Consider the following 72,089-nt stretch of genomic DNA (forward strand, 5'->3'; position numbering starts at 1 on the left):
GGAATGATTCTAAACTTTTCCATCAATTTCAGGTATAGAAAAGGAATCTTAAAAATCAATTCTTTTGTTGTCAGTTTTTGTTTAAATAATAATTTTTTAAGGCGTTACACTTTTTTTCTCCACAAAACTTTTCACCTCTACTCATATCCAGGTTTTTGTTTATTCATTTCTATCCTATCTTTATTACTAATTATTTCCAGTAATTGAAATTATTTACTATGTACCTTAAATGCAGTTGGATAAATGTGTCCTGAGCTAATACACTGATTGAGAAAATAAATCTTATTTAAAAAATATAATGTTTATTCTTGCAAATATTCTCATTATACTGTTTTTGAAATAGGCTTATTCTCAATATACTGTTTGTCTTGATATAATCATCTGTGTATACATTTAGGCTGCCAGAGACCAACCAAAGAGCTCAACTATTCCCAGTCACCATGCCCTGACTTAAGGCATTTTCTCAGAAGTATTACTGTTACAGGCATACCTCAGAGATATTACACTTTCAGTTCCAGACCACAGCAATAAAATTAATACTTCAAAAGCAAGTCACATGAATTTTTGTTTCCCAGTGCATATAAAAGTTATATTTACACTATACTGTATTCTATTAATTGTGCAATAGCGTTATGTCTATGAAAAAGAGGCACATACCTTAATTTAAAAATATTTTATTGCTAAAAATGCTAACCATCATTTTAACCTTCAGGGAGTTTAATCTTTTTCCTTGGGGAGGGTCTTGCCTCGATGTTGATGGCTGCTGACTGATCAGATGGTGTTTGCTGAAGGCTGGAGTAGCTGTGGCAACTTCTTAAAATAAGACAACAATGAAGTTTGCCACTTTGACTGACTCTTCCTTTCAGGAACTATTTCTCTGTAGCCTGCAATGCTATTTGATAGCTTTTTACCCAAAGTAGAACTTCTGTCAAAATTGAAGCCAAACCTTTCAAACCCTTAAGCTGCTTTATCAACTAAGTTTATAGAATATTCTAAATCCTTTGTTGTCATTTCAATAACCTTCACAGCACTTTCACCAGGAGTAGATTCCATCTCATGAACAACTTTCTCCATAAAATGCAACTCCTCATCCATTCAAGATTTTTCCTGAGATGACAGCAATTCAGTCACATTTTCAGGCTCCACTTCTAATTCTAGGTCTCTTGCTATTTCCACCACATCTGCAGTTACTTCCTCCACTGAAGGCCTGAACCCCTCAAAGTCATCCATGAGGGTTGAAATCAACTTTCACCAAACTCCTGTTAATGTTAATATTTTGTCCTCTTCCCATGAATCACTAATATTTTGAATGGCATCTAGAATGATGAATCCTTTTCAGAAGGTTTTCAATTTACTTTGCCCAGAACCATCAGAGGAATTACTATTCATGGTAGCTATAGCCTTATGAAATGTATTTCTTAAATAGTAAGACTTGAAAGTCGAAATTACTCCTTGATCCATGGGCTGCAGAATGGGTGCTGTGTTAGCAGGCATGACAACAACATTCATCTCACTGTACGTCTCCATCAGAGCTCTTGAGTAACTAGGTGCATTGTCACCGAGCAGTAATATTTTGAAAGGAATCTTTTCTTCTGAGCAGTAAGTATCAACAGTGGACGAAAATATTCAGTAAACCGTGTTATAAACAGATGTGCTGTCATCCAGGTTTTGTTGTTTCATTTAAAGAGCACAGGCAGAGTAGATTTAGCATAATCATTAAGGGCCCTAGGATTTTCAGAATGGCAAATAAGCACTGGCTTCAACTGAAAGTCACCAGCAACATTAGCCCCTAGCAAGAGAGTCTGCCTGTCCTTTGAAGCGTTGAAGCCAAGCACTGACGTTTCCTTTCTAGCTATTAAAGTCCTAGATGGCATTTTCTTCCAATAGAAGGCTGTTTCATCTACACTGAAAATCTGTCGTTTAATGTAGCCACCTCGTTAATTATCTTAGTGAGATCTTCTGGATGACTTGCTGCAGCTTCTTCATCAGCACTTGCCGCTGAACCTTGCACTTTGATGTTATAGAGACGGCCTCTCTCTTCCAACCTCGAGAACCAACCCCTGCTGGCTTCAGACTCTTCTTCTGCACCTCTCTAAGCCTCATGGAATTAAAGAGACTTGGGGCCTTGCTCTGGGTTAGGCTTTGGCTTAAGGGAGTTTCGTGGCTGGATTGATTTTCTATCCGGATCATCACTAAAACCTTCTCCGTATCAGCAATAAGGCTGTTTTCTGTCTTATTATTTGCGTGTTCACTGGGGGAGCACTTTTGATTTCCTCCAAGAACTTCTCCTTTGCATTTATAACTTGGCTAACTGGCACAAGAGGCCCAGCTTTCAGCCTGTCTCAGCTTTTGACATGCCTTCCTCACTAGGCTTAATCATTACTATTTTTTGATTTAAAGTGAGAGATGTGGGAGTCTTCCTTTCACTTGAACACTTAGAAGGCCACTGTATGATTATTATTTGGTATAATTTTAACATTGTTGTGTCTCAGGGAATAGGGAGGCCCAAGCAGAGGGAGAGAGGCGCAAGAAAGGCAGGTTGCTGAAGTAGTCAGAACATGCATTATGTTTATTAAGTTCTCCACCTCCTGTGGGTGTGGTTTGTGGTGCCCCAAATCAATTACAATAGTAACATCACTGATCACAGATCACCATAACAAATTCAATAATAATAAAAAGTTTCAAATATTGTGAGAATTACCAAAATGTAACAGAGATATGCAGTGAGCCACTGCTGTTGGAAAAATTTTGCCCACAGACTTGCTTGACACAGGGTTGCCACAAACCTTCAATATAAAAAACACAATTATCTGCAAAGTGCAATAAAGCAGAGCATAATAAAGCAAGGTAAGCCTAGACACCGCTGTCCTAGACTGCAGGGCTTCGTTTTCATATATTTTATCCTGTATTATTTTCTATATATTCTCACATCTTATTTCACATGGTACAGAATCAATTTATTGACAGTGGGAATGATCTGTATCTGCCATAATAATGCAGAACTGCCCGGCTCCCCGGCACACTCAGCCTGCAGCACCCACGCTGCCCCCCGTTTCACCTGTCCAGCTCTTGCTCTTCCTTCAGGCCTCAATTTACTATAATTTCTTCTACAAAACCTATTCTGACACTCTCAACGAGCTCTAGATTTTCTGGGATATGATTCAATGCAATCTCATCAACGTCCCAGCAAGTTATTCTGGGGTATCAACATATGATTCTGAAGTTTATATGTAGAGGCAAAAGACGCCGAATAGCCCACTCAATATTGAAGGAAAGAATGATTTGGAGGACTGAAAATACTTGACTTTACAACTTAACATAAAGTTACAGTAATCAAGTCAGTGTGATACTGGTAGAAGAATAGACAACTAGATCAATGGAACAGAACAGAAAGCCCAGAGATCAATCCATATGAAGTTATTTGACTGATATTTGACAAAGGAGCAAAGGTAATACAATGGAGATAAGATAGTTTTCTTCCACAAAAGATAGTTGTTTTGGGAACAACTACACATCCTCATGGAAAAAAAAAAAAAAAAGAATCTGGATCCCCTACAAAAATTAACTCCAAACAAACTGCAGATCTAAATGTGAAATGTAAAACTACAAAACTCTTAGAAGATAACACAGGAGAAAATCTAGGTGACAGTCGGTATGGCAATGACTTCAGATACACCAAAGGCAGAATCCATTAAATAAATAATTGATAAACTGGACTTCATTAAAATTAAAAACTTCTGCTCTGCAAAAGACACTGTCAAGAGAATCAGAAGGAAAGCCACAGAATAGGAGAAAATATTTTCAAAAGACGCATTTGATAAAGGACTATTATCCAAAATATACAAAGAATTCTTAAAACTCAACAGTAAGAAAAAAATGGGGCAAAATTCTAAACAGACACTTCACTAGAGAACATATATAGGTGGCAAGTAAGCGTATGAAAAGATGCTCCATGTCATATGTCATTAGGGAATTACAAATTAAAATGAGATACCACTACACACCAATCAGAATGGCTAAAAAACAAGAACACTGACACCACCAAATGCTAGCATGTCTGTGGAGTAATAGGACCCTTCATTCATTGCTGATGGGAATGCAAAATGGTAAGCCATTTTAGACGATGGTTTGGTAGTTTCTTACAAAACTAAACATACTTATATCATATGATCCAGCAATTGAGCTCTCTGGTATTTACCCAAATGAACTGAAACTTAAGTCCACACAAAACCTGCACACAGATATTTACTGCAGCTTTTTTTATTAGTGCCAAAACTTGGAGGCAACCAAGATGTCCCTCCATAGGTGAATGGATAAATAAACTGTGGCACACTCAGAATGTGAAGATTATTCAGCACTAGAAAGAAATGAGCTATCAAATCATGGAAAGACATGGAGGAAACTTAAATGCATATTATTAAGTGAAAGGAGCTAACCTGAAAAAGTTACATACTGTATGATTCCAACTATATAACATCCTGAAACAGGCAAACTATGGAGACAGTAAAATAATATTAGTGGTGGCCAGGGTTACAGGGGAAGGAGAAATAAACAGAACACAGAACTTTTAGGGCAGCGAAATTTTTCTGTATGATACGACAGTGGTAGGTACATGTCATTATATATTTGTTGAAACCAGTAGGATGCACAATACAAAGAATGAACCTTAAGGTAAACTTTGGATTTGGGCTGATAATGATGTGTCATAGAGGTTCATAGATTGTAACACATGTACCACTCTGGTGAGGGATGTTGATAGAGAGGAGGTTGTGTGTTGTGAGGGGATGGGGGTGACGGGGGCAGGGGGTTTACGAAAACTCTGCTTTCTGTTCAGTTTCGCTGTGAACCTAAAACTGCTCTAAAAATAAAGTTTATTAATTTTAAAAAATGAAGACATAAGACTTTTGCAGACAAAATTAATGATATAATTAATTACCATCAGACCCCACACTTCAAGAAATGTTAAAACTTCGCGAGCCAAAGAAATATGGCCCAAGCAGAAACACGAATCTATAAAAAGAAATAAAGAAACCCAGAAATGAAATAAATGAAGATGAAATAAAATTGATTTTTGATTTTATATATTGTCATAAAAGATAATTATCTGTCTAAAACTAATTTCCATATGTTATATTGTTTCAGTAGCATTTGTAAAACTAAAATGTATCAGAATAACATAAAAAATTACAGAGAGAATTTGGGACTATCATGCTGTAAAGTCCTTAAGCTACATGTGAAAGTCGTGTAATAGTCCTTAAAAGCAGACTCTAACTCATGGTGAATGACATAAAATCTAGGGAAACTGTTTTAAAAGGTAAGAAGTATAAATAATAAATTAATAGAGAAAATAAAATGGAATTATAAAAAATTCTCAATTAATCCAAAAGGCGGCAGACAGAAATATGGAAAAATAAAGGAAGAAGAATAGCAAAACAATTCTGGAAAGAAGAACCAAAGTCAGAGAATCCAAAGAACCTGGTTTCAATACTTATTATAAAGCTAGAGTAATCAAGTCAATAAATATTAGCAAAATATATGTATATATTAATCAATGAAACAAAATAGTCCTGAAATAAACCTGTAAAGCTATGGTCAATTGGTGTTTTGTATATTTATTTCATATTTTATTTTGAAATGATTTTATATTTACAGAAGTGTTGCAGAGATAGGACAGAGAGTTCCTGGATACCCATTTCCCAGGTTCACCTAAAATTAACATCTTATATTATGTGATACCTTAATCACAACAAAAAATTGCATTGATACAATATTATTAATTAAATTCATCAGTTTTTTCACTTTCTTTTAGTGTTCTAAGATCTAAGCCAAGACACCATGTTGCATTTAGTTATGACTCTGCTGTCTCTTCCAATCTATGACAGTTTTTCAGCCTTTCCTTATTTTTCATGAACTTAAGAGCTTTGAATAGTTCTAGTGAAGTATTTTTTTAGAATGTCCCTTATTCTGAATTATCTGATATTTTCTCATAATTGGACTAGAGTTAGAATTTGGGGGGGAAAATCACAAGATGAAGTATCCTTCTCATCGCATTGTATCAGGAGGCACGTAATACTGACGTGGTTCATTAACATCAACAAGATGTTAACCTCAGTCCTTGAGTGTCTCCCAGTTTTTGACAACGTAAAGTTCCTTTCCATATTCTATTCATTAGAAATAAGTGTTTTATAAGATTTAAAGATTCTTTTGATGACAAAACATGACACAATGACCTTCTGATAGATTAAAGGTAGAACATTTTGTTGCTTACAGCTCAAAAGGAGAGAAGACTGCCGAGGACTTCTGAAGTCCGATTTGTAGATTCATACACATTTCATATGCCTTCTTGGAGAGCTGACCTCTTTTTTATTATTTATGCTCCTTCTTATCCCTGAAAATAACCCCTGCTCTGGAATTTGTTTTGTCTAAAATCATTATGGCTATCCCAGGTTTATTTGCTTTAATGTTTCCATGGTACAAATTGCTTGATTCTTTTATTTTTAACCTAACTATATGTTACATTTGAAGTGTGTTTCTTATAGGGAATTAAGTAATTATGTTCATTCTAAAACCTGCACGTGAATATTTACAGCCTTCCTTCATAATAGACCCAAGTTGGAAACTATCAACTGTCCTTCAGCTGGTTAATAGATAAACAAGCTGTGTTATATCCATACAAGAGAATACTGCTCAGCAGTAAAAATAAAAACTATTGATGCTGTCAAATTCATTTCGCTGAGTGAGAGATGGAAAACTCAAAAGGCTATATAAGGTATGAGTCCATTTATATGACATTCTAAAAAGGACACTAATACAGGGACAAGGAAACAAAAAACAAAAACAGATCAGTGGATTCCAGATGCTGGACTAGGGCTACACAGGAGAGAATATTTTTGACTGTGGAAACCAGTCCATATCAACACTGTGACGGTGGACGAAGAACTGTATATATTTGTCACGACTCTTGAAACATATACCACACAGAATGAACCTGGCTGTAGGTAAATTTAAAAATAAATTTAAAACATTTAAAGTTAACTCAACCTTAACAACCAAAGGACGAATAGAGAACTAGATGTAAACAACAGAGAAAATTATTTGAGCCACAATATGGACTAAGTTTCCCTAGATCTTTAATGTGGACAAAATTAAAATTAACTTCAGAACTTTACTGGGAATCATTCATAGTGCTTTGCATAATAATTATGCTCAAGGTAACTCATATCACATTTTATCTAGTTCTCATTAAAGAACATGGATTTACCTTTTCTTCATTTGCTCAATTTGTTCTCTATTTTCAATGGTAGAATCTAGCACACAGCAGATTCTTATTGCATACTTACTGAAAAGTATATTTTGCTATGTTTATGTTGTCTTAAGGTTAATTATTACAGATTGATTTTTGGACTGAGTCTATACATAAAGATTAAATAATGTAAAGACACATTAATATAAAGACTGAGTCTGTTACATCGAAGATTCTCTTCCTAAAAGGATCAGAATGCCATTAACAACCTTTACAAAATGTTTCCTTTACCAAATTGGTACCTGTTTGGGTGACTGACATAGTTATACTCACCAAACAGACAAGTTTAAATATACGTTGATTAATCTTTTCAATAAAACAATCATGTTAATAGCATGAAGTCAGTATCTTTAGAAAGTGGCATATTTCTGATACACCCCTTCTTATGTTAAGTAAAAGAGAGTGGGTTCATATATCACAGACTTTGTCATTTCTCCTTTCTCTGTGTATGATGAGTGTATGTATGCTCATGTGTACAACTCTTTCTCTGTATTTATTTATACTCAATTTAATTAATGAACACACAAGTTTCTGGACAATTTAAGTGCTATGTTACACCTTCTATATTCTGATAGATTTTTGTCTGCATTTATTTTGATTAAAACATACACAAGCACACACAAATGGACAGATACATTTGTACACATAGCTTCAATTCATATCCTTGCCTATCATGTTTTCTCTATCTTGAATGAGCTTCACTAAAAGAAATAAAAGTTTTTGAAGTTTCTAAAATGTTTTTCTTTTATTTGGCGTCTTAATATGTAGGGCTCAAGGTCTTTTCACTGTCTTTTGCTTCGCCTTTCACTATGAGTTGGCGTTAGTTTTAAGACATGAACAAACCAAGTGCCTTTCCAAAAATTTTTGGTTTTATATTATAATGTCAACTGTCTTGACTAGCTTTTTCTGTTATGTATGTATATGGCATCATTCACATCTTACTTACTTCTCTTACTAGCAGACAGAAAATGACCTCAACTGTCAACCAGTAACCTGTTTTGGTCCTTCCTCCTGCCCCAACAAATTGATGTTTATGGAACTTTCTGTAGCTATCAGAACACTTTTTACTTTCACATAGGCAGTACCTCTATAAACCTAATTATATAATGAAATATCTGTTTTTTAATCTCATGTATATTAATAGTGGCTGATTTTTTCCTATAACTTTATCTGTATTTTTCATATTCATTAATCATAAAATACCATTTTTGCCTCTTACACATTTTTGTTCCCAATGTTCATCTAATTTAGTTTCATTTATATTATATTTTCTTTTCCTCCTTTCTTAATGGATTTTTTTCTTTTTCCCTTGCATAATCCTTCTCTAAGCTCCCTTGCTCTTTCAGACTTTGCTTTTCCTTTTCCTCTGGGCTTCTTTTTGAGATGCTAATCCCTCTGTGATTGTCTCTCTTCTCCTTCAGCCCTAAACCCTGACTTTACCATTTGCCAATCAGCCACAGCCAGAGTGCTTGGTCTGAGACCGGTTTAGCCTTTATTGCTTATTTCACAGATGGTAGAATGATCTCTCTGATTTTCATTAAGTTTTTTCACACGTTTCCTCCTACTCTTTAGTCTTCTCATTTCTCTTTTTTTTTGGCCAATGTGAAATATGTCTTCTTTTGTCCCACCTCCTGTTTTTGAAGTCCCTTCTTATTCACTTTAAATTGCTCTTATTTTCTGTGTCCAGATGCTTACAGTTCATCTTCCCCACTAAATGCTCAAAGTGTTTCCTTTATATTTTCCTACATATCTCCCTTCTCTTGTTTTCTCCTTGTTCTGTCATGCTCAGGCTAGGCAGTTAGCTGCAGGGAAGAAACTGGCCAGTTACCTAGATCTCCTTTGTATATTCTACAGAAAATAAACAAGCAAACAAAAAATTACAATTGGCTTTTGACTAAAGGCATGGATTCAAGCAAAGAAATGTGAAAAATACACCAAGTAAGGAAATTGTAAATTGAAGGTAGAGAAGAGACAGATATAGAATACTGCAGACAGGTTTGAACTGGAGTGAAGGTCATAGTAGAAGTGAGGAGGAAAGTTACCCAGTCTGAAATAATTACAATTCATGACATAGTGTGTTAATCTGACACAAATAGCAGTTGTGAATGACATAGTAACACATGCCTATATAAATTATGTTCTGCTTTTCTGACTTACAGTGATTGTCATGAAACCTAACCTAAAAATAGAAGAAAGAATAAGCAAAAGCACATTGAAATTTTTATCTGAAAATTATCTGAGACTCATTAATACTGCTGACTTACTTCCTTTAGCCACACCCTAATTAGTTTCTGCATACAATGTCAGCACTTATTTTCATAGTTGAATTGTCTCGTTTGAAACCAGACAAAATTTTACCACTCTTTTAAAATCAAAACTGTATAATAAAATCCCCAATACACTATTTTACCAATGCCATTCTTAACAACTTTTGGATTCCATTTATTGGGCTATTTGGGAAAGTAATTCATCTTCTTGGCTTCCATTCTGCATTTTAAAATGTTACAACCATGACAAGCTTTTATGTAAAAGGCATCATTGTCCTTCACATTTAAAGATGTTATTATAAAAGTTAATGCTATTTTCATATGTAAGACTGATAAAACTGCTTTATGTTTACAGAAAAATTTTAAGGAAAGTATAAAAATATAGTAATACATATCTAACTTTTTTCTTTCCCATGTAATATTGAGCACATTTAAATTAATGTAGCTACGATAATATCAACAACACACTTGCCTTCAACAATTATGTTTTTCTTATCAAATAGTTTGTTACAGGAATTACTTAAATTATGTGGAAATTGTTTTGATTATGGATATTATTCACACCAAATGGATTATTATATATCTAATCACAGGGTGGAAATAGTGAGAAAACTAATAAGGATGGATTTTCTTATTTAAAAAATAGGTAAGGTAGGATTTTTAACTAAAGCTCTGCCTAAAATGCCACAAATCTGTGTCACAGCTCCCATCTTTTGAAAAATATTATTCCCAAAGTCATTTTGCTTTCATCCCTGCTATCTTTTTAAGGGTCAAGGTAAGCTAACTATTTTACTTTGACAAATAATGCAACCACACCCATTAGTCATAACTTTGGGTTTCTCTTATGTAAGAGGGATGGCAGCGTAAGTAGAAGCTTAATTTTTTTTTTCTTTTGGCCAGCCACGCAGCATGCAGGATCTTAGTTCCCCAACCAGGGATCCAACCCATGCCCCCTGCAGTGGAAGCGCAGAGTCCAAACCACTGGAAGGCCAGGGAATTCCCAAGCTTGATGGTTGACTCAGCTTCTACCAAGAGAGCTTTTAAGTTTTCATACCCAGGAGTAAGAGCCATTGATATTTCAAAGTAAGAATTGAACAGGTGGGAAAGAATAGTGCATCTCGCATGAACTCTGTTTTAGGTTCCAATCCAATATGTTGAGTATTTTACCTTAGCAAACAATTTGTTTTCTTGCTAAATATTTATCTTCTGTTGCTTGAATTAACTTGCTAATCTACAACAGTAAGAGTAACGTTAAGGTTTCTTAGCCTTTATTTTATGTCTATTCCGACAAAACCAAAAACTCCCTCCTAAGTTTAATGTAATTTTATAGATTCTATAATAAATTACATAAATATATATGAAATTTTATATATACAAATTACGCAATAAGTATACTATATATAAAACAATTTATATATAGTATATACTATATACAATTATATAATAGAGTATATATGAATTTATAATTTTATATTACATACACATACATATGCACGTATATATACAGGGAGAGAGAATATGAAGAAGAGAGATTTAGCAATTATAGGCATGATAATTATTACAAATCAAATGAAGATTTACTTTCCTCCAGGATTATATGTTTCATTGAAGGATTGATGAACATGGAGAAAAATATATTGTTTTGTCTTTCACTCAAATATTATCTAGTTTTCTCAGCTCACATGCTGTTGGGCATAAGATCAAACTGTGCCATGTCTAGTTATCAACCTTTGTAAAATAAGCCTCTCTATGAAAATATTCTGAAAATGAAATTAACCTCTAATAAACATACTTTTTTCTTAAATTTACCAAGTCTTGATTTGTGACCCAAGATATGATCTATCCTGGAGAATGTTCCATGAGCACTTGAGAAAAATGTGTATTCTGTTATTTTTGGATGGAATGTCCTATAAATATCAATTAACTCCATCTCGTTTAATGTATCATTTAAAGCTTGTGTTTCCTTATTTATTTTCATTTTGGATGATCTGTCCATTGGTGAAAGTGGGGTGTTAAAGTCCCCTACTATGAATGTGTTACTGTCGATTTCCCCTTTTATGGTTGTCAGTATTTGCCTTATGTATTGAGGTGCACCTATGTTGGGTGCATAAATATTTACAATTGTTATATCTTCGTCTTGGATCGATCCCTTGATCATTATGTAGTGTCCTTCTTTGTCTCTTCTAATAGTCTTTGTTTTAAAGTCTATTTTGTCTGATATGAGAATTGCTACTCCAGCTTTCTTTTGGTTTCCATTTGCATGAAATACCTTTTTCCATCCCCTTACTTTCAGTCTGTATGTGTCTCTAGGTCTGAAGTGGGTCTCTTGTAGACAGCAAATACATGGGTCTTGTTTTTGTATCCATTCAGACAATCTGTGTCTTTTGGTGGGAGCATTTAGTCCATTTACATTTAAGGTAATTATCGATATGTGTGTTCCCATTCCCATTTTCTTAATTGTTTTGGGTTCGTTATTGTAGGTCCTTTCCTTCTTTTGTGTTTCTTGCCTAGAGAAGTTCCTTTAGCAGTTGTTGTAGAGCTGGTTTGGTGGTGCTGAACTCTCTCAGCTTTTGCTTCTCTGTAAAGGTTTTAATTTCTCCATCAAATCTGAATGAGATCCTTGCTGGGTAATCTTGGTTGCAGGTTTTTCTCCTTCAACACTTTCAATATGTCCTGCCACTCCCTTCTGGCTTGCAGAGTTTCTGCTGAAAGATCAGCTGTTAACCTTATGGGGATTCCCTTGTGTGTTATTTGTTGTTTTTCCCTTGCTGCTTTTAATATGTTTTCTTTGTATTTAATTTTTGACAGTTTGATTAATATGTGTCTTGGCGTATTTCTCCTTGGATTTATCCTGTATGGGATTCTCTGTGCTTCCTGGACTTGATTAACTATTTCCTTTCCCATATTAGGGAAGTTTTCAACTATAATCTCTTCAAATATTTTCTCAGTCCCTTTCTTTTTCTCTTCTTCTTCTGGAACCCCTATAATTCGAATGTTGGTGCGTTTAATGTTGTCCCAGAGGTCTCTGAGACTGTCCTCAGTTCTTTTCATTCTTTTTTCTTTATTCTGCTCTGCAGTAGTTATTTCCACTATTTTATCTTCCAGGTCACTTATCCGTTCTTCTGCCTCAGTTATTCTGCTATTGATCCCATCTAGAGTACTTTTAATTTCATTTATTGTGTTGTTCATCGTTGCTTGTTTCATCTTTAGTTCTTCTAGGTCCTTGTTAACTGATTCTTGCAATTTGTCCATTCTATTGTCCATTCTATCTCCAAGATTTCGGATCAACCTTACTATCATTATTCTGAATTCTTTTTCAGGTAGACTGCCTATTTCCTCTTCATTTGTTAGGTCTGGTGGGTTTTTATCTTGCTCCTTCATCTGCTGTGTGTTTTTCTGTCTTTTCATTTTGCTTATCTTACTGTTTTTGGGGTCTCCTTTTTTGCAGGCTGAAGGTTCGTAGTTCCTGTTGTTTTTTGTATCTGTCCCCAGTGGCTAAGGTTGGTTCAGTGGGTTGTGTAGGCTTCCTGGTGGAGGGTACTAGTGCCTGTGTTCTGGTGGATGAGGCTGGATCTTGTCTTTCTGGTGGGCAGGTCCACGTCTGGTGGTGTGTTTTGGGGTGTCTGTAGACTTCTTATGATTTGCGGCAGCCTCTCTGCTAATGGGTGGGGTTGTGTTCCTGTCTTGCTAGTTGTTTGGCATAGGATGTCCAGCACTGTAGCTTGCTGGTCGTTGAGTGAAGCTGGGTGCTGGCGTTGAGATGGAGATCTCTCGGAGATTTTTGCTGTTTGATATTATGTGCAGCTGGGAGGCCTCTTGTGGACCAGTGTCCTGAAGTTGGCTCTCCCACCTCAGAGGCACAGCACTGACTCCTGGCTGCAGCACCAAGAGCCTTTCATCCACAGGGCTCCTTAATTTGGGATGATTCCTTGTCTATTCAGGTATTCCACAGATGCAGGGTATATCCAGTTGATTGTGGAGCTTTAATCCGCTGCTTCTGAGGCTGCTGGGAGAGATTTCCCTTTCTCTTCTTTGTTCTCACAGTTCCCAGGGGCTCAGCTTTGGATTTGGCCCCGCTTGTGCGTTTAGGTCGCTGGAGGGCATCTGTTCTTTGCTCAGACAGGACGGGGTTAAAGGAGCCGCTGATTCGGAGGCTCTGGCTCACCCAGGCCGGGGGGTAGGGAGGGTCACGGAGTGCGGGGCGTGACGCTGCAGCCTGAGGCGCGCCGAGCGCTCTCCCGGGGGAGCCGTCCCTGGATCCCGGGACCCTGGCAGTGGCGGGCTGCACAGGCTCCCCGGAAGGGCGTGTGGCTAGTGACCTGTGTTCGCACACAGGCCTCCTGGCTGCGGCAGCAGCGGCCTTAGCGTCCCATGTCCGTCTCTGGGCTCCGCACTCTTAACCGCAGCTCGCGCCCGTCCCTGGAGCTCTCTCAAGCAGCGTTCTTAATCCCCTCTCCTCGTGCACCAGGAAACAAAGAGGGACGTAAAAGTCTCTTGCCTCTTCGGCAGGTCCAGACCCCTCCCCGGACTCTCTCCCGGCCAGCCGCAGCGCACCAACGCCCTGCAGGCTGTGTTCACGCCGCCAACCTCAGTCCTCTCCCGGCGCTCCGACAGAAGCCGGAGCCTCAGCTCCCAGTCCCGCCCGCCCCGGTGGGCGAGCAGACAAGCCTCTCGGCTGGTGAGTGCCGGTCGGCCCGATCCTCTGCGCTGGAATCTGTCCGCTTTGCCCTCCGCACCCCTGTTGCTGTGCTCTCCTCCGCGGCTCCCAAGCTCCCCCACTCTGCCTCCCGAAGTCTCCCCCCGCGAAGGGGCTTCCTAGTGTGTGGACACTTTTCCTCCTTCACAGCTCTCTCCCGCTGGTGCAGGACCCGTCCCTATCCTTTTGTCTCTGTTTAGTTTTTTCTTTTGCCCTAACCAGGTACGTGGGGGGTTCCTTGCCTTTTGGGAGGTCTGAGGTCTTCTGCCAGCGTTCAGTAGGTGCTCCGTAGGAGTTGTTCCACGCGTAGATGTATTTCTGGTGTATCTGTGGAGAGGAAGGTGATCTCCGCTTCTTACTCTTCCGCCATCTTCCTTACTCTTATACTTTTTAAAGGATGTTTAACCATTGTATAAAAAGTAACATATTTTACTTCTTTTGGTTTACATACTTTGTATTTTAGCCTGCTTTCCATTCTTCATGTTTACCCTAGACTCTCCCATCTCAGTTCCTTTATTGGAATTTGCATAACCTAGTGCATAGCCTGGTTATTTGAGTCCATGACTGAAGTTGTAACTCCTAAAACCTCCCAGAACCTTCTTAGGCTGTGGGGTCATGGATCACAATCCTCACCCTGAGGGTGTAGCCTTCGGGCAGGTGTTCTAATAGGCTTCTCACCCTGCGTGGCCTTGGCCTGGGCTTTGATTTTTGTACCCCTCAAACCAAAGACATCAATATGCATTTGTTTGTCCCAAACAGTGAATACCCTCAGGGTCTTGCTGTGTTATTTACCTTGCTCCATTGTTACTTTCCTCCCCATTCGGTTTGAATCTCAGATCTATAACTCATTAGATGTATAAACCTGTTAAAGTTACTAAAGCTCTCAATTTTGTCTTCCATAAAATGAGAAGAATGAGATAACCTATTTTATACAGTTGTGTAAGAATTAATATATAGGAAATGTTCATAGTTTTGGCCCAGAGCAAGCATTAAATAGATTATCTACTACTAATAATATTGACATTATCATTATTATTTTATCCTATCATATGCTCCAGCTGAATAAAGCATACAGTTTTTCCCAGAACATCTCCAGAAAAACCCTCTCCTTGTATATTTTACCCATGGATATTGTTACTAGATATCATCTTAATTTACTTGTCTGCTTAACCATGTTCTGACAATACTCAATGAGAACCTGTTTCCAGAACAAATTCTCAATTCCTTGAATCAGAAATAATCTCTATCTCCTATTTTCTCATTGAAAAACAAACATTTATTACAACAGTCATTTGTCTGCTTTGTTTTGCAGTGGTCACATGTGTTTGTTTCCCTCAGTAGAATGTAAATTTCTATTTTTGGAGAATATGTCAGATTAACGTTTTTAATTCCTAATGCTTACTACAGTGCTCTGAATAGAGTAGGTGCTCAAAAAATACTTGCAGATTTAAATTTCAATAATATAAATAAATAGGCTGTAGCCATTATCAACCTCAAATAAGTTTCAAACTTTCTTTATATTCTATTATGTAGTATGAAATTATGCTGTATTTGCAACCTAAAAGATATTCCAGGAAATAATGAGATCTTTTCCAATCTATAGTTATAGAATTTCAATATGCCGTACTTTCCATTTTTGCATGTCAGTTGTCATTTTCATACACCCATGAGTCTCCCTTTGTAATTTCTTTTATATCTTATAGAGAATCTTTTATAAATGTGAAAATCTGATCAATAAAATTTAGTACTAAAGTATAGTATGAGGAAGTATTTTTCAATGTTCAAACTAGTGATGAAATGATTTATTGATTTCATAACCACCATGTAACCTAATTAGATTCTTTCCCCAGTACTATTACAAAACTTATAGAAAAAAAATAGTATTTAGGCAGGAGAGTGTTAGCCTTACCAAAAATCTATATGCATTTCGCTATTCTCAATTTAGGCATGGTCATATAAGTAATGCCAATTAGCCAACATATTTGCTACTTCTGAACCAAAGTAAACATATGGTTTACTGATAGATAAATACATGCTTTTTCAAAATTCTCCTATCTGAACAGCTAAGAGATGGTGGAGTTAGAACATGCAAGAAGCCTGAATTAAGGGAGCATCCTGCCACACAGGAGAGTCACTCAACCCTCTTCTATCTACCTATATCTATATCTATCTAGCTATATTTCTCAATATCTATACATACAATTTTTTTTCAAATCATCAAACTAAGAAATACACACAATTTTTCTTGTCTTAAGCACTAAGATCTCAAGATTTATTTATAACCGCATAAGCCTAGCCTATTCTGGCTAATAATACTGACTAAATAAAGGACAAAAAGCCTTTAGCAGGCATTTATTTTCAGAAATAAGAACATTGCACATAAAACACTTCCCTTTGTTCTAGCCATTTTCACATGGTTGGTCAATACATATTTTTCTATAATTAGTTACAGATTCATTTGCATTTAAGTATTTTTCCTTATTGGTTGTTTTTCATATTTAGTAGTGAAGCCACCCTTCCCCAAAGCAGGTTCCACAAAGCACTATGTATAGCATATTAATAAAGGAATTTCTAAGTGCAGAAATAACCTATAGAGTTTGCTACTCTTATTTGTATAGCAACTCCTTAGGTTAGAATTTTTATTTTTAAAAATTAACTTAATAAAAACAAAGATGAGTAATTTCACAAACAACAGAGTCTCAGTTAAACACAATGCCAGCTCAAATATTTTTCCTCCACCTTTTCACCTGACATTGCCACACATCTACCAGGATATAGATATAAGCAACCCTTTGAGTTCAATCCATCTTAAAATTTTCCTAAAATAATGATCATTGGTAAGCAATGTGTGCTAGGGTCTCTCCTGATCCCTGTACATAGAAAAAGTAGGCCTGTGGATGCAGGTTCTTATTTCAGTTATATTGATTATTCCTTGATCTATGATGAGGATGGTAAATGGCCTAGGGGAGACAAGCATCTCCACCTAAGATGAGTGTTGACTCTTCTACTCTGTTAGGGAGGGGCTAGTTTTCTCCAAGTTCATAAGTTCCCTCTTCACCTTGGTTGATGAGATTGAGAACCTCCAGGAAATCACAATGTTATTCTGATACTGAGACATTTTTCCCCTTAATGAAGGGAAAGAAGAGAGTAAGAAAAATACTGTCTAACTCCCTTTTGTGAGTCTCTTCCTGACCCTCTTTGATGTAGGTAGACATCCTATGAATTGTGGTCTCCACCTGAGAACGGGTTTACTCTTGACTCTGGGAGAGTCGTGAACTAACTGTGAGTGTGCTATCCCTGTCTTGACTCCATGGATGGAGGGAAAAGTTAATTGGATGGTAGAAAAAATTAAATTATTGCTAGAATAACCAACTGTTTAGAATTGAAATAAACAGAAAAGAAAAAACTACTCATTTCCTATTTAATTTTCTCATTCTTAGAACAAGCATTATTTTTTTTTGTCTTAAAATCCACAGTGAGAATAAGAAAAATTTATACTCTGTACACATTTCTCAAAAACTGACATTAAAAGAAACTCTACATCAACTGTTATTCCAAAATGTATAGGGCAGAAACGAAGTATATCAGAAGTATCATTGTCAAAGATAGGCAAAAGCAAGTAAGAGTAGCAGTGATATTTGTAAGAGGTATATAGAAGCATTTTTGGTGAAGAATTTTACTGCTAGCTGACATGAGCAAAGCATGATGTATAAGGCGGTGTTAATTCACTTTACTATATTAAGAAGATGAGTGATGTGGGTTTAAGGGAGTCCATCTCAGTAATTCAATAGTTCAGAATCACTCGGCATTAAATTCAGACTCCTGTTAAGAAAGACTATATCAGGGTCTATCACTATTTTAACTTTACCTTTTCCAAAATTTTCTCTCCCTTACTTCCTTATGCTTCCCTGTGTATCTCATTCCTAACATTAATCTTCACATGTGTTATTTTATTTGTATCTTACTTTTCTATCGTATAGAAATCCTAAAATATCATTACTCTTAGCAACTAAATGTTTAACTTAAATTTTGTAAAAACATGTTAATGGTCTAAATTTAACTTATGCCAGCTCTGTTCTCATCTTCAGCTTGTCTGGGAACTATGATAAATTAATCTGTAAAAGATTATGACCTTAGATTTGTGAACTTTCATAAAATCAGAAATCAAGACAACAATCTTATCTGATGATGTGCAATTAAAGGAAAAATATCTGTGCAATAATATGAAAGTACTTCCACTTCTTTTCTCTTATTTCTCATAATTTTACTCTGGTCCTATTTTTCATATTAAAAGAAGCAGCAATAGAATGACTCTCTGGAGACATGAGACATAGGTAAAATATAATATATACAAACAAGCCTTTAAAAAGTTAAATTTGAAGTGAATTTTCATTTTAAGTTTAATATACTTAATAATAAAAAACAATAACAACAATATATGTGTATATAGATATAGAGAGACTTATAAAGCTACAGATGTACATACTAGATATTATAACATGACAAATACCTGCATGAAGTATGACCATGATAGTCAGATAATTGCAGAGATTCTCTTTTTATGAAGTCATTGAAAACAATAATTATCTGAGACATTCAAATTTTGAGGTGATTCTAATATTGATAAAACTCCAACACAGTTTTAAATAGCAGTTTTGTTAAAATAAACAAATTTTAAAGAGTTCCTAAATTAAAAACTTGCAAATAGACTCAGGTATGTACTTGACACCCAGTGATAAAATAAGAGTTAAGTGCTATACCCCATAATGTAATAAACTAGAGCAGTATGTTACATTGCTCTCCTGTGACATCCCAGGGTTTATAATTCTAATTCAGTATATTTTTTCAAAATTGTAAAGTTTATTGTATACATTGATAATGTACCCTCTTCCTAAGTCTTTAAAAACAAAGAAAGAAGGAAAGATTAACAGGAAAGCAAAATGAAAACCAAGCCAAGTGGAGAATACTGTTGCTGTAGTAAAAGAAACAGACACTGTGTTTCTTAGCATTGTGTCAGTATTATAATCCACTCCAGTGTGATGTATAAAAGAGAATCTCATGGGGGAGGAATATACAGACTATACTGCAGTATCTTAATTAAGCAGATTTTCAAAGAACAAACCCTTCATATGTATAACAATCTTTCCTTATCTACTCTCGCAGGTTTCTAGTTTTTTGCATTTATGAATATGATTTCAAAAATACATGCAAATTTGTTGTTGAAATTATAGTATTTTGTTACTCTTTCTAATACACATCACAGTAATTATTATATGTGACACCTGGAAGCAAAACAGCATTCTAGCTATTCTAACTGGTATATCATCCATAATTGATTCTGTATTGCATCCAGATATAGCAATAGCTGATTTGAAATGTAGAAAGAATTATGGAATTTATTACTATCAAGAGAGTACAATAAGTAATAGGAAACAACTTAGTCAAAATAAAAGAAATTCATTTTTGGATTTGACACCAAAAGCAAAAATAAGCAAACAACTACATCAAACTGAAAAGTTACTGCACAGCAAAATAAACCACTAACAAAATGAAAAGTCAGCTTATGGAATGGAACAAAATATTTGCTAATCATATGTCTGATAAGAGATTAGTGTCCAAAATATATAAAGAACTCATACAACTAAATAGAAGAAAAATACAAACTGCTTAAAAATGGTCAGAGGGGGCTTTCCTGGTGGCGCAGTGGTTGAGGGTCCGCCTGCCGATGCAGGGGACACGGGTTCATGCCCCGGTCCGGGAGGATCCCATATGCCAAGGAGCGGCTGGGCCCGTGAGCCATGGCCGCCGAGCCTGCGCGTCCGGAGCCTGTGCTCCGCAACGGGAGAGGCCACAGCAGTGAGAGGCCCGCGTACCGCAAAAAAAAAAATAAATGGTCAGAGGAACTGAATAGACATTTTAAAGAAGACATACAGATGACCATCAGGTACATACATGAAAGGTACTCAACTAATCAGGGAAGTACGCATCAAAACCACAATGAGATACCACCTCATACCAATGAGAATGCCTAACATTTAAAACACAAGAGGTAATAAATGTTGGTGAGGATGTGAAGAAAAGGGAACCCCTGTGCACCTTGGTGGGAATGTAAATCAATGCAGCTACTATGGAAAACAGTATGAAGGTTCTTCAAAAAATTGAAAATAGAACTACCGAATGATCCAGAAATACCACTTCCGGGTATATATTCAAAGGAAACAAAATCAGTATCTCAAAGAAATATCTATACCCTGTGTTCATTACAGCATTATTTACAGTAGCCCAGACATGGAAACAACCTAAGTTACCACTGATGAATAAATAAAGAATGTATGCTACACACACACACACACACACACACACACACACACACACACACAGGAACAGTACTAAGCCACAGACGAAAAAGAAATAGTGGCATTTGTGAAAACATGAATGGCCTTTGAGGGCATTATGCTAGGTGAAGTAAATCAGACAGAGAAAGACAAACATTGCATGATATCACTTATATGTGGAACCTAAAAATCTGAACCTACAGAACCAGAGAGTAAAATGGTGGTTTCCAAGGGCTGAAGTGTGGTGGAAATGGGAAGATGACAGTCAAAGGATACAAACTTCCATTCAGAAGATGATTAAGTTTTGGAGATCCAATGTACAGCAGAGTGACTATAGTTAATATTGCATTATATACTTGAAAGTTCCTAAGAAAGCAGACCTTAAATGTTCTCATCAAAAGAAAAAAAACTATTTTGAGGTGAGGGATGTTAACTAAACTTATTTGTGGTAAACATTTAACAATATATACGTACATCAAATCATTATGTTGCACACCTTAAACTAATACAGTGTTATATGTCAACTATATTTCAATAAAACTGAGAGAAAGAAAAGAAATGTACTCTGCTCCCTACCAAATGAAGATGTCTGTGATTGCATTACAGTATGAATTGAATCATAAGAATTAAACCATTAGACTGTTTCCTACTAACAACAAATAAAGGCTGATCTTTGTCTAACTCTCTTGTAATTTGGAAATTCAAACAATAATATATGGTAAAACACCTAAAAAATACATGAACACTGACTAGTATGCTCCTGTGTAGACAGACAGAAACAATAAAAATAATATGAGATGTGTATAAATCACATAAAATAACAATTAACAGTAAAGTTTCTAGTGATAAGGAATTCAAAGATACTTCATGTCTCAAGCGAATTGATTACACAAAGCTTAAGCTAATAAAAAAATGACAATTTGACAATTCAGTATACTGTGAAACGCCTATGTTCTTTTACTCACTTTAATTGTCATCATTAAAAAAGAAAACATTCTAAAACTTAGCCGCTTGAGGTTCTATAGCTTTTGTGGTTATTTTGACCAGCAGAGTGATTTATTCAAAAGAAAAAGAAAAACAATTATTTAAAAATTGTCTAGTGACTATTATAGCCATTGCAAAAGAAATAACATTTACACTTTCAAATGTTTAGTTTTTTATTTTTCCATATACATATAAATGTATATATAGATGTGTATATATATACACACCCACGTATATACATCTATATATACATGTAAGTTACCTTTACCAGGGATATAAATTATATGATGTTTCCATATTTTCTACAGAACTGAATCTATGTGAGGACTGTTCTACAACTGAATCTACGTGAGGACTGTTCTACAACTCCTGCCAATCCAGAGAAATCCTGTGGTCCAGCCACAGTGTGACACTTGGAGGAAAATGTGTATGTACATTTAAAAAACCCTGCAAAAATACAACAAAAATGTTCAAGAGTGGTAATACTGAGTGGTAATACTGTTATATAATTACTGTTATAGTTATATAATTATAATATAATTACTATATGGTTATATAATTATGGTTATATAATTACTGTTATGGTAATACTGTTAAGACAAACAAATGCCAGATCTTTCAGCACTTTCGAGTAGGCATAAGGCAGTCAGAATTAGTGAGAATAGCAGACAGCTGCAGAGTCAGATTCTACCACTCCCTTGCTGGCCATATTTGAGCAAATAATTTAACTCAAAGGTCAGTTTTATCTTCTTCAAAATCCATATAGAATGGTTTTAAATCAAATGATTGAAAAGATTAAAGGCAATAATATCTATCAAGTGCTTTGAACAATGCATGATACAAAGTAAATACTCAATAGCTTCCTGTATACTGTGGCTGTCACCACCTTTATTGTTATCATCATCACTGTCATCACCATCTTCATCCTCATCATTCTGAGGAAAGTCTCAAATATCTGGCTTATAACTTCTACTAGAACAATGAGGTGTTACAAAAACTATGTAACTGACACAATGAAAAGCTCTACCCACACTCTCTAAGTTACAGATTACTTCAGGGAGCTATGTATGTAGCTATAAGCAACTGATAATCCAATCATAATGCTTTAACAATTGTCAATATTAAATAATTTTAAATGATTTCTAAGAAATCCAAGGCAGTTGTCAATACTCTAGGCAGCTCTATCTTTTTTTTAATTTAATTTATTTATTTTTTATACAGCAGGTCTTATTAGTTATCTATTTTATACACAGTAGTGTATATATGCCAATCCCAATCTCCCAGTTCATCCCTCCACCCCCGACACACATTCCCCCCTTGGTGTCCATACGTTTGTTCTCTACATCTGTGTCTCTATTTCTGCCCTGCAAACCGGTTCATCTGTACCATTTTTCTAGGTTCTACATATATGCGTTAATATATGATATTTGTTTTTTTCTTTCTGACTTACTTCACTCTGTAGCTTTGTCTTCTTGTTCTACTGTTCTCAGTCTGCAGCTTTTTTCTTAAGATAGTAATACGGCTATAATTCCTCCTAGCATCAAATCTACACTACAGATAGAAAAGAACAAAGGTACAGGAATACAAAGAGCAAAATTTCATGAACCAACAAAGCCTGTACCTGTCGTCAGCTTGCCTGAGAGCTTCACAATTTCTGTCTACATCTTATTAACAAAACCTGGTCGCATGACCAATCTCAACTGGAATGGAGTCTGAGAGATGACAATAGAACTTGCAGTCTCTATTAACAGAATAAGGCAAAGGAATGACTTTTGACAGGTAATCCACAGTCTCTGCAGCCACTGGAGAACAGAGCAGGAGAGTAAGAGAAATGTCATGTAGACTAGAAATCATCAGTTCATAGGTCTATTTAATATCTGAACAAAAGTATTCCAGCTTTTAGAAGTATTTTTCTAAATTGAAAGTGAATGCCTAATTTGGATTGTCTGAATAGAAAAGAGATAGAGATTTTTGCCTTCAAAAGTTTCAAAATAGGGCTTCCCTGGTGGCGCAGGGGTTGAGAGTCCGCCTGCCGATGCAGGGGACACGGGTTCGTGCTCCGGTCTGGGAAGATCCCACATGCCGCGGAGCGGCTGGGCCCGTGAGCCGTGGCCGCTGGGCCTGCGCGTCCGGAGCCTGTGCTCCGCAACGGGAGAGGCCACAGCAGTGAGAGGTCCCCGTACCGCAAAAAAAAAAAAAAAAAGTTTCAAAATAACAAAATGTTTAATGTTACTCAGGGTCTTAAATGCTGAAACTTGAAAATGTAAGTGACCAGATAAGCAATCAAGTTACTTGGAGACAAGGCTTTGCTGTGGCCTAAATTTTGCTTAAATGGTTCATTTATATCCATGCAGTGAGGAAGCAAAGGCCTCTTTCCCACATCCCCAGTAAGAAAGAATACCTACAAAGTGTCTGGAGTCACTCAACCAAGTATACCATTCTTTAGCAAAAAAAAAAAAAAAAAAAAAAAAAGGAAAACATAACATTTGGAACTTTGATGATGGTCAAGTATTTCTACATGCATAATAAAATGGTCCAGGTAAATATTTCCACACCTGGAACTTTATGTAAAACTCTGTCTTGCCCCCGGAGAGCATGCATGTCCATTACAGTGATGACATGCTGTACTCATTAGCCTTGATGCACAGGATGCAGCCTAGAAGACTCAGGAAAGGCCATCCTACTCCTCAGGGAGTTTGACCCCAGCGCCTTCACGACATGGAGAGAGAAGAGCTTGGGATTCGTCTAAATTTATCTCAGCAATTCTGATGATGTAATTTTCATTACCAGTAATTGTTTGAGACTTGAGCAGTTAAAAATAAAGAAATGACAATGAAGAATTAAAGGAAGCCAGCTGATAATGGGGTGGGCTACAAGTAGGCATAAGTAAGTCCCTAGGAAAAATGTTCTCACTTCAAAGAAAGATCTACAAGAATACGATAATCTCTATGTCCTCTGGACATTTTTATTTTTAGGTGTAATATACTGTAATGCTGCATACCTCGTTACCATCAGGGAAATTAGGCTCACACAAAAACTTATATAACAAATTTGGTAAATGGAGAGAAAATACGGTAGATTTTTTAATGATGCCATTAAGTTCCAGATTTAGAGTTCCCTATCACTGAGTTTCATCAGTCAAGATACAGAACTGTTACATCACCACAAGGCTTCCTCATTTTGCCCTTTTATAATCACACCCAACCTTCTTAAATTCTCATCACTACCACCATGCGCTAACCCATGGTAATCACTAATCTGTTCTCCATATCCAAAATTTTGTAAGCTTTTTTCTTTGAGATTAATCTAAGTTGTTGACTCTGTCAGTAGTTTATTCCATTTTACCTGGGTAGTTATTCCACGGTATAGATGTACCAATTAAACATTTATCCATTAAAAGATACCTGGTTTGTTTCCAGTGTGGGCTATTATGATTAAAGCAGCTATAATAGGTCAAAGAATATCCTCTATATAATTTCAGTTCTTTGACATTTGTAGAAGTTTCTTTTATGGCCCAAGCTATAGTCTATATTGATGAATATTCCATAGTGCTTAAAGAAATGTTTACCTTTTGTTTGGAGGAGCACTCTATAGATAAGTCACTTAGATTCTGTTGGGTGATTGTGTTGTCCAAATCTTCTAAATATTTGCTGATTTTCTGTCTAGCAGGGTTTTTTTGTTTGTTTTTTACTTTCAACATATTATACCTATGTCAATGAATTTGAATTTGATGTAAGTTTCTTATAAACAACATATAGTTGGGTCATGTCTTTTTTTTTTTGCGGTACGCGGGTCTCTCACTGTTGTGGCCTCTCCCGCTGTGGAGCACAGGCTCCGGATGCACAGGCTCAGAGGCCATGGCTCACGGGCCCAGCCGCTCCGCGGCATGTGGGATCTTCCCGGACCGGGGCACGAACCCGTGTCCCCTGCATCGGTAGACGGGCTCTCAACCACTGCGCCACCAGGGAAGCCCTGGGTCATGTTTTCTAATCCACTCTACCCATCGTTATTTTTTGACTACTATAATTAGACCACTTACATTAATTATTGAGATGTTAGAACTCTGCCATTTTACTTTTTAACTTGTTTCCTCTGCTTGTTGTCCCTGTTTCTTTTTACTTGTCTTCATGTGGGTTACTTAAGCATTTTTCTGATTCTTTATATATTTAATTATAGTGTGCTTGAATGTATCTCTTTGTAGTTTTTAAAATAAAAATGTGAGAGTTCCAAACCACACTTCTAAATCATGTTTGCTAACATAGAAAACTATAATTCAATACCCTCAAAAATTGAGAGTCTAATTCACAAACACTAGCTCATTATTTCTTGAGCCAGTGGATTATTCTTGAACACAGCCCTTATTTTTCGAAAGTAATCTTACAGAGATGACTGTGGATACATATAGTTACATGATTCCTACAGATCCCTGACTAAATCAGCCACTAAACTAAGGACAAGACATTTTCCTTTCAGATACATAAAGATAACATTCATTTCTTCCTTATGTCAAATTCAATTTACATTTATAAAATGATATGATGCAACTATTGCTTTGCTTAGTAGAGTATAATATGTGTTGAACATCAGGAGAGCTGTGATAACAGCCTGTAAATATGTTAAGACTGCTTACTTTCCCACAGTCCATGAATCTCAGGGCTGGAAATTAGATTAATGTCAACCTCATATCCTAAGTCAAAACAGGTAGTTGACCATAATATTCATTCTTCCCTTTTTCCTCATTTATTGGGCAAAAGATAAAGTCTGTATTTATAGGCTCCCTTGAAGCTACGTGACTAAATTCCGGCCAATGAGATGCAAAAAGAAGGGGTGTGTGTACCTTTTAGGAAGGTGTTAAAGAAAATGGCATATTCTTCTACTTTCCTTCTCTCTTTCCAACTGGTTAGACTACTGGTTGGCGTTTGTGCTGGTGCAGCCATTTGGAGACTGATACAGAATGATGAAAGGTCTGGACAGTAACATAAAGGCACTTGGTCCTGAAAACTGGCATCCTGAACTTACTGTTTATATAAGAGAGAAATAACCTTCTATCATTTCAAGCTATATTTATTGTGTTCTTTATATGACCACCAGCTGAACATGCTAATAACTGATATACTTCCCAATGTTAATTCCATTGTAAATGCCTCTTCCACACTGAAACTAATATTATTCAGACAAAACTTCCAACAATAGTTACTACTGTAGTAATTATTTAATATTTTAAAACTATTGTCACATCTTTTTTTAAACATTTCAATAACTTGCATTTTCTTTTGCAATATTATGATTGATGTCCTATCTTTTATACGACTTTCATCATACTGTATGAGCAACCACTGCCTGGCTTTTCAACTCTGTAGGTTTAGTACATTCTTTCTTGCTCTCCCTTCACCTCTCTATGTTTCAAATATAACAGTATTATCTTTGTTCATGAATTATGTCATATTACAGTCTTACACATATCTTTTTTTGATGATTTTGTTTCTGCTGAGGACTCTCCTGCCAAACTCCAACTCTTGCCTTTTTAAAAATCTTTTAATTCCTCATCCTCAGTTCTCAGATCAAATATTTCTTCCTTAGAGAAATCTCCTTGACCTCCTTGATCATCTCGTATTCTTTTATTTTATACTTTTACCAAAATGTGTTTCTTTAACTCAGTACTGTATAATTTTTCAATTAATCTCTGTATCCTCTTGTTAGAATAGGAACCCCATGAGTACATATGTTTTTTTTTCTTTTTTGTTAGTGCAAGTACCGAGAACAGCACTTAGCACATAGTAGATGCTCAATAAAAGTTTTTAAATAAATGAACTTTTAAAAACTTCTGGATACTTTTCTTTAGAAATTGTGACTTTGGCTCTTGGCTTACTTACTTTCTCTATACAATATGTCGTGTAATATACTTTGATAGCTTAAAAATCACTGTAGAATACCCATCCAGCAAGTTAGTCTCTCTGCTTCTCAAACTACTATTCAGTAATTTTCTTTCCCAATCTACTTCAGTCATACAATATCATCATCATGCTATGGACACTGATACCACCAAAATGTCAGCCATTCAACACTCTGAATACAATGCCCTATTCATCTTTCTTCCTCAATTATTTCTACTGTCTCATACTTGACAGCAATGTTACTTGCAATCTGCTGACTCTCTATGTTTTGAATCTCCACTGCTCTGAAATTACACTACAAATCATTTCTAAAATACTTTACAACATATATCAGGAAAAAATATACAATCTTCGATGAAGCCAACTGTTGGTGTTCTCTGTGACTGCTGTTAAGCTGTTGACAGGCAATGAGAGTGTCACACCTCAAATGGGGCTTTAGAACTGCCCAGACATCTCATGTCCTCAAGTAATTCATTCTCTGATTGTCCATATAAAAAATGTACCCCAAACCCAGATGTATGACTTAGAATGCCTTCCACTGAAATACCAGAAGTATATGTGGGTTAAGTAATGAGCAAATAAGCAAATAGGAAGATTTCAAGGTTTCTTGATTCAGTTACTCAGCAGTGTCATAAAAGAACTGGGTTCCTTCTATTCTGGCAGTTCCAGTTACTGTTATTACCTTCTCTCATGGTCATGAGATGGCTTCAGTAATTCTAAGCATTGCATGAAGACAGGATGACACTCTGCAAAGAAAAGGGATGTTTCCCTCTAAGCAAGCAAGTATTTGTATTGGTAAGAAAAACCTTTCCCAGAAGCCAATAAGCATACCTTCTCTCAGGTTCCAGAGGGCATAACTGGCACATATGTACATCCTGTTAGCAAGGGGAATGAGATCACAGTGGTCTGTTAGATCATCCAAAATTCTTTATGTTGGCATAGGGTGGCAAATATTTTCCCTAAGTAAGTAGAATGGGAATGGTATTCATTTTCATAAATTTGAAGTTTTGTTAGCCAAAAAAAAAAAAAGATATTGCTTTTGATAGGCAACCAACAGCAGGAAAGTGGTGTCACAGAAGTTAAGGAAGCAACATTTTGAAGAGGGAGAATCCAATTAACTGAATACAATGGTTCTGAGATAAAGTGAGAAATGAAAAAATTGCATTATCAACATGAAGATCATTGACAAATTTTGCAAAAAAGATACACGTGGAGTAGTGAGGTCATACAGGCTTGGAAAGAACAGTTATAATTCTCAAATACAACACTTCTTATAAAATGATACTGTCCAAGGCTGATCCTGCTTGACCTTAACATCATCTGTTTTAAGTATTAAAAGAAGAAGAAAAAAAAAGGAAATGGAGATTGAATCACATATACCGATTAAAATGACAACATTCACATGTTGACCTTAAATAGATCAACTTAGTATGGGCTTTTCATGAGCTACTCTAGTTGGAGTTCAGGAAAATAACATAAAAATAATCCACTGAAGAGAAACCTTAGAAATAATGGTTATTTTTTGCTTTGAATGGAAGTGCAATTTATATAGCATCCTGTGGAATTTACTAATGCTTCACAGTTATCCTAAAAGATCCTTCTTCTACAAGACAACAGATGAATTCCCTTGAGGTAATTCATCACTTTCTATGTAGTAATACCCAAGAATACTTCAAGAACTGATGTGAGGGAAGGAGTTAGTTCTAGGGAAGGTCTAGCATTGAACAGTGTCTTGAAAAAAAAAATTTAAGAAATGTTGTGAATAATCATAGTATCACATACAATACTTTCAGCTCCAGTTAGCATGCTGTTATCTCTCTTTCTGGCATAGTTAGTATTTCATAAAGTGTTCTGATACACTGCAGGGTTACCAACACTGACTTTAATGTAACATTTTTCTTTGAAAGACTGAAACCAAGTGGTCTGTCCAGGGCATCATAAATCTTAGTTTTCATATAGAATATAGATACCATAAACAACATAAAACAGTATTTAAGTCTCAAAGAAGACCAATTTCCAATACAAAATGGGACAGTTATGAGAGTAAAGGAATGAGCAGATGGGAATAGGAACACTCCAATTTACATAAGACTGTCGGAAACAAAATAAAGGAGGCATAGGAGCCCCAAGGATGGTACATGATAGAACAATGACCAAGAAACTGAAATGGTCAACGTGGACAATTCAGCTTTTCAGCCATCTGTAACCAAAGAATATAGAATATCAAGATTTAAATGATATTGCTAAAGACAGATGCTCAAATAACATATACATATATGTATACATATACACACACACACATATATATATTTATAAGCTTTATATGAAGCAAGTTAAGAAGTCATTATTATAAGTAAATATACAATGAACATAATATGATTTGACAAAGCTTTAAGGTAAAATAATTGCATGGAATTAAGCCATAATACATTATAATTCCCTAATTACATACAACATCTTTAAACTTTTAAAGCCATTAAAGCATAGCAGGAATTTAATGGGATATCTAATTTTGTGTACATCTATTGTATGATTAATTTCTTAGAAGTTTTTTGTGAGTGTAGGTGTGTGCTGGGAACTTTCAGACTGTTTATATTCCAACAGTACATTATTGTTCTATTTCTATATATACCTTGGGATTTGCAAAAATAATACAGATGGATTTTCTTACAAACATCAAAGAACATCTCTGTTAAACTGTTTAAAAGGAAGGGAATTTTTCTATAAACCCTTATTGTGTTAAATAGCACAAAACATCAACATATTTCATTGCCACCTTAGTGAAAATAAAGAAAATATACTAAGTAACAACTGACTTAATCACCAAAATAACGGGTAATAAGTCATCTAATAAGCAAACATGATATACGATGCATTCTTATGAATGTTTTAGATGTTTAACCCATAGTAACTTTATGAAGCACTGACTTTTTTAAAACAATTTTATGGATTTGTTAACCAGAGCACAGATAGCTTAAGTCACTGAGTACACTGAAGAGCTAAGACTTGACCCTCGGTAGTGGCTCCAAAACCTGTGCCTATAATGATTATGTTGTTTTGCAAACTTGCTTCTGCATTGTTTTGTTTCATAGACCAGTAAACCAAGATACTATTTTTTTAACTAAATTTTTTTTCAGAGAACACTGGCATAGTATGTAGCAACAATGTAAGAGTATTAATATGATATAATTTAAGGATTTCCCAGAAAAAAAAAATCCCTTTTCTCCTCATTATTTTTATTCTCAATCCATTAATTATTTTTATTCTCAATCCATTAATAAATAATTCCCTTTACTTATAATACAGCAAAATAAAAATGCTTATGGGTGGGGAAATACTTTATGCTGTAATGAATCACCTATTCTTTTGTATAAGGTTCCTAAAATGTGGTCAAAGGATTTCTAGAATAAGAATTTCCATGTGTGCTAATTATTTAAACACTTCTAGACATATAGCTTATTTCTACTGGTAGAGACTGAAAGTGGATATTAAACAAGCTCTGAAGTGACATATATATACAGTAAAATTTCAAACCTTGGCTCTCATTAATTAATTATATGTATTTTTCTAAAAATAAGACTTGGGGTAAGCATGAAGATACTGGATCCCTCAACTTGTTAAGCTATGATGCTACTGAAGATGGAAGATAGTGTATTCAGAAGACATGGGAAAGTGGTAATAGATTCTTGCATACTTTAAAATGCCACCGAGAGATGTCACTGACTGAATGAGGATGGTTTCAAAATCATTAGCTTTTTGTCAAAATTAAATATTCATAATTGCAGAAGATCAACTGTCTAAAGTACTCTAAAATGTTGAGAATATATTTTTTAGATTTTCCTTTACCAAAAAGTACAGTGTTTAGCTTAAACTATACTTAAATAATTGAAAAATAATATTAATTTGATGAATACAAGCAAAATGCTATTCAAATACATTTTAATAAATTACTCTTTTGTTATTTTTATAAAATTGTGTCTATTGCTTTAAATATCTACATAATTTACTGGCACTTTTAAGTCTTTGACATGTACAATTCCCTATTTTAAATTATCGTTGAAAAGAGAATTGCTTGTATTTTTGAGAATTTTCAAAAGCCAAACCAAGGCCTACACATATTTGAACAGTCCAACATTAAAACTTGAAATAAAAAAATGACTATTTACTAAGGAATAAAATTGTGTGGGAAGGAGGTAAAAAGAAGCTAAAGAAAATGGCAACAGATTTTAAAGTTCCTTTCTTACTCAAATGATCCAATTTGAGCTGGAAAACAACCCATGTAATCTGCAGGGTATCAGTAAGAAACAGAGCAGCAGATGAGTAGGAACTGACATCTGTGGCTTGGGAAAATATTTGGCAAGGACAGCAAAAAACAAGAAGTTAAAGAACTCTACATGGCCATAAAAATGTAGTCTTTGAAAAAACATAGGGCAGTTTAAATCTTACTTTTATTTTCTTCCCTTATTAAGTAATATATATATTTGGCAGTATAGCAATAAGTGAGAAGTCAAAAGAGTCATTCTGAAAGCAATAAATAAATGCATCTTATGGAAGACAGAAATATATAGAAGTGCATTTTTATATGGAGTAATTTAAAATATTTAATGTAAATCCACAATACTTTGGAAAATACATTTCAGGTTCCTTCTTTGACACTCCTGCAAAACCCATAGGATTCTGCTGTTCAAGAAGAATCTTTTGAGGTTTACATAATTCTTCCCCTCAGAAAATAAAATCTGTGAGAACAATTGAACACACTGTATTTATCCTAATCTCTTCGAGTTAAAATAACAAATAAATTATCAAGATGAACTACAAAGTAGAGATATTAAATCTATACAGGGCCTATGATTACTGATATAATTTTAAATTTTCAACTAAAATTAAATAGACTACACAAATTCATTACTATAATCCAAAAGTCATCAAAGGTCAAAACCAAATGCTTGAGAAAATATGCATTTGACAGTAAAGAAATAAACAAAGAAATGTTAAAGCAAACACTTTTTTTCGGTGATATTAAATCAGACTTCCCTTTATGAGTTTTAGAAACAACTTAAAATACAGTAAACCCCATGATAGTACTATCCCGTCTCACAATAACAGACATTGGGGTATAATGTGAATTTTTAATTGGATCTTATTTCTCAAAGTAAAGTTCATATTTTCTGCTTGGATGTGGGGTGGGAGAAACGGAAGGCGGTTATTAAATGACAGGGTTGTGATCATGTGGATCTTCCTAAGTTGAGTGTATGGTCAGCTGCATGCGTACTAAATTCTTCTAGCTTTAATTTTCTGCTTTTTCTGACAGTACAGACTGCCTAAAAAGTATTGCTTTTTATTATTCTTGCTATAGTTTGACTCTACATTTTATTTGATTGATATTTTTAAGCCCAAGTATTACGTTTTAGTGGAATATGATACTACATATAAAGAACAAGCAAACTAATCAAAAACTCATTCTTAATTCTTCAGATTTCCACAATTGGAACATCCTGATAAGATGAAATGAGACCTCCGGAATACTAGAGTTCAAATAGCAACAGTACAAAAATACTGCATTCACAAAAAATTTTGCATACATAATAGATGTTAAATTTTGGAAATACACTAAAATTGAATATCAAACACATTTCAACATATTAAATATTTTTCATAATAAAATATATCCGGGCTTCCCTGGTGGCGCAGTGGTTGAGAGTCCGCCTGCCAATGCAGGGGACGCGGGTTCGTGCCCCGGTCCGGGAAGATCTCACATGCCGCGGAGTGGCTGGGCCCGTGAGCCATGGCCGCTGAGCCTGCGCGTCCGGAGCCTGTGCTCCGCAACGGGAGAGGCCACAACAGTGGGAGGCCCGCGTACAGCAAAAAAAAAAAAAAAAAAAAAAAAAAAAAATATATATATATATATATATATATCCCATGACTAAAAAAGGAAGTGAAATATTTACATATGTTCTTTACTAACCCTTAACTCAGCACCTCAGTAACAGTCTAGTAAATGGCCTCTGCTGATTTACCTGTGAGCCCATCTCCAGGAAATGCTATTAATCCAGTTAATTTATCTTAGGTCTACATTCTGCATTCTCTAAGAACTGGCTAGAAATGATCTGTGGATTCTGAGCAATCCTGACCAGTCTAATTTTGAGTTGAGTCATCTAAATGGTAATTAAAGCACTAAAATAACCTTTTTGCCATGGCCGTTGGCTACATTTGTACGATCACTTTAATTCCTCACAGTTTACCCCCCATGGCCAATATTCTTCACCTGGGATATGTCTTATTGGCATCCAAATAAAATAGCCTTGAAATAATGGATTGGTTTTATGGATTAATGCAAAGTTGTTTCAAGAAACTCGAATTGCAGAAAACCTGTTTCTTGATATATAAGGGTTTTAAATCCTGCTAAACCTCCTAGTTAAATATGTTTTTTAAAAAATAATAAAGCAGCAGGGGAAGTGCTATGTGTGGCAAGAGCAAGCTCTCAACAAATATTTGTTGACTGACTGAATGAACAAATGAATGAATACGCTGGCCTCCCTCATTTAATTGGTAATTATTACTGCAGATTCCCAAATCATTTGAATGGAATCTATTCTTTCCAATTTTAATTCATATTTTAAAAAATCAAGTATAGTTTGCATCAGAGCATGTATTTCACCTACTGGGCCTTATGGTTTCTGCTTGGTGGAGCTCTACACAGCAACAGGCATTTAACAAATATTTACTGTGGGCCTACCATGCGCCAATGTGCAAAATAGAGGGGTTTTTTTTATTGCAGTATAGCTTATTTACAATATTGTGTTAGTTTCAGGTGTATAGCATAGTGCTTCAGTATTTTTGCAGATTCTGTTCCATTGCAGGTTATTACAAGATAATGGGTATAATTCCGTGTTCTATACAGTAAATCCTTGCTGCTTATCTATTTTAAATATAATAGTCTGTATCTGTTAATCCCATCCCCCTAATCTATCCCCACACCCTTCCCTTTCCACTTTGGTAAGCACAAATTTGAAACTTGAGGGCATTACTCTAAGTGAAATAAGTGAGACAGAGAAAGACAAATATTGTACTATTCACTTATATGTGGAGTCTAAAAAACAAAAGAAAACAGAACTCAAACTCATAGAAACAGAGAATGGAAAAGTGGTGGCCTGGGATTGAAAGGTGGGAGAAATAGGAGATGTTGGTAAAAGGGTGCAAACTTTCAGCTATCAGATGAGTAAGTTTGAGGAACTAACGTAAAACCTGATGACTATAGTTGATAACACTGTATTGTGTAACTGAAATTGCTAAGACGTTAGAGAGAATCAATATTCTCACCAAAAATGAAAACATACAATGTGAGGTGATAGATATGTTAATTATATGGTGAAATCCTTTCACAATGTATACGTGTATCAAATCATCATGATGTACACTTTAAATACCTTGAAACTGTATATGTCAATTATACTTCAACAAAGCTAAAATAAAAAGTAAAAATATAAAACTAAAAAAATGAATAAAACATTTAAAAACCAGAATATAATGTACTTTTAAATGGTCTACCATAGAGTCAAAGAAAGATAAAACAACTATTATGCTACATAAGACTTGATAAAATAGGTTGGTGGTTTACACACTTTGGCTAAGAATGAAGGAGAAAGACCATTCTATGCAGATTTTGGATATGGAGCTTACAATAACCAGGCTGTCTGGTATGACAGTGAATGTCAGAGTTTAAAATCTTAGAATCAAAGCATAGCTCCGGGTGATGTGATCAAAGTCTTAATTGTTCTTGCAGATGACTGAAACCTAATAAAGATGAAATTCACTGGAGTTTGAAGATTTACAAAATATATTTAGCAAAATTTAGAAGAGAAATAAGTCATCAATAAGAAATCAGAAGTTGCTAAGATATATGACAAAACATATCTACATACAAAGAAACTGAGCAAGGTCCCAAACTGCTAAAGACTTCCTGGGCATAAATAAATAATGGCAATGAGATTACAGAGGCATGCATGAACTTCCGATTTAGCAACTTTAATGGTAGTGGTAGATCGATAATTTGCAAATAAAAGTGAGGTAGTAGTAATATGATGACCCATAAGACCATTTCTATAATTAGTTATGGGAGTGGGATGCATACTGTCCCTGACTGAAAGGGAAGTTATCACCAAGGAACAACAGGGAAACTATTAAATAACTGTAAATGTTCAAGACTGTGAAAATTTTGTCATGTGAAAATGCAGATTTCCTGGGGCTAAACAGAAGAAGTAGAAGAGATGCTACAAAAAATTTATTGATTGGCTAGGGAAACATAAATTATTTAAGTTTCAGAATATGTCAAAATATAGAAGAAAGAAAGTGTACCTTGAGATGATTTCAGACATGAGAAAATGTAGGTAAAATTAAACTGGATTTTCCAGCATCACTATAACAGGTGATTTATCTACACTTCCTGAATTGTGACACTTCCAATACCTCAAACTCTTTTGTATTTGTTATTGTTTTGCCTTTGGAGCACCCCAGTGATAAAGGCAGTTTGGTGTTTTAGTCCCATTTTCTGGGTGAAGTAGCTTATGCCTAGAGAGATAATACTTCTGTTCAAACTGAGATCTAGGACTTAGAATTGAATGTCCCAATCAGGACTACATTCCACATCAATAATACGTTCCAGGTGTTAGATATTAATCTTCGCCACAAATTGTGAAATGTATTTTCTGTCATGTTTCTTTGATTTCTTTTCTAATAATCTTCTACAAATATGCCTTACACAGGAGTTATTAGAGTTTATTTGAATAAAATTTTATTACAAAAACTTAATTGGAATTGATAGATTATACAAATTGAAAACCCTGTGGTTGGTAAAATAAACTATTCTCCTCCTGAAAAATAAAAACTTATCTATTGGATGAACCTTTAAGAAGGCAGGGGAGTAAGATGTGGAAATCACCTTCCTCCCCACAAATACATCAAAAATGCATCTACGTGTGGAACAACTCCTACACAACACCTACTGAACGCTGGCAGAAGACCTCAGACTTCCCAAAAGACACCAGAGGGCGACTTACATGCAGAGGCAGGGCCAGGTCCAAGGCAGAACCCCAGGAGCTGTGCAAACAAAGAAGAGAAAGGGAAATCTCTCCCAGCAGCCTCAGGAGCAGCTGATTAAATCTCCACCATCAACTTGATGTACCTGCATCTGTGGAATACCTGAATAGACAACGAATCATCCCAAAATTGAGGAGGTGGACTTTGGTAGCAACTGTAGGCTTGGGGTTTGCTGTATGCGACTGACTAGTTTCTGATTTATGTGGTTATCTTAGTTTAGCTTTTAGCGCTTATTATCATTGGTGGAGTTGTTCATTGGTTTTGTTGCTCTCTTCTTTTTGTTTTATAATTTTTTGATTTATTTTTTTAATTTTAATAATATTTTTAATTCTTTATTTTAATAACTTTATTTACTTATTTTTTCTTTCTTTCATTTTCTCCCTTTTCTTCTGAGCCATGGGACTGACAGGGTCTTGGTGCTCCGGCCAGGTGTCAGGCCTGAGCCTCTCAGGTGGGAGAGCTGAGTTCAGGAAACTGGACCACCAGAGCCTCTCGGCCCCACGTAATATCAGTTGAAGAGAGCTCTCCCAGAGATCTCCGTCTCAATGCTAAGACCCAGTTACACTCAATGACCAGCAAGCTGCAGTGCTGGACACCCCATGCCAAACAACTAGCAAGACAAGAACACAGCCCCACCCATTTGCAGAGAGGCTGCCTAAAATCATAATAAGTTCACAGACACCCCAAAACACACCACCAGACATGGCCCTGCCCACAAGAAAGACAAGATCCAACCCCAACCACCAGAACACAGGCACCAGTCCCCTGCACCAGGAAGCCTACACAAGCCACTGAACCCACCTTACCCACTGGGGGCAGACACCAAACCAACGGGAACTATGAACCTGCAGCCTACAGAAGGGAGACCCCAAACACAGTCAGTAAACACAGTGAGAAGACAGAGAAATATGCAGCAGACAAAGGAGCAAGGTAAAAACCCATCAGACCAAACAAATGAAGAGGAAAGAAGCAGTCTACTTGAAAAATAATTCAGAGTAATGATAGTAAAGATGATCCAAAATCTTGGAAACAGAATGAAGAAAATACAAGAAACATTTAACAAGGACCTAGAAGACCTAAAGAGTAAACAAACAATGATGAACAACATAATAAATGCAATTAAAAATTCTCTAGAAGGAATCAATAGCAGAATAACTGAGGCAGAAGAAAGGATAAGTGACATACAAGATAAAATAGTGGAAATATCTACCGCAGAGCAGATTAAACAATGAAAAGAATTGACGACAGTCTCAGAGACCTCTGGGACAACATTAAATGCACCAACATTTCAGTATATGGGTCCCAAAAGCAGAAGACAAAGGGTCTGAGAAAATATATGAAGAGACTATATTTGAAAAATTCCCTAATATGGGAAAATAATGGTCAATCAAGTCCAGGAAGTGCAGAGAGTGCCATATAGGATAAATCCAAGGAGAAACATGGCAAGACACATATTAATCAAACTATCAAAAATTAAATACGAAGAAAAAATATTAAACACTGGAAGGGTAAAGCAACCAATAACATACAAGGGAATCCCCATAAGGTTAACAGCTGATTGTTCAGCACAAACTCTGCAGGCCAGAAGGCAGTGGCAGGATATATTTAAAGTGATGAAAGGGAAAAACCTACAACCAAGATTACTCTACCCAGCAAGGATCTCATTCAGGTTCGATAGAGAAATTAAAACCTTTTCAGACAAGCAAAAGCTAAGAGAATTCAGCACCACCCAACCAGCTTTACAATAAATGAGAAAGGAACTTAACTAGGCAGGAAACACAAGACAAAGAAAAGACCTACAGTAATAAACCCAAAACAATTAAGAAACTGGTAATAGGAACATACATATTGATAATTACCTTGAATGTAATTGGATGAAATGCTCCAACCAAAAGACACAGGCTCACTGAATGGATACAAAACCAAGATCCGTATATATACGGTCTACAAGAGACCCACTTCAGACCTACGGATACATACAGGTTGAAAGTGAGAGGATGGAAAAAGGTATTCATGCAAATGGAAATCAAAAGAAAGCTGGAGTAGCAACACTCATATCAGACAAAATAGAGTTTAAAATAAAGACTATTAGAAGACACAAAGAAGGACACTACATAATGATCAAAGGATCAATCCAAGAAGAAGATATAACAATTGTAGATATTTATGCACCCAACATAGGAGCACCTCAATACCTAAGGCAAATGCTAACAGCCATATAAGGAGAAAACGACAGTAACACAATCATAGTAGGGGACTGGAACACCCCACTTTCACCAATGGACATATCAACCAAAATGAAAATAAATAAGGAAACACAAGCTTTAAATGACACATTAAACAGGATGGACTTAATTGATATTTATAGGACATTCCATCCAAAAACAACAGAATACACTTTCTTCTCAAGTGGTCATGGAACATTCTCCAGGAGAGATCACATCTTGATCACAAATCAAGCCATGGTAAATTTATGAAAATTGAAATTGTATCAAATATCTTTTCTGACCACAGCACTATGAGACTAGATATCAATGACAGGAAAAAAAAAATGTAAAAAATATAAACACATGGAGGGTAAACAACACACTACTACATAACCAAAAGATCCCTGTAGAAATCAAAGAGGAATCCAAAAAATACCTGCAAACAAATGACAATGAAAACACGATGACCCAAAACCTATGGGATGCAGCAAAAGCAGTTCTAAGAGGGAAGTTTATAGCAATACAATCCTACCTCAGGAAACAAGAAAAATCTCAAATAAACAACCTAACGTTACACCTAAAGCAATTAGAGAAAGAAGAACAAAAAACCCCAAAGTTAACAGAAGGAAAGAAATCATAAAGATCAGATCCAAAATAAATGAAACAGGAATGAAGGAAACGATAGCAAAGATCAATAAAACTAAAACTTCGGTCTTTCAGAAGATAAACTAAATTGATAAACCATTAGCCAGACTCATCAAGAAAAAAAAGGGAGAAGACTCAAATAAATAGAATTAGAAATGAAAAAGGAGAAGTAACAACTGACACTGCAGGAATACGAAGGATCATGAGAGATTACTACAAGCAACTCTATGCCAATAAAATGGACAACCTGGAAGAAATGGACAAATTCTCAGAAATGCACAACCTGCCAAGACTGAATCAGGAAGAAATAGAAAATATGAACAGAGCAATCACAAGCACTGAAATTGAAACTGTGATTAAAAATCTTCCAACAAACAAAAGCCCAGGACCAGATGGATTCACAGGTGAAATCTATCAAACATTTAGAGAAGAGCTAACACCTATCCTTCTCAAACTCTTCCAAAATATGGCAGAAGGAAGAACACACCCAAACTCATTCTACGAGGCCACCATCACCTGATACCAAAACCAGACAAAGATGTCACAAAAAAAGAAAACTACAGACCAATATCACTGATGAACATAGATGCAAAATTCCTCAACAAAATACTAGGAAACCGAATCCAACAGCACATTAAAAAGATCATACACCATGATCAAGTGGGCCTTATTCCAGGAATGCAAGGCTTCTTCACTATACGCAAATCAATCAACGTGATACACCACATTAACAAGTTGAAGGATAAAAACCATATGCTTATCTCAATAGGTGCAGAGAAAGCTTTCGACAAAATTCAACACCCATTTATGATAACAACCCTCCAGAAAGTAGGCATAGAGGGAACTTTCCTCAACATAATAAAGGCCATATATGACAAACCCACAGCCAACATCATTCTCAATGGTGAAAAATTTAAACCATTTCCACTAAGATCAGGAACAAGACAAGGTTGCCCACTCTCACCACTAATATTCAAAACAGTTTTCGAAGTTTTAGCCACAGCAATCATAGAAGAAAAAGAAATAAAGGGAATCCAAATTGGAAAAGAAGAAGTAAAACTGTCACTTTTTGCAGATGACATGATACTATACATAGAGAATCCTAAAGATGCAACCAGGAAACTACAACAGGTAGTCAATACATTTGGTAAAGCAGCAGGATACAAAAGTAATGCACAGAAATCTCTTGCAGTCCTATACGCTAATGATGAAAAATCTGAAAGTGAAATTAAGGAAACACTCCCAATTAACACTACAACAAAAAGAATAAAATACCTAGGAATAAACCTGCCTAAGGAAACAAAATTCCTGTATGCAGAATACTATAAGAAACTGATGAAAGAAATTAAATTAAAGATGATACAAACAGATGGAGAGATATACCATGTTCGTGGATTGGAAGAATCAACATTGTGAAAATGACTATACTACCCAAAGCAATCTACTGATCAATGCAATCCCTATCAAACTACCAATGGCATTTTTCACAGAACTAGAACAAAAAATTTCACAATTTGTATGGAAACACAAAAGATCCCGAATAGCCAAAGCAATCTTGAGAAAGAGAAACAGAGCTGGAGGAATCAGGCTCCCTGAGTTCAGTCTATACTAGAAAGTTACAGTAATCAAGACAGTACGGTACTGGCACAAAAACAGAAAGACAGATCAATGGAACAGGACAGAAAGCCCAGAGATAAACCCATGCACATATGGTCACCTTATTTTTGATAAAGGAGGCAAGAATATACAATGGAGAAAAGACAGCCTCTTCAATAAGTGGTGCTGGGAAAACTGGACAGCTACATGTAAAAGAATGTAATTAGAACACTCCCTAACACCATACACAAAAATAAACTCCAAATGGATTAAAGACCTAAATGTAAGGCCAGACACTCTAAAACCCTTTGAGGAAAACATAGGCACAACACTCTATGACATAAACCACAGCAAGATGCTTTTTGACCCACCTCCTAGAGAAATGGAAGTAAAAACAAAAATAAACAAATGGGACCTAATGAAACTTCAAAGCTTCTGCACAGCAAAGGAAACCATAAACAAGACCAAAAGACAACCCTCGGAATGGGAGAAAATATTTGCAAATGAAGCAACTGACAATTGGATTAATCTCCAAAATTTACAAGGAGCTCATGCAGCTCCATATCAAAAATAAAAACCAACAACCCAATCCAAAATTGGGCAGAAGACCTACATAGACATTTCTCCAAAGAAGATATACAGATTGCCAACAAACACATGAAAGGATGATCAACATCACTAATCATTAGAGAAATGCAAATCAAAACCACAATGAGGTATCACTTCACACCGGTCAGAATGGCCATCATCGAAAAATCTACAAACAATAAATGCTGGAGAGGGTGTGGAGAAAAGAGAACCCTCTTGCACTGCTGGTGGGAATGTATATTGATACAGCCACTATGGAGAACAGTATGGAGGTTCCTTAAAAAACTAAAAATAGAATTACCATACGACCCAGCAATCCCACTCCTGGGCATATACCCTGAAAGAACCATAATTCAAAAAGAGACATGTACCACAATGTTCATTCCAGCACTATTTACAATAGCCAGGATATGAAAGTAACCTAAGTGTCATCGAAGGATGAATGGATAAAGAAGATGTGGCACATATATACAATGGAATATTACTCAGCCATAAACAGAAGCGAAGTTGAGTTATTTGTAGTGAGGTGATGGACATAGAGACTATCATTCAGAGTGAAGTAAGTCACAAAGAGAAAAACAAATACCATATGCTAATACATATATATGGAATAGTTATTTCAAAAATTGGTCTGAAGAACCCAGGGGCAGGACAGGAATAAAGACACAGACACAGAGAATGGACTTGAGGACATGGGGAGGGGGAAGGGTAAGCTGGGACGAAGTGAGAGAGTGGCATGGACATATATACACTACCAAATGTAAAACAGATAGCTAGTGGGAAGCAGCCGCATAGCACAGGGAGATCAGCTCGGTGCTTTGTGACCACCTAGGGTGGTGGGATAGGGAGGGTGGGAGGGAGACGCAAGAGGGAGGAGATATGGGGATATATGTATATGTATAGCTGAATCACTTTGCTATAAAGCAGAAACTAACAATTGTAAAGCAATTATACTCCAATAAAGATGTTAAAAAAAAACAACTTATGTATTAATTCTGGAATAAAATGGAAACAAAGTCCCAGCAGAAGGGAGCAACAGATGTTTTCCTCTAGGAAAACTGCAGCTGATTTTACAATTTTCAATCCCATGCAACATACTGTGTCACTTGGTGACAGATAACAGTACAAAAACAATCCTAAATCATAGGTATTTTTTGAAATGTCAGGTATGGTGGATGTGTTAAAATGAGAAAAAACATTTTTATTCCAATGTGTTCAAAAATACTATTTTACTCTGAACACCATCTTTATCGTATAGCATCTAGAGATTTACACTTTCATAAGAGGAACAGAAACAGGGCATCACAAAGATCTGTTTGTCATTTGGTGGTTACACATAACCAGAGCTAAAGTACCACTGAATCAAAACACAGTAGATACTAAGAAAAAAAGATTTGGGGCTGATTATTGAGACGTGAATCAGAAATGCCAATAAAGCAGGGAAAAAGAGAAATCTAGATATTTGAATAAAGGTATCAAATTATTACTGCAATCTTTGAAGAGAGAGTATTGCATTTGCTTTAAACAGTGTGAAAAAAATACGGTTTTGCAAGTCATTTGGTTTGTAATATAATGAACCAAATGGCTTGCAGAAATTTTGGATGAATTCCAGTTCAACAGCCACTATTCAAATTGATAGTGACAGCTCATTCGAGAGAAAAATGTTATTTTCAAATGATTGATATGAATTCAAAGGGGTGTGAAGAACTATAGTGTACTTTGTGCACAGGAGTTGTGACAGGTTGGCACATCTTTAATTCTGATTTAAAACAAGCCAGGGCATTGCAGTTTCCAACACCATTAAGTCTATATACCAAAGAAATTATTTGACTCACCGGAATATTCCACAAAACAAAATCTGCCAAAATTTCAAAACTGTGAGTCTGATTTCTGTATTAGATTGGCACGCTATCTGCTAAAACTAATTCCAATGTTTTCTTCCATTAATAAGAGGGAAAAAATTCATATATATTAAGGAAACTTGATCATAACTTAGTAAATACTCTTCTCTAATTGTGAAACTCAGAGGTGTACCAGGTGAAAGGAAATAGAGTCCCTGCCATAAAAATACAACATTAAAACTTGACATCAAAATAACTGGGTCATAATTCTACTGAATGACAAAGAGGGCTAAATGCAGAATAATGGCAAAATCCTTCAACCCATTTAGATTGTACTGATTTGGAATATATACATTTTAATTCATTAATCGTATTCTCACAAAGGCTAATTAGTGTTTTTCCAATATAAAAGCATTGAGAGGAGACCATCTGTACACTTTTGAGGGTGGGTTTTTCCTGAAACTATTCTGCTTTTTCAAAGTTTCTGTTGTTACAAAGTGGCATCATCTTACTGAACTATATCCTAGAAATGACTATTCTAATAGCTGTGACTTACAAAAAAGTTAAGGTGGGTTGTCTATTTAGTGAGATGTTTTATATATTGTCATTTTACTCAAAAGCATTGTAGGCCCTTTTTCCTAATTTATGTATGCTAATTGTCATAAGCTGTTATTTGCGATGCTAGTCAAAAACAAAAATGGACTACAGGTCAAAGAAGTACCTGTATGCATACTACCAGGCATGAGTCAGTTATTTTTCAATGAAACTGACAGGAATCAAAATCAAAATCTAACTGCAAAGAGCAGGCTGTAAATAGCTTTAGGCAAGGTTTGATAGAGACATCCAAAATTTTCCTGAAGAAAAAAACGTTCTTCAGGAATATTTCTGTCTTTTGGCTACGTGATCATTCTCTTGGGACATCTCTACACGACGGCACAAATGAACAACAGAAGATCTAGGCTTAAAGATATCTTACTGTCAATAACCTTTAAAAGAAGATGTCGGGACTTCCCTGGCGGTCCAGTGGTTAAGATTCCATGCTCCCAGTGCAGAGGGCACAGGTTCGATCCCTGGTCGGGGAACTAAAATCCCGCATGATGCACAGCGCGGCCAATAAATCAATCGATCAATAAATGAATGAAGATGTCACCTTTTTCTGTACCCCTTTCAACTCATTAAAATAAATCTGACTGGCTCAGTTTTGGTAAAGTGTCCTTTTATCAACTAAAAATCATGCCCAAAGGAATGGTACACATTGACCTGCCTTAAAATTCTACTACTGCGTTTCTTACATTGAAGGCCTCATTTGTAGACCACATCACATAAGGGAGGAGCAATTTCCCGAAGTAACTGAAGGAATCTGTTACCTAAGGAAAGAAGAGCAACAGATGCTGAAAGAAACGATAAGATAGCCAAATTATCTCTGTGATTAGCCTCTATAACACTATTTTCTCCTTCAATCTCTTAAATTCCCATTTTTAAAATCTCACATTTATGCTACTGCAGATCATCATCTCCACAGGACCACTGTGAAATGTTTGTATTGTGCATCAAGAAAGAAAAGAAGTCTCTGTACTGAAGCAGAGGAGAATTTTAAAAATAAATGTAATATTCAAAATAAAGTAATATGTCTTTACTCATACACCAGCACAAATGGCCTCAATGTTATTTTACTCTTGAAATACACAACAGGGCTCTTACATGTTAAAATGCAGTGCTGTTTTTATTTAGCTGGGTGTATGAGAATCAGGAAATTTGGAGCAAGCAACAGCTTCAATGGAGCCCTTCATTGAGACAAATCATAAATCACTTAAAGGTATATTCAAATGGATTGAGTATGTGAAGATAAATGTCTAGTGCTTACAAATTTAGTTTGAAGCCAAATAATGTAAAATATATAAGTTCAATATTTCTATTTTTCAGCTGTGCACATTATCATATTTCATTTCTACTTTTTATGCTGCTTGAAGCTATCCATTTAAAAATACAAACAGATAAGTCACATAAATCACACATTCTACAAAGGCCACCAAACTACCCATTTTCCACACATACACACAGAAAACTATTTTCTTCATTACAGTATAACTCTAATTAAAATAAACATCAACCTGAGCTTATGCTTGGCAGCTCAGTGCACAGACATAGTTACTGCCTTAATCCAATCATCTTTGTTTCTCATTTTAATGCTTACTAAAAAAATCGTAATCGATATAATCTGAAGTTTTAGGTACATAAAAAAAAAACAAGGAATATGGCAAGGAGAAGAAAAACAGTAGAGCATGTAAAGGCTAAACAAGAAATAAAAATATTCAACTTGAACTTTAAAGAGCAAACGATAAATTGTAAATTATGTTTGCTTTAGGAAGGCTTAAGCTGTGTATCCAGTAAAATTGCACCAAACAAGTCAAAATTCCATTGACCTTGGCAATGTTTGAAGGGAAATATACTCATGGAGATCCCTGTGCTGAAATTAATCTCTTGTCTTAATAAAATAAAAGTGCTGTTTCTTTCTCAAAAGAAAAAAAAAAGACATAGCTTGGCCTGTGTTACCTGTGAATGCTTGGGGAAGAAAAACTAGTCATTGTGGCACTGTGGTCTTTTAAAAAAATCTTATCTGCTATTTGTCACAATAAGTCAATCATGGAGTATCAGTGCAGTGAGGCAGTTTACCAATCTATGTTCCTTTTCATCTCTCTCTCAGAGTCTCTAAATAGCACCTTTGAGTATTTAGTGACCTTTTACACTGCATTTTGGGAAAATTTTATTTTATTCTCTTAAGCATGGTTAGATACAAAAACTTCACTTTAGGGCTTCCCTGGTGGTGCAGTGGTTGAGAGTCCACCTGCCGATGCAGGGAGCACGGGTTCGTGCCCCGGTCTGGGAGGATCCCACATGCCGCGGAGCGGCTGGACCCGTGAGCCATGGCCGCTGAGCCTGCGCGGCCGGAGCCTGTGCTCCGCAACGGGAGAGGCCACAGCAGTGAGAGGCCCACGTACCGCAAAAAAAAAAAAAAAAAAAAAAAACTTCACTTTATACTTTACCTCAGATAGATCAATATATTTATTAGAAGAACTTCTAATGTTTTTAAAGGTTTCAGAATGGGAGACTCAGGAGAGTGGAAATGAAGTAAAAAACAAAATGCATTCTAGGACTATTTTATTGAATGAACTTTTTTGTTTTAGGACAATTGATGACAGAAAAAATTGTGAAGATACTACAGAGAATCCCATATACTGTACACAGAGATTCGTCTATTATTGGCATCTTATATTAGTGTAGTCTGTTATAATTAAGGAACCAATAACCAATTACCATGTTAACTAAAATGCATGCTTCATTCAGAATTCCTTAGTTTTCACCTAATGTACTTTTTTTGTTTTAAGATCCCATCCAGCAGAGCACGTTTCATTTAGTGGTCATGTTGCTTAAGCGCCTTTGGCTGTGACAGACTTTTCTTGCTTTTCATATACTTCACAGTTTCGAGAAGTACTGGCTCAGGTATTTGTAGAATGTTTCAATTGGGATTTTTCTGATATTTTCCTTTTGGGCATACAGAGATTATGAGTATTTGGAAGGAAGACCACATTGGTAGAGTGTCATTGTCATTATATTTGAAAAGATGCTCCCTTTCTTTAATAATAATTTTTAAAAATGGAAGTTGAACCCATAATTGCTATACTGTACACCTATCAAAATGGTAAAAAAGAGATAGACAATATCATTGATGAGATTGTGAAGTAAATGGAACATGCACAGATTGCTGATAAGAGGGTAATATGGTGCAACCAGTTGACATAATCATTTGACATCTTCTATTAAAGTTGCAAGTTATAATACAACTCCTACATAATGGGATTGTATTCAAAGGAAATGTATATGCTCTTTCCCTCAAAGACATAATAAAAGATACTGCATAAGAACATCATTCATAATAGTATGAACCTGTAACTACCCAAATGTTTTTCTACAGAAAAATGGATGATTAAATTGTAGCATAGTCACACAAATGCATGTGTTGTCCAATATGGTAACCACTAGCCACATGAAACTAGTTAAATTTTATTTAATTAAAAATATTTAATTTCTCAGTTACACTAGCCATACTCTAAGTGCTCAGTAACTATATGTGGATCATGGATGGCTACTTTACTTTGCAGCATATTATAGTGCATACATGGAGCTGTTCCCATACTACAGAAAGTTCTATTGGACAGCCCTGTGAACACTGAGAATGAAAGATTTGAAACTATATATAAAATAATTTGTATGAATCTCAAAATTACAATGTTGAATAAAAGCAGCAGAAACAAAAGAGTATACGCCATATTAATTCATTTATATAAAGTCCAATAACTGGCAAAATTTATCTCGAGTACTAGAAGTCAAAATAGTGGTTAGCCTTGGGGAGTTCAGTGGCTGAAAGGCAAAACAAGGTTTTGTGGTTCAATCTATGTTTTGTTTCTTAACCTAAGTACTAGTTACATGGATATGTTCACTTGGTGAAAATTCATTCAAAAGTACATTTATAATTTGTGTGCTTCTCTGTATGGTTTATGATACTTCAATGTAATGTTTACAAATATAAAGAAAAATGTGTCACACTATCAAGGATTATTTACCGAGCCAAAGCACTAGGAAATGAAAGTATTCCATCTTGCAAAACAAACAAATGAACAATAACAACAACAAAACCTGAGCTCTGAGTCAGCAATCCCCAATAATTGCTCAATAATCAGCAATCCACAACAGTAAAGTTCCTTTCATATCACATCACTGCTTTTATGAACAACCTTCTGCTGCAGTGTTCAAACGTAGTAGTCTGTATTTATTAGATTGTCATTCTTGTTTTCAGAGTTGATTCATAGCCTTTATTCCTGCCTCTTCATGAGAAAAGCTTTCATATCATGAAAACATCTCTTTAATAAGGTTACAAATACTGATCTAAATTCCATGTATTCCAAATACAGATGTCTCAGTCATCTTTGATTATAAGCATTCACATTGGGACTTAGAAATTCATTGGTAAATATTCCTGAATATATCACTGTTACCAGAGAGTAGGTTCTTGTCTCATGGCAGAAAGAATTCAGAGATGAGATGCAGAGGTCAAGAAAGGAAAGTCTGGATATATTAAGTGACAGTATGCTCTCAAGGGGAGAGCGGGCAGACTCAGGTGAGTAGCTGCCCTGAGTTTCTTTGGCAAGCTGGATATGTGGGGTGTAGAAATGAAGAGGTGGAATATTCATTGGGGAGGCAGAGGATTAGGGTTGTATTCCCTGATTTTCATCCCACTTCCACCTCCCCAAGGGGAGGAGGGATTTCATCCTTATTTAGTCTTGACTGGAAGTATCATGGCGTTGGTACATGATGGGAACGTCTTATCTGCGAGACTAGTTTTATTGTAATGAGAGAATAATGAGCAAAATGTTGCCTTTGAAGCAGAGATTCCCGCCTTTTTCCACCTTCTTTGTCTGCCTGCAGGACACCTGACACCCCAAAATATGTGGTTTCCTGTTAGTCTGGAGGTTCCTGCTTTTCTTTGTCTACCCAAGGACCCCCATATGGTTTACAAGATGCTTGGTTTCCTGCTATTTGGCCTGTGCCCATTTCTCTGCTCATGTATACCTATCTGCCTGTTCTAACATCACCACTGACAGTCTTACGGCATACTATTTTTATTACATCTGTTTTTGGTTAAACTTTCCTTGGCCCTGAGTCTGAAGCTTCAAGATTTTAAATATACTGAGAGGTATCCTGTGCTTTGCTTCCTTATTTTCTATATGCACATATGTAAGTATCACTTCTTTATATAAATCAAAGAATTCACTCATCACCATGACAGATAATAGATATCAAAGAACAATGAATACAGAAATGAGGTTAAGCCAGAATAAGAAAGGTTCACAAAATTAATTTCTGAAAGTCTAGAACTGCTATTATAGCAAAGTAATACATATATATATATATATATATATATATATATACCTTACTATAACATTTCTATTCCCCAATATGAGAATGAAACATAAGTACACGATTCAAAACATCTGTAGAGAATTAAAAAAAAAAAAGAATAAACAAAACCAGATGTATTAAGACTTTCTGAACAACTATCAAGAAAGTATGGGCTGGATGTATATTCCATGGGTCTGCTGGCCACTGAAATCTACATTTGCATGTGGAAATAGTAAAATATACGTAAGAGTTTTGACAAATGGTAAGGGGAAGGGACTACATAAATGCAATGAAGCTGTAACTGTGATTTGCGATTTATTAATTCCAATAAGAAAAGGTTAAAAAATGTAAAATTACCTTTTTTTTGAAACAACAGAGTTAGAAATACCCAAAGACTAATAATGACAATAGCCATCTAGGGTTATAAGATATTTTCTAGTACACAGCATCTAAAATAACTCTGCATGCAATTTATAATCAACTAAAACCCTAATTTTTATTTGGGTGGTATCTTTTGAGTAAAGCAATGATATTTCTAATTTTCAACTAGGATTATGTTACCTTAAAAGTTAGATGCTGTATACTTCTTTTAGTCAGTCCCGTGAGATCTTACCCTCTTTTCTATTCTACAGTGAGAGATTTAGAACAGCATTGATAATGGAATATAAATATCCTAGGCATCTATGATGGCTTGGCTAGTCTGCTAACATGTCTCTACACGTACTGGCTGCTAAATCTGGGCAAGTTTCTCAACTGTGGTTGTGCCGGTTTCCCCATTATCAGCTTTTTAGTAAGTTTATGTTATGGAAATGAATAAATATTTCTAACGAACTAGGCAAAAATATATACATATGCAAAGGTTCCAATTTTTTTTATACCTAGAGTAACATAACCTGCATCTGACACTACAATTATAGTGAATAAAAATGATTCAATCCAGGCAGTTAGACTCCAGAGCCTGAATTCTCAGAAAATAAGTTTTCTTCTTCTTCGGATAGTTCAATCAATAATCATCTTTAATATGCGTAGCTTTGTTCCATATACGTCCAATATCTTACTGCGAAGAGTACAATTACTAATATAGGATTTGTACTAACCAAAGTCTCTAAGCTGTTTTTATGAATATAGTCATGGTATCAGACTGTTTATTACCACTTGCTTCTCATAAAATTATAGAGCATGAAATAAATTCCAATTGTTTGGATTCCCAATAAAAGTGATTTCTCAGTAGACGTTATTAAAAAACAAAAGAATAAACACCATATCCTAAACTATATTTCAGAATAAGCACTGTAGGTAAAGTAATTTCCTGTTGTTTGCAAATGTAAATTTGCAATAATGTAGTGACTGGATGGCATTTCTAGAGCTAGTCTTGTGAATGCTGAACTGTCAGTGGGACAGTTAACAAAATTTCAGCCTATAAAAAAAAAAAGAAAAAGAAAAACTCACAGACCTATTAACAAATTGAATGCAGTTATTTCAGTCAGAAACCTAACCAATTAAATAAATCTCCTTCTAACTCAATGTAATGATGGCTTTCATTTTAGTGCTTTCGTCACCCCTGCATTAGATATTTTAGTTCATGTCAAAAAAGTGATTTTATTAGATATTATAACCTATTTATATTAAGAATTATATTGAACATTTTAGTTGAGTATAGTGATGCATTAGCCATGGCATTCCATTTCTGGTAATATTGTTGGTTAATCAAAATGAATGAAAAACGAAACTAACCTTTTCTAAAACAATGTATCCCATTCAGAAAAGATGGTTGCTACAATAATTTTAATATATTGATTTGATGTCTTCTTCCAGTTGAATTTGAATCAAAATCTTGAAAGTTTAGTTTCCATCATATCATATAAGTAGTACATTAGTTTTAATTATGAAGAAATGGGGACATTCCTCCATCCAACTGAATAGTAACATATCAATCTGCTGCCACGGACTAAAAATCAGAGCGTTTTTATTTTTTCCATTGAGTTTACTTTTATTATTATAACTGGAGAATCATGAATACTTCAGTCAAAGATATTAACATAAATGCAAATATTCTGTGCAAATTTAAAAATTTAATTTTTCCCAAACTCTGCAACATGAAAAATGTAATACTGCAAAAGTTCAGGAAATCCTGAGTTCATTGTAACTTCTTCATTTGATTAAGAAATAAATCATGAGGACCTATTTATAATGTGATATTTCAGTCACCTGGGGTTTCAAAGGTTAATAAGATATATTCATTTTCCTCAGCGAGCTTAGGAACATGTGGAGATGATAGATATGCAGCTAACCGCACAATCAGATCTTTAGTTTTGAGCTTCTGAACAAAATATTTGTGGCACATCTGTTGGATGTGCTAATAGCAAAAATTCAACATGAAGAAAGTGAGTTCATTTCCCCTTCCTTGATCCTTAACCTACTCCCTAGCTCACACCTTCACCCCTGCTTTTGCTAACTTCACCTAAGGGCACCAATTTCCACCCAACCGTGAAAACTCAAATTTAAGGGATGGTCCGGGTCTCCACTTTTGCTATCAATAAGCTTAGTCAACAGTTTAACTGAATCCTATTAAGTTAGATCTTGAATATCTCTCAAATTTCTTTTCACCTACCCATCCCTACAGTTGATTTCTTACTTTAGGCAGGTCGTTGTCCTGAATCTCGAGAGACTACTACAAATACTTTTTAAGCAATCTCTCTGGTCAACATATTTCACCTCTTTCACATGGATTACTGGGAGAGTAATCAAGCCAAATCACAATTAAACCACAGGTTTTTCCTTTTGTGAAACATTTAAAGTAGAGCACCTATGATCTACTTACTTTTATTTCTCTAGTCTAATCCGTAGTGCATGCCTCCGTTTGCACCTCAAACTTTAATGATTCTAAAACTTCTTGTTTGAAAAACAAAATAAAATAAACATTCGGGTGCATGTATCCTTTGCCTTCTTAACAATATTAAGTCTTCCAATAAATCAACATGAAATATATCTCTATTAGGTCTACTTTTTTCAACAATGGTTTGCAGTTTTCTTTTCATGTAGGTGTTGCACTTTTGTGTTTAATTTATCCCTGTTTTGTTTTTTTAGTCTATTATAAATGAAATTATTTTCTTAATTTCATTTTTCTTGGTCATTGTTAGTTATAGAAATACAACTATTTTTATATTGATCTTTACTATACACCTTGCTGAACTTAATACGTCTAAAATTCCTTTTGAGGATTATTTACGACTTCTATATAATATCATGTCATTGTTAAATAGAAAATTGTTTCACTTCTTAGTTTCCAATATGGATGATTTTAAAATTTTTCTTGCTTTCTTGCCGTGGCTAGAAGAAATTCCAGTTCAATGCTGAATAGAAGTGCCAAGAGGAGAGAGATACTTGTTTTGTTCCTGATCTTAGGAGGGAAGGTTTAGTCATTTCACCATTAAGTATGATGTTAGCTGTGTTTCTGTTTTTTGTGTTTCCCATAAATAACATTTATTAGATTAAATAACTTCTGTTCAAATTTGTTGTGTTTTGTTTTGTTTTTAAATCATGAAATCGATTTGGATTTTTGTGAAGTGCTTTCCCTATATCTACTGAGATGACCACGTGGTTTTGTTATTTATTCTATTACTCTGATGTATTACATTGATTGATATTCATATGTAGAACCACCTTCTCATTAAGGGATAATTGGTCATAGCAAATCATTATTTTTAGATGTTGCTAGATTCTGCTTGCTAGTATTTTAAAGGATTTTTGCATTCATATTCGTAAGACATATTGGTCTGTAGTTTGTGCTCTTTGTGTTGTCTTTGTTTTTGTTATCAGGATGATATTGGCCTCATATAATGAGTTGGAAAATGGTCCCTCCTCATTTTCTTTCGTAGTTTGTGAAGGATTTGTGTTAATTCTTCGTTAAATGTTTGGTGGAATTTAACAGCGAGACTGGGCTTGGCTCTGCATTACAGGAGTATGTCTGATTACTAAATCAATATCCTTCATTGTTAGAGGTCTATTCAGATTTTCTATTTCTTCTTAAGAAAGTCTGGGTTGTTTTGTCTTTCCAGGAATTTATCCATTTATTCTAGGGTATCTAATTTTTTGCCATACAACTGTTAATTTTATTCCCTTATAAATCCATTTATTTTGGTAAAGTAGGAAATAAGTTTCCCTCAATCTTTCCTTTTAATAATGTCTTCTCTTTCCTTTTTCATCAGTCTAGTGAAAGGTCTGTCAAATTGTTGTGCTTTTCAAAGAAAGAACTCTTGATTTCATTGATTTTCTCTACCATCTTTCTACTCTCCATTTCATTTTATTTCACTATAATCTTTATTATTTCCTTCCTCCTGCTTGCTTTGAGTTTAGTTTCATCTTTATACTGGTTACTTACATTGGAAAGTTAGGTTATTGATTTGTGATTTTCCTTCTTTGTAATATAGACATTTACAGCTACAAATTTCCCTCTATGTACTACACTAGCTTCCTCTCCAGCACTTTTGGTATATTCCTTTTATATTTTCACTCATCATTTTCTAATTTAAACTCTGATTTCTTCCTTGGACCACAGGTAATTTAGGACTGTTGTTTAATTCCTACATATTTATGAATACCCAAATTCCTTTCAGTTACACATTCTAGTTTCATTACATTGTGGTTGGAGAATATATATACTAAAAATACTACAGCACAATAGTTATCAGCAAAAGCTTTGGAGTCAAACTGTTAGGCTTTAAAAGCTGGCCCTGGGGCTTCACTGGTGGCGCAGTGGTTGAGAATCTGCCTGCTAATGCAGGGGACACGGGTTCGAGCCCTGGTCTGGGAAGATCCCACATGCCGCGGAGCAACTAGGCCCGTGAGCCACAACTACTGAGCCTGCGTGTCTGGAGCCTGTGCTTCGCAACAAGAGAGGCCATGATAGTGACAGGCCCGAGCACTGTGATGAAGAGTAGCCCCCACTTGCCACAACTAGGGAAAGCCCTCGCACAGAAACGAAGACCCAACAGGGCAAAACTAAATTAATTAATTAATAAACTCTTACCCCCAACATCTTCTTTAAAAAAAAAGAAAAAAAGTTGGCCCTGCTACCTGGTGTATAGGTAACTTAGGAAAATATTTAACCTTTATAAACCTCATTTGTAAAATCTGAATCACATTAGTAGTAACAACATCACACTGTTTTCAGGACTAAATGAATTATATATGTTAAGTGTTTACAATATCACCAGGCAAAAATCAATCAATAAATGTTAAATATTATAAATAACACTCCCTCATTCAAGAATGAAACATTTCCCTGAAACGTCTACCATTACTTCCAGTTCTACTCTAAGGACAAAAGAGAAGATATCTATACAGATTTGAAGATAACTGCTAACTTAGCATACCATACTGTTTCAAGTTATCCCTCACCTTAGTTTTTTATTTCTGAATAAATCCCAATTAGTCTAAAACACTCAAGGCATCTACCAAGATTTAAACCCAGTCATCCCGGCTTGATTTTTGGCAATGCATATAAATTGTTAATAGCATTTCCATTTTTCTAGATATTTAGGGTATTATGATCATACATAAATTTTGTGACAGACACATGAAGTAACACCTTTTTTTTTTCAGCTGAACTTTTTGTTTCGTGATAATTGAAGTTAACACACAGTTGCAAAAATAATACAGAGAGATCTCATAGATCCATTTTCAAGGTACCCCCAGTGGCAATGCTTTGCAAACCTATACTACAATATCACAACCAGGATACTGACATTGATACCATCCAGATACAAAACATGTCCATCACCACAAGGATCCCTCATTTTGCTGTTATATAAATACACCCACTTCCCCCGCCCCCCCAAACCCACACCCTCATTAACCTCTGGCAACCACTAATCTGTTTTCAACTTCTAATGTTTTATCCTTTCAAGAATGTTATATAAATGGAATCATACTGTATGCTAACCTTGGGGATTGGCTTTTTCTCCCTTCTCATTCTTCTTTTATTGCTGAGTTGTACTCCACGATATGGATAAACAATCATGTTTAGGTTTTTGTGTCAACGTGTAATTATTTCTCTAATATAATCAGGAGTCCAAACATTGGTTCACAGATAAGAAACTGTCAAATGTTTTATAGGATGGCTATACCATTTTACATTCCCACCACCAATATATGAGTTATACAGTTACTCCACATCTTTGATGGTGTTTCCTGGTGTCATTATTTTTTTAATTATTATTTTAGCAATTTAAAAAAACATGTAGTAATATCTCTTTATAGTTTTAATAATGAGTTCCCTAATATCTAATTACACTGAACATCTTTAACATAATTATTTGCTACCTCTATAACCTCATCAATAAAATGTTCACATCTTTTGCCTACTTTTTTTTAAACTGGACTGTTTTTCCAATGTTGAGTTTTATGAATCCTTAATATAGCCTAAATTCTAGTTTTCTGTTGTATATGTGAATTACAATTATTTTCTCCTAGCCTATATCTTGAATTTTTATCCTCTTTACATGGCCTTACACAGCAAGTTTTTAATTTTGAAGAAATCAGTTGATCAAGTTGTCTTTTTATGGGTCATGCTTTTTGTATCAAATCAAAGAATGCTTTGTCTAGGCCTAGATCTTGAAGAAATATTTTTGCTCATAAATGTCCAATTGCTCCAGCACCACTTAGTGCAAAGGCTACCTTTCTGCCACTGAATTGCATTTGTACTTTGTGCATTAAATCATAGTCTAGGCATAGTCATGTGCGTCTATTTCTGAATCCCCTATTCTATTCCACTGATCTGTGTGTCTATCTCTATGTCAGTACATAGAGTCTTGGCTACAATAAGTCCTGAAATTGGATAAAATCATCCTCCTTCCTTTCTTCCTTTCCAAAACTGTTATAATTATTCTATTTCCTTTGCCTTTCCATATACATTTTAGAATTATCTTGTCTATATTTACAAAAATGCCTTGCTGGGATTTGGATAGAGATTATGTTAAACCTCTTCAATTTGGGGAGAACTGGCAACCCTACTATGTTGAATCTTCCACACCATGAAAAAGATATGTCTCTAATTATTTAGATCTGCTTTGATTAATTTCATGATTATTTTAAAATTTTTCAGTATAAAAAAACCTACATATACTTTTTTTTTAGATTCCACGTACAAGTGAGACCATTTTTCTCTGACTCACTATTTCACTCAGCATAATACCCTCAAGTCCTATTCATACTATCACAAGTGGCAGGATTTCCTTCTTTTATTTACTTTTTTAGTGGCTGAACAGAGATGTAATAAACAACATGGTGATTGTAGTTAATAGAACTGTATTGTAGAGTTAAAAGCTGGTAAGAGAGCAGATCTTAAAAGTTGTCATCACAAGAAAAAAACTATGTAACAATGTTTGGTGACAGATGTTAACTAGACTTATTGTGGTGACCATTTTACAATATATAAATATATTGAATCATTACGTTATACAACTGAAACTAATGTTATATATCAATTATCTAAAATTTTTTAAATAAAATTAACTATTTAAAAAATTGTAGACTCTTAGGGCTTTTATACAAAGATGATCATGTTGTCTACAAAAAGAGACAGTTTAATTCTTCCCTTCTTATCTGTAGGTGATTTCCTTTCCTTGCCTTACTGTACTAACTAGAACTTTCAGTACTCTGTTACATAATAATGGTGAGAGTAGACATTGTCGTCTCATTAGGAATCTTAGAAAGTATTTAGTAGTTCAACTTTAAGTATAATGTTAGCTCAAGGCCTTTGCAGAAGCTATTTATCAAGATGAGAAAATGACCCTCAGTTCCTACTTTTCTGAGAGTTTTTATAGTGAATGGGTGTTAAATTTTGTCAAATAACTTTTTTGCATAAATTGATATGATCATGTGATTTTTCTTCTTTAACCTCCTAATATGGTAGATTATGCTGAATGATTTCTAGTATCAAACCAGCTTCAAATGTGATATAAACTCAACTTGGTCATGCTGTATAAATTATTATTATATCTTGGTAGACTTTGTCTTGTTATGAATTTTTCATCTCTATTTATGATAGATATTAGTATTTCTGTCTGCCTTTTGTTTTTGGACTGTCTTTTTCTTGTTTTGGTATCAGGATAATTACAACTTTATAAAAAGAATTGGGAAGTGTTTCCTCCTCTTCTAGTTCCTGGAAAAGATTGTGTAGGATTGGCTCTTCTTTAAACATTTGGGAGCATTATCCAAGAAAACCATTTGCATATAGAGTTTTCTTGTTTGGTTGCTTTTAATTACAAATTCAATTTCCTTAACAGTTATATAATGAATCAAATAGTCTACCTTATGCCCAATGGCTTATGGTAGTTTGTGCTTTTCAAGGGATTGACCCATTTCATATAACATTATCAAATGTATGTATGCAGAGTTGTTCATAGTATTCTCTTATTATCCTTTTGATTTTTGCAGGGTCTGTATTGATATTCCATTTCATTTTTATATTAGTAATTTGTGTCTTCTCTCTTTATTGTCAACCTTACAAGAAGTCTGTCAAATATATTGCTCTTTACAAAGAATTAGTTCTTTATTTCATTGATTTTCTCTATTGCTTTTTCGTATATAATTGTATTTATTTCACTCTTATCTTCATAACTTCCTTCTGCTTGCTTTGACTTTATTTTGCTCTGCTTTTCAAGGTTCTTGAAGTATGTTATGAACTAAATGTTTATTTCCCCCCAAAATTCCTATGTTAAAGCTCTAAACCCCCATGTAACTGAAGATGAGAAAATAATTAAGGTTAAGTGAGGTCCTAAGGGTGGAGCCCAGATCCAGTGGAATTTGTGTCCTTCTAAGAAGAGCCACCAGAGAGCTTGTCTTCTGTCTCCATCACGTGAGGACACAAGAAGGTAACCATCTATAACCCAAGGAGAGAGCTATCATCAATCACTGACCGTGCTGGCACCCTGCTCCTGGACTTCCAGTCTCCAGAACTGTGCATATAAATTTTGTTTTTTTTAAGCTACCCAGCCTGTGGTATACTGTTATGGTAGCTGGAACTAACTGATACAAGGTGGAAGCCTAGATTACTGATTTGAGATATTCCCTCTGTTCTTGTATATGCATTTCACACTATAAATTTAGTTCTCTCCACTTCTTTAGCTGTATCCAACATATTTTAATATGGTGTGGTTTCCTTTTCATTCAGTTCAATGTGTTTTTTTTTTTTCCACCCAAACACTTTCATATTTCCAGGTGCTTGTTTATTCAGCTCTAAGTCTAGGATATATGAGTCAAAGCAAAAACAAAAACAGGTATATCACTACCATATGATTCCCTGGGTCCCAAGGTCCCTATCTGATCTTCCTTCTTTCCCCAACTTTCAGAGTCTCCTTATGATTGCTATACGTATAATTTCAAGAGTTTTTATCGATATTTATATTTAGCAAGAGGAACAGGGAAAATATGTCTACCACATCTTCCTGGAAGTAGAAGTCCTGTAAAGTCTGTTTAAGCATAAAAAACCTAAAGTCATTTTTACCTGTGTTTCTATTGAGCTATAGTTTTTTTCATTCTGTACTTGTACAGTGAGGTTTTGAACCATATTCAAATATGAGAAATTCACATATATCCTTATTGAAATTGCTCCTTTCAGAATCAGCTCATTATTCCAACCAAAGATTTTCATGTAAATTTGTATTAGATATCATAGTTGTGTTTTTCTGTAAATGTCACCTGCAAGTTTGATAAGATATTTTTCTATAGATTTATTCATATTATTGAAAACATCTTGATAAAACTGAAGACAGAACTCCAAATAAAGCCATTACATACTGTTTCATCATTTACTTATTTTACACATACAACCAACAATGGTTTTGCAATTTTTCCTAATGACCAGTTATTATATAAACTAATGCTCCTAAAAATCTAATAAAACACAAGACCTAAAAAGAAAAAAAAACTTACACCCTCTCAAAATTTTACACCTTGAGTCAGTGAGGAAGAGAGATGCTCTGCAGACACATGCATGCACAGAAACACACACACACACACCCTTTTAGAAAAGATGGAGTGAATTACTATTAAAATAAACCATATACAATATGTAAACTATGATTGTTGCACAGAAGAAAAAGAGAAAAAGGATTCCTGAGATAGGAAAGAAAGTAGTACACATAGTTTGCTGATGGATAAACAGAGACTAGGTCTTGTAGTCTCATGATAGATTCCCAAGTGTGCAAATGTATGAAAGAAACGTCTGATTTCTGAGAACTTTGATATTAGTGGTAATACTAGGAGTACTATAAGCCAGAGCAGAATGACAGTGTAATGAATATTATTAGAGTGGCTGTTTCCTGAAATTGAGGGCTAACATATACAGGGAATTTCATCATGATTTCTTTCAGGTGTGGTGAAATGAAATGGCACTTTACACGATTGCTTAATTGCGAATTTATTGAACCGGATTCAAACCCAGAGCTGTCTCACTCCAAAGTACAAGTTCTTAATCACTATAGTATATTGCCTCCTCCACATTGGCAATTTTATATGAGAGCAACATAATGTGTTATACACATGTTGCCCCTTGTATCGGAAGAGTTAGTGTGTGGTACTTTAGCATTTCTAAAAGACAGGATAGTCTGCATATTTTTTAATTAACATTTCCTCATTATGATTTCTCCAAACTGAGATTTTGATAAATCTTCAGAGCAGTTAAACATATACTCCCTGGCAAACACTTGATTGAAAACTATTGAGGGGCACTCACTGAACACATACTCAGCTGAAGAGGATTAATACCCTTCCATGAAAGCTGAACAGCCCAAAAATGAAAGCATGTGAATTGAAGTACATCCAACCTATGTCCAAAGATAAGTCTTTTGAACACTTTCAGGCAGGGCAGTCAAAATTAACCTCGGATAATGGTTTTGAATTTACTTTACTGAACAGTTAACTTGAGAATGAGCTCACAAAGTTCTGTTTCATATAGCAGGGCTGAATTGGTTTTACCTTGCATATTTTCTAATGCAGGTATAAACTGATGCCGGCCTGAGCCAACATAAAGATCCTAGTAAAGACCATGGAGAATTTCAAGGAAAAAAGAATCATCAAGAATGTTAAGTAGGGCTTCCCTGGTGGCGCAGGGGTTGAGAATCCGCCTGCCGATGCAGGGGACACGGGTTCGTGCCCCGGTCCGGGAGGATCCCATATGCCGCGGAGCGGCTGGGCCCGTGAGCCATGGCTGCTGAGCCTGCGCGTCCGGAGCCTGTGCTCCGCAACGGGAGGCCACGATAGTGAGAGGTCCGCGTACCACCAAAAAAAAAAAAAAAAGAATGTTAAGTAACACAAAAGAGTTTAAATAAGGACTGAAGAGTGCTCAATGGACTTGGTGATGAAAATCACTGATAATCTTGGTGAGAAAAGTTTCAGTGGAAAGTTGAGTACAGGAGTCAGATTAAAATGAGTTGAGTAGTGAATAGGAGGTTAAAATGTAGACTGGGATGAAGCGTTTCTTTTTTTAAAGCTTAGCTATAAAAAGAAAAGTCATGAGATCATGGCAGGATTCTTTTTAAGGAGTTAAAAACTTAAAGACACTTAGGTTCTCAGGGAGAGAAGCCAACTGAAAAGGAAAAGATACACAGTGGAGGAACTAGAAAATTGATGCACTTCTTTTGCAAAAATGACAGGAAGAGTAAATCTCCATGGTACAGAGACATCAATTTGCTTTGCATAAGAAGTTTATCTTTTTGGAAAAGGAAGAATGAAGCAATCAGGATGGACTCATACTAAGAGATAAATTGATATACGAGTCAGTAACTCAAGGAGGCTACATGCCTGAAAACCTCTGTGTTATAGGAAGCCAAGTCATCATCTGGTCTTGAGAAGGATATGGGTGAGGTTGAAAGTATTAGAAGATATCTTTGCAAAGTTCATGATGGGATCGTGGAAAAACTGTAACGTCCCTTTGCCTTTTTCTAAGAGTCTCTGTAATTGAGAGTGTGATAATCAGAGTGATATAATCTATCACACTGTTTATTCTGCAATAACTGCTGGGGCAGTAGTAGTAAATGGTTAAAAATCCATGAGTTCTTTGGAGCTTTATAGGTAAGTTGTGCTTTCTGGACCTTATTATGGCCCCAGATCAACATTCCTATCCAGTTTCTCCATAGCTATGCGTTAGTGAATTGGTTAATCACATATATATTAATAAAATTGTATTTTATCTATTTGTACACTTTTCTTGGCCTATAGTAATTTTAGGAGCTCTATTAAGAAAAGTGATAGTGGGGAGAGAGATCAACTATGATTGCAGAACACATTCTAATTTAAGAAATCTTAAAATGTGAATGGTGTGTTGCACGTATGCACACATAAGTCATGAAACAAGGTCATTCATTTATGATGTTCTTAACAACATTGAACTTGAAAAGCCCACCAAGCACTAAGCTCTTCTTGGCCAGGTCAAAGGGTTGCACTGTAAGGTATAATGCTTGAAAATCAAACTGACTTATAAGAAGTATACTATATGGTTACCAAGTTGTTGATAAAATGCTGGCAGTAGCATTTTAAACTCCTAATACAAACTTGTGAGTCATATTTTTACATTCATTCCTTCCCTCTTTTTATTGTGTCAATAGTTCCTTCATCTGGCCATCACATATTTTAACTCACAAATCGCACTGCACTATTTACAGAGCAAGATCTCAGTGCTTCAGCTATTCCAGTGAAAGCACCTTTTCCAGGGACTCTGTAGTAACCCTTCATTCCTCCTAGCTATCTAGATAGTTCAACCAACCACACCAAACGGACCTACTACTAACTGAATTTAAATTATGGAACTGCTTTCATAACTGCTGATTCATCTATCTGAATAAGGAAAACAATATTTCTATAAATCAGAATTAGTACATATTCCTTAGGGAATGGAATGCCTTAGTGAATGGAACTGAATGAATGTTTTGTGTCATTAGAAAGAATTACTAAAAAGCGTAACTTAAAGAACAATCTCAATGTTAAAATAAAAATTTAGCTGGACACAAAACGTCTTAGTACAATAGTAAATTAAATATATTTCATTTTCTTCATCATATATGTGCTGAGAAAAGATAATACTTGGCTATATGCAGACGGTTCTTCCAGTTTATCAAGGTTAGAAATTACCATCTTCTAAAATGCCTCCCTAGTTCCATTATTTTAATTAAAATGATTTGATATGCACCTGCACCTTGGACAATGCTCTCTTTACATCACTTAAATCTTTACATTAATATCTTTGTGTTTTCCCTAATGAGTCCCTTTCAATGTTAAATCAAACTGATAAAAAAATTAAAATGAATTAGAGATAAAAGAAAATGCTTGAGAATGCATGTTCACTCATTAGATCTTATCATTAGCATTACTTTCATCGAGTTAAAAGAAAACTAATTTAATACTGAAACACACAAGTAGCTTGTTTGTGATGTTATATTTCTATGTCCTACAGTGCTAATTGGCTGCCTGTTGAGCCAAAGAAATTACCACAGGAAGATCTAATATGCTTATTACTATTCAACTAGCAGCATTAAAAGGCCAGTATGTATTTATATACTCTGTTTAATACTAAATGTAGTTATATAACAGAAGATCAGTGAGAGAAAAAATTGGCAAAGCAGGGGTCAATATAATGATCTGATTTTCATGGGGTCCTAGTTACTCTCTGGTCACCAATCTGGCACCTTCAGAAGATACCGCTCTCGGCTGGGCCCGTGAGCCATGGCCGCTGAGCCTGCGCATCCGGAGCCTGTGCTCCGCAACGGGAGAGGCCACAACAGTGAGAGGCCCACGTACCGCAGAAAAAAAACAAAGAGCAACTTAATTACAACACTGAGCACACCCAGGAGTAGAAATGTAATTACTATCGAAGTGCCATCAAAAATGCATACTATTTCTTATTCCTTAGTTCTCAAACATTAAAGCACTACCTTGAATGGAATCCCAGTGATCTGAGGGAGTTAATGAAGCTTTATGCTGCCCTGAAAATCTCTGTTTTGGAACAAAACTGAGAACAGAGTTTGACATTAAAATCCCTATAGCAGGAGTGATAAACAGAAGAACAGAGCAAAGGACAGCTATAATTTAATCATGAATTTTCCATCCTGCCTTATTTTCACAGAAGCGGTGTTATATATCTGGCTGATAATTTTTCCACATATAGGTCCTAAGTTTTTCAGGAAAACACAGAGATGTTAAAACAAATACCAGAAAAAGTATGTGAAACAGATTCTGTAATTAATATAATCTACAATCAAATGACTGAGCAACAAGCAAGAGACTCTCAAACTTAATGGTGGAGAAATCAGTCAATAATTACTTCTAGTTTGACTCCATACTGAGAAACAGAAATCATTTTAATGAAAAATGTAATAGGAATAAAAGGAACACTTGAGCAAGCTACATGAAAATAAAAACTTCACTGTTAGATGTGAAACTACTGATGCAGATAAGAGAAACTCTTTTAACTTTACTCTTTCTTTTAGTGATAGATAGCTCACAATGAAGGCAGAATAGTTTGCAGAGCAATTTAGAGAAGCATTTCCTTACAGGCTTGCTAGTAATTCAAGAAGTGAGATCAGGAATGTGGGGTATGTAAAGAGGCAATCTGCAATGCCTAGAGAAGGTGTTCTGCACTTGCCAAATCATTAAAGAAACCACAGTGGGCCAGATACCCAGAGACCAAAAAACAGCTTTCAGAAAATCGAATAGACTTTATGACTTAGCTAGTGGCCAAGGCACTGACATGAAAAGGAAGGCAGATTTGATACTGATTTGCATTTGTAAAAGGATGGTCAAAACCAATTCAGCAAGACATGTAGGAATCCAGGGGAAAGTGGTTTCCAGACAGAGACAATATTTAATCTGAAAAACAAAAATCTGGCAAATGAAACTAAAATGATCACTAATTATGTGGGAGGCCTCTTTGTTAATGAGAGAAAAGGAAACAAATGAATTAATAAATGAATTTTAAAACTGCATTCATATATGGAAAATATCTCATAACAATGTGCCCAATGCTGGATCAACCACTCATTATTTCTCACAACACTTCAATAAGCCACATTATTTTACTTTCTGTCATACTGAAAAAATGAGGTTCAGAGAGTTTGTCTCCATGAGAAATACTAAACCCACACAGCCTTCATTGTCCCTGACTCTAATGTCACAGTCCTATTCTCCACTTCTCCACTTCTTATCACACTATTTCACTCAGGTTTTTCCTTCCACCACTTGTGCTTATCAGCCCTATTATCATATCCAGGTCTTTGAAATAACCATTTTCTCCTAATCTAACAATCTCATTTCTTGGTGGACTGTTTTTTTTTCTTGGTCAATCTAAACAATACAGGTCACATTCTTGGTTATAAAATTCCCTCTTCCCCAGGATAAACTGTCCCTCAGCATATTAATCCTTCAATAGTCACTCCCATTTCTTTAACCCAGGATGCGAACCCCTTCTGGCAAATCACATGGCTCTGCCAATGGGCACCAGTAAAGATTCAGGGATGCTAACATCGGTGATCTTTCTGCAATTTTCCAGTTTCCTAGTCAGCTCTGTACAGTATTTATTGTTTGCTTTGTTTTTCTCAGTCTCTCACATACTTCCTCAAGTCATCAGGGATACTTAACTACCTGTAACATTAACTGCATCTGAAAACAACTTGTCTTATTTCTCTACTACCTCAGGGTAAGATGTACATACTTTGTTTTGTTTCTTGTTTGTGTTTTGCTTTTTTTGTTTGTTTTAAATCTAAGGCCAATCCCATTTTTTTCTGCCTTGGGTCATTCTGATGTCTGTTTCATTTTAAGATGAGATGTATTTAATAGTCTCAATCTCAATTACATGGTGTATATGAACATCTGCAATTCTTCAAGAAGAGAGACATGATGTTGCATAATTCACCTCAATGAAAATTTATGTGTCTAGACATAAAACATTGTGTAGGTTTATATAATAAATGCATCAATAGAAAGGGTAATTTAAAAGTATTTCACAAAAAGGAAAACAAAGAATCACAATCTAAATTCATGTACTTATACTCTTATTATAAATGTAAATTTCTTTGTATCTATTGCATTAAACAATTATCAATTATAAATATCATGCCTTTCATTAAAAACTTCAAACTTCCATATATTCACCTTTCCAAACTATAGAACCACAGTCCATGGTCCCTTTTCCTTTTTTTTTTTTGGAAAGGAACAATGTTATTATATGCTGTACTGAAATTTTCCTATAAATCATTAAATAATCAGAGTTAGCTGACATGTTTTAAAGACTCCATTTAAAAGAAGGCAAGACTTATCATTATCAAATTAAATCAGCTTTCCCTGGCCTCCAGTAATATCAAGGAAAATTAAATTGTATTATTCAAAACTTTCTGAAAAACAACAGAATTTTAAAAGTCCTGCTTTACTGTTCCATAAAATCAATTGTAATTAATTCTTGGATTCGCATGTGATTTAAAGTTAAGTAAACCTTCAACAATTTTCCATGAAATGATCTGAAATATGACATAATATTAAGTGCTTTTCCACTGTGTACCAGTATGTCTTTCTGTATGAGAGCTAATATTAATATGTTCAGTATGTACCTCATTATAGTTCTGAAATACTATACTTTTTAAGTGCAGAATACAGCTATTAACTTAGCAAAGATTTTAAAACAGAATAATTTACTGAATACAGATTTTATGTTTCTCTTATTTCAATAATATTTTATTATCAAACACCAGACATGAATTCATGAGTTGGAGTATGAATTCTAATTTAAAGATTAAAAAATGCCTTGCAAAATTTCCTGTCAACATTTTCAGTGAATGATTAGAAAATAATATAAGATAAAAAGAATGAATGGGAAAACTGAAGAATAAGGAAAGATATAGCAGACATATGATCTTACAGTACTAACTAAAGCTACATATAATTAGGCCAGTGGTTATTTTTTAAGTAAAGATTTTGTATACAGAAAAGTTATATGAGGATAGTGCAGAAATAACAATTTATCTCAATGTTTTTAAGCAGCCCCCAACCCTACAAAGTGATTTTATACTTTAATTATTTAATTTAGTACATATTTCATTTACATATTAAACTACTGATTTATTGGTTTCCTGGAAAATTGCAACTTCTAGCATCACTGCTACTTTAAATAGATTTAAAACAGATTTCTAATCAAATTTATTCAGGTAATCTTAAATAGTTTAAACAGGTTAATTTTTAATGTCATTTATATTTGAAGTTACTCAAAATATTATACTATTAAATATTTAATAATATCATTACAAAAATTTAAGTAATTCAAGGCATAGGGATCACTACTTCTGGCTGTTGAAACAACAAACAAGTCTATTGAGATTTATGCATTTTTTTCATAATTTAATAATATGGCTTCAGTTGTTGCTAGCTTTGCAAAAATATAGTGCAATAGCACAGATGTGACTGTTACTTAGAAAGTCTCTTGTGAGAGCGAATGGGTTTCTGGGTGATGTTTGAGCAAGGTTATGTCACTTAGAAAAAAAGTCTGAGTACACAAAATCCTGAACTTATAAATATTACGTGCCTAAGAGACCACTACTTTTTTTTATCCCTAAGTACCCTGCCAAATGAAGAGAACTGAAGGTAATTTACACATAAGCCTGAGTGTTTTCTTATTTCCTTTAAGTGAACCACATTTCCGCCAGTGTCAAAAAAATTGTGTTTGCTCTTAAACATGTAGATGACAGGCATATTTGATCTTTATAACAATTTTCACCTCAGTGATATTCAAAATGGCTGAAATTTGCCAAACTAAGATTTCATAAATAATTGACTGCATTTTACATAATTTTAAATGTAAGATGAAATTAATGTGCTCTTCTAAATAATCAGAGAAATACTTAAATTTAAATATAACCAATTCAACTATTGGTTGGCACTAAGATATTCTGTGTACAATGTTACAAATTATTTTCCTAAACTGATCAAATTTTACCAGATATTTTATTTAAATCATGGTGAATATTACTTAACTCACATAAATTAAAGAAAATATATCAATATATAGGCATGAGAGAATAGATGATTGTTAATACTATATATAAATAGGGTAATTTAATAAGCTTCTAAAGCATTACAGATTTTGTAATTTCCCACTTAAGACACTTTTTGCCAGCATATAAAATTTCCCAAGGAATAAATCAAGCAACTTAGCAAACTGCTTGACTCTTATAAAGAATATGCTGATAGTGACTCTTTTCTCTTACATATAAACAGACATTCACATACACACACATATATACACATACACTCACAGAAACAGAAGCATTCACAAACTCAAATATGTGGAGGGTGTGTATGCCTGTATGTATGGGTGTGTATATTTAGAAGTATATTCTTGCCAAGATACAGAATAAATCCAGGAGCTGCTTACAAGGCTTAAAATCTATCACTTCACTAATGAGATTTTTTTTCCTCTCTCCTGGAAATTCTTTCCAAAAACATTAGTAAATATGCCATCAACTCTAGCACTCAGTGTTTCTGTAAGTTTCCTATCTTTTTGTTTCTGTCCTTAAGAGTTTCATATGCTTATGGAAATACATGTCACTCTTTTAAAAATAATCTCTTTTTTCTCCAAACACGTTCAAGTTTTTCTTTGTTTTAACTGTTCTGCATGTCATTGGTTTATGTAGTGTTTAGGATTCATTAGACTGCTGGACTAGGAATTTACGTGGCTTTAATTTTGGAAAATATCAGTCATCATATGCTTAATTTTGTCTATCCCTATTCTATTACCTCCTAGGAATCTGCTTAGACACACCCCCATTGAGAGAAGTCAAAAGAAAAGCCACTGAAGGAGTGAAACGTTATATTCCACCTGCCTGAGTGAGGATATCTGTATAAATTATTTGGAATTCTTCTGCATCAGAGATTTATTTCTTCTCTGTTTATTAATTCATTTGGTCATTTATTTATATCAGTATGTACTCATGGGTTATTTACTTAATACTTTGTATCATAATTCAATACTACTTTATTTTGTTGCACTGTGCATAGTGACTTTTTTCCAAAGTACAATATGGAAATGAGAAAAAAGAATAACTTTATAGAGGAGAAATATGACAAACACCACTTCTGCCCAGTGATCAAGGTCAATGTCAACAGTGGTAAGTCATGTTGATAGTATGTACACTTGATATGACATGACAGGAATGACACTTTACCTCTGTGGTCTCCCTCTCCAGACCCATCACCTCAGTTTACTCATGAGGAAACATCACACAAATCCCAATAGACAGACATTCTACAAGATACCTGACCAGAAGTTTTAAAAACCAGTAAGGTCATCAAAAACAAGGAATGTCTGAGAAACTGTGACAGTTACGAGGAGCCTAAAGATGTAAAAACCAATGTAACGTGGTATGGGATCTTGGGGCAGAATAACTTAAAGATATCATAGGTTAGTAATAATGGACCAATATTGGTTCATTAATCATAGTCAATGTACTACACACAAGATTTAAGATGATAACCACAGAGGAAAGTGGGTCTCAAGTATGTGGAAATTGTACTATCCATATCTTCCCCATATTTTTGGAATTCAAAATGTCATAAGAAATAAAGTTATTTTACTTTTTGCAACTTTATTGAGATAAATTAACATACAATATTGTGGAAGTTTAAGGTGTAGAGATCATGATTTGATACATTTTTGTATTGTGAAATGATTACCACAATAGGGTTAGTTAAAAGCTCCTTCACCTCACATAACTACCTTTTGTGTGTGTGTGTGTGTTGAGAACATTTAAGATATACTCTCTTAGAAACTTTCATGTGTATCATACAGCATTGTTAACTACAGTCATTATGCTTACACGATATCTCCAAAACTTTTGCATCTTCTAAATGGAAGTTTGTAGCATTTGACTGTCATCTTCCCATTTCCACCAAGCCCTTGGCCAGCACCATTCTACTCTGATTCCATGAGTTCAGATTTTTAGATTCCACACATAAATGATATCATAGTATTTGCCTTTCTCTGTCTGATTTAACTTCACTTAGCATAAATGATTGCCTTGAGAGTACTCAAGGTCCATCCATGTTATTCCAAATGGCAGAATTTCCTTCTTTCTCATGACTGAATAATACTCCATTTGCTCATATACCACAACTGTTTTATCCATTCACCTGCTGATGGACATTTAGGTTGCTTCCAAGGCTTGACTACTGTGGATAATGCTGCAATGAAGATGGGGGTGCAGATATCACTTAGAGATTCTATTTCATTTCCTTTAGATATATGCCCAGAAGTGGGATTGCTGGATCATATGGCAGTTCTAATTTTAAGTGTTCTGAGGAACTTCTATAGCAGTTGTACCAATTTACATTCCCATCAACAGTGCACACAGGCTCGCTTTGCTCCATATCTTTGCCAGCACTCATCTCTTGTCTTTTTGATGGTAGCCATTCTAACAGATGCATTTCCCCAATGATTAGTAACATTAGTAATATTGAACATCTTTTCATGTATCTGATGGCCACTTACATGCCATCTTTGGGAAAACAAAGGTCTATTCAGCTATTCTGTCCGTTCCTTAAATATTTTTTTTGTTTTGCTGTTAAGTTGTATTTTGAGATACTTTATATTTTGAATATTAATCCTTACTCAGGTAAATAGTTTACACATATTTTTCTCACACCTACAGGCTGTCTTCTCATTTTGCTTACTGTTGCTTTTGCAAAAGCTTCTTAGCTTGATACACCCCCACTTATTTATTTTTGCTTTTATTGTTTGTGCTTTGGGGGTCATATCAAAAGATCACCATCAAGACCAATGTCAAGAAGACTCCCCCTATGTTTTTTACTGGGAGTTTTACATTTTAATTTTTTAACCCATTTTGAGTTAGTTTCTGTGAGTGGTATAAGATAGGAGTTTAATTCTTCTGCATGTAGTTATCTAATTTTCCCAGCACCATTTACTGAAGAGAATTTTCTTTCCCCACTGAGTATTCTTGGCACCACTGTCAAGGGCTTACTTCTAGACTCCATTGGACCAAGTGTCTGCTTTTATGCCAGCATCATATTCCTGATTATTACAGTCTTGTAATACAGTTTAAAATAAGGAAGTATGTATGATGCCTTCAGCTTTGTTCTTCTTTCTCAAAATTGCTTTGGCTATTGAGGATCATAGGTGGCTCTATATGAATTTTAGGAATTTTTTTTCCCTGAAAAATGTCATTGGAATCTTGAAAGGTACTGCATTGAATCTATAGATGGTTTTATGTAGTATGGATATTTTAATATTAATTCTTCAGATGCATGAACATGGGATATCTTTCCATTTATTTGTGTCTCCATTTCTTTCATCAAAGTCTTATAGTTTTCAGTGTACAGGTGTTTCAGCTCTTTGATTAAATTTGTTCCTAAGTATTTCATTATTTTTTTAATTTCTTTTCATTATTTTGGACGTTTTGGTAAATGAGATTTCCTTTCTTTCCTTTTCAGATATTTTGTGGTTAGTGTATAGTAACACAACTGATTTTTGTATGTTGATTTTGTATCTTGTAACTTTAATGAATGTTGATTAATTTGAACAGATTTTTTTAATGGAATCTTTAGGATATTCCAAATATATAAGAGCATATCACCTGAAAACAGAGAAAATTTTACTTCTTTACTGATTGAGTGCCTTTTATTTCTTTTTCTTGCCTAATTGCTCAGTCTAGGCTGTCCGGAACTATGTTAACTAAGAGTTATGAGAGTGGGCATTCTTATCTTGTTACCGATCTTAGCCAAAAAAACCTTTCATCCTGTCACCATTGTGACAATGTTAGCTGTGGGCTTGTCATATATGGCCTTCATTATGTTGAAGCATGTCCTTTCTATACTCAATTTATTGAGAGTTTTTAGTATGAATGGATGTTGAATTTTGTCAAATGCTTTTTATGCATCTACTGAAATGATCATATGATTTTTATCCTTCATTCTATTAATGCGGTGTATCAATTGAATTAAGTATGATGAACTATCCTTGCATGCTAGGGATAAATCCCACTTGATCATGGTGTATGAACTTTAAGTGTCATGTTGATTTCAGTTTATTTTTTTGAGAATTTTTGCATCTGTATTCATCAAGCCATTCATTCAAAAGGCTTTATTAGCCTTTATTTCCCTTTTCTCATAGTGTCCTTATCCTATAGCAGAGTAATGCTGGCCTTGTAAAATGAGTTTGGGAGAGTTCCCTCCTCTTTACATTTTTGGAAGAGTTTAAGATAAATTAGTATTAATTCTTCTTTTAACGTCTGATAGAATTCACCTGAGAAATATTCAGTCCTGGGCTTTTATTTGTTGGGAGCTTTCTGATTACTGATTCAATCTCCTTAGTAATTTCTGATATGTTCAGATTTTCTATTTCTTTCTAATTGAGTATAGGTACTTTGTATGTTTATACACATTTGTTCATTTCTTCTGGGATATCCAATTTGTTGGCATATAATTTTTCATAGTACTCTGTTAAGATCCTATGTATTTGTGTGATATTTGTTGTAATGCCTCCTCTTTCACTTCTCATTTGAGTCTTCTTTTTTTCTTAACCTAGCTAGAGTTTGTCCATATTTTTTTATCTTTTCAAAAAATGAGCTCTTGGTTTCATTGAATTTTTTCCTACTGATTTTCTGGTCTCTACTGCATTTATTTCT

The 72,089-nt window shown here is 35.0% G+C and overlaps 1 long non-coding RNA gene across 1 annotated transcript; it reads right to left on the minus strand.

The window, feature by feature from the left end:
* Positions 1 to 28,268: 28,268 nt before the first annotated feature.
* Positions 28,269 to 45,138, minus strand: LOC307179613. Its single transcript, XR_013825446.1, has 3 exons — positions 44,745 to 45,138; positions 36,536 to 36,575; positions 28,269 to 28,354 (listed from the first exon to the last, which is right to left on the minus strand). It is a non-coding gene; the product is annotated as an uncharacterized lncRNA (long non-coding RNA).
* Between the last annotated feature and the right edge of the window lie 26,951 nt (positions 45,139 to 72,089).

This window comes from Stenella coeruleoalba (genome assembly GCF_951394435.1).
Source record: "Stenella coeruleoalba genome assembly, chromosome: 21".
Classification (NCBI taxonomy): Eukaryota; Metazoa; Chordata; class Mammalia; order Artiodactyla; family Delphinidae; genus Stenella; species Stenella coeruleoalba.